The sequence below is a fragment of the Delphinus delphis genome, chromosome 16 (assembly GCF_949987515.2).
Source record: "Delphinus delphis chromosome 16, mDelDel1.2, whole genome shotgun sequence".
NCBI lineage: Eukaryota > Metazoa > Chordata > Mammalia > Artiodactyla > Delphinidae > Delphinus > Delphinus delphis.
The window spans coordinates 44119337-44191425 of record NC_082698.1 but is presented as its reverse complement, the minus strand read 5'-3'; the positions used below and the strand labels follow the sequence as shown (position 1 = coordinate 44191425).

The 72089-nt window shown below is 39.9% G+C and overlaps 3 protein-coding genes across 3 annotated transcripts; 1 reads left to right on the top strand and 2 right to left on the bottom strand.

The window, feature by feature from the left end:
* Window positions 1-18360: 18360 nt before the first annotated feature.
* ZNF485 (zinc finger protein 485) lies at window positions 18361-38455 on the bottom strand. The gene is given in 12 exon segments (XM_069541485.1): window positions 18361-20509; window positions 20512-20658; window positions 20661-20742; window positions 20744-20997; window positions 21000-21081; window positions 21083-21277; window positions 21279-21415; window positions 26223-26272; window positions 26274-26313; window positions 26791-26917; window positions 29117-29203; window positions 38429-38455. Coding segments are annotated over 12 exon segments (1491 nt in total). The 3' UTR covers window positions 18361-20246.
* A 4715-nt stretch (window positions 38456-43170) lies between these two features.
* On the top strand, window positions 43171-59787 carry ZNF239 (zinc finger protein 239). Its single transcript, XM_069541534.1, is given in 6 exon segments — window positions 43171-43210; window positions 44101-44141; window positions 49811-49936; window positions 56866-56899; window positions 56901-56998; window positions 57001-59787. Coding segments are annotated over 4 exon segments (1632 nt in total). The 5' UTR covers window positions 43171-43210; window positions 44101-44141; window positions 49811-49902; the 3' UTR covers window positions 58467-59787.
* Window positions 59788-66028: 6241 nt separating this feature from the next.
* Window positions 66029-68063, bottom strand: LOC132439852 (zinc finger protein 300-like). The gene is given in 2 exon segments (XM_069541535.1): window positions 66029-66600; window positions 66602-68063. Coding segments are annotated over 2 exon segments (1014 nt in total). The 5' UTR covers window positions 67219-68063; the 3' UTR covers window positions 66029-66203.
* Window positions 68064-72089: the final 4026 nt, after the last annotated feature.

The following is a 72089-nucleotide window of genomic DNA, read 5'->3' as shown; positions in this document are numbered from 1 at the left end:
CTTGGTACATACAAAGGAACTCCCATAATACTATGAGCAGATTTTTCAGCAGAGACTTTGAAGGCAGAAGGGAATGGCATAATATATTTAAAGTCTGGAAAAGAAATTGCCAACTAAGGATACCCTAATTTGCAATGTTGTCTTTCAGAATTGAGGAGAGATAGAGTTTTCCAGACAAGCAAAAGCTAAAGGAGTGCATAACCACTAAACTGGCCTTACAAGAAATGTTAAAGGGACTTCTTTAAGCTAAAAAGAAAGGGTGCTAAATTAGTACAGGAAAACATATGAAAGTATAAATCTCAATGATAAAGGTAAATATATAGTAAAATGTAGAATAATCAAATGCTGTCCATTAATCACTTAGAAAGCTAGTATAAAGGTTAAAAGACAAAAGTAGCAAAAATAACTATAACTACAATTAGTTAAGAAATATACAAGATTTAAAAATTTAAATATGATATCAAAAACAAAATGGGACTGGGGAGAGTAAAAATGCAGAGCTTTAGAATGCATTCAAATACAAATTGTTATCAACTTAGAATAGACTGTTATAAATAAAAGTTGTTATATATAAGCCTCATGGTAACCACAAAACAAAAACGTATAGTAGTACACAAAAGATAAATGAAAGGAATCTAAACATACCACTAAAGAAAATAATCAAATCACAAAGGAAGAGAGCAAGAGAAGAAGAAAAAAAAATTACAAAACAGCCGGAAAATAATTAACAAAATGGCAGTAAGTACATACTTATCATTAATTACTTTAAACGTAAATGGACTAAATTTGCCAATGAAAAGACATAGAGTGACTCAATGGATATTTTTTAAAAAAGACCTATGATATACTGCCAACAAGAAACTCACATCACACTGAAGATCAAAGGATAGAAAAAGATATTCCATGCAAATAGAAACCAAAAGAAAGCCGAGGTAGCTATATTATATAACACAAAACAGACTTGACTGTAATAAGAGACAAAGAAGGGCATTACATAGTGGTAAAGGGATCAATTCAGAAGACAATATAACATCTGTAAATATTTATGTACCCAACATAGGAGCACCTAAAATATGTAGCAAATATTAACTGATCTAAAAGGAGAAAGAAACAGCAGTACAATAAAAGTAGGAGGTTTTAATATCCCACCATCATCAATGGATAGGTCATCCAGACAGAAAATCAATAAGGAAGCATCAGCCTTTAATGACACATTAGACCAAATGAACTTAACAGACATATATAGAACATGCCATCCAACAGCAGCGAAATACACATTCTTCTCAAACGCACATGAAACACTCTCCAGGACAGATCACATGTTAGACCACAGAACAAGTCCTAATAAATTGTAAAAGAAATGTCAAGCATCTTTTCCAATCACAATGGTATGAAACAAAAACAAACAAAAAAATTAGTTACAAAAATAAAACTGGAAAATTCACAAATATGTCTTGATTAAACAACATCTACCGAGTGAAATGAACATCATTAATCATATGACAAATAAAACATAAAAATTATAGGATCATCTCAATAGATGCAGAAAAAGCATTTGACAAAATTCAACATCCTTTTATGATAAAAACTCTACGAAGTGGGTATAGAGGGAACAGAGTTCAGCATAATAAAGACCATATATGAACGTCCACAGTTAACATCATACTCAATGGTGAAGAACTGAAAGCTTTTCCTCTAAAATCAAGAACAAGACAAGGGTGCTCACTCTCACCACCTTTATTTAACATCTTGGAAGTCCTAGCCAGAGAAATTAGGCAAGAAAAATAAATAATAGGCATCTAAATGTGAAAGGAAGGAAGAAAACTGTAACTACTTACAGATGACATAATATTATATGTAGAAAACCCTAAATACTCCACCAAAAAACACGTTAGAATTACTTTAAAAATTCAGTAAAGTTGCAAGATACAAAATCAATATACAAAAACTCTGTTGCACTTCTGTACACTAATAATAAACTATCAGAAAAATTAAGAAAATACCCATTTACAATTGCATAAAACAAAATACCCAGGAATAAATTTAACCAAGGAGGTGAAAAAACTATACCATGAAAACTATAACACTTTGATGAATGAAACTGAAGACAACACAAATAAATAAAAAAATACATCATGCTCATAGATTGGAAGAATTAATATTGTTAAAAGAGCCATGTTACCCCAAGCAATGTACAGATTCAATGCAATCCCTATCAAAATTCCAATGGCATTTTTCACAAAAATAGTACAAACAATCCTAAAATCTATATTGAACCACAAAAGACCCCAATTGGCCAAAGCAATCTTGAGAAGAACACCAAAGCTAGAGGCACCACATTCTCTGATTTCAAACTATATTTTAAAGCTATAGTAATCAATGATATAGATAAAAAATACTATACAATAAAAACAGACACATCAATCAATGGAACAGAATAGAGAATCCAGAAATAAATCCACACATGTGGTCAACTAATTTATGACAAAGGAGCCAGGAATAACATACAATGGGGATAAGAAAGTCTATTCAATAAATGCTGCTGGCAAACTGGACAACCACATGCAAAACAATAAAACTGGACCACTAGATTATACCACTCACAAAAATTTAATTCAAAATAGATGAAAGAATTGAACTTAAGACCTGAAATTATAAAATTCCTAGAAGAAAACATAGGTGGTAAGCTCCTGACATTGGTCCTGGGGATGATTTTTTTGGATCTGACACCAAAAACAAAGGCAACGAAAGCAAAAATAAACAAGTGGGACTACATCAAAATAAAAAGTTTCTGCAGAGCAAAGGAAACCATCAACAAAGTGAAAAGTCAACCTACTGAACAGGAAAAAATATTTTCAAACTATTTATCTGATAAGGGGTTAACATCCAAAATATATAAAGAACTCTTAAAAATAAATAAATAAATAAAAGAACTCTTACAACTCAACAGCAAAAAAAAAAAAAATCCAACTTAAAAATGGGCAAAGGGGGCTTCCCTGGTGGCACAGTGGTTAAGAGTTCCCCTGCCGATGCAGGGGACGCGGGTTCATGACCCAGTCTGGGAAGATCCCACATGCCGCGGAGCAGCTAGGCCTGTGAGCCATGGCCGCTGAGCCTGCACGTCCGGAGCCTGTGCTCTGCAACAGGAGAGGCCACAACAGTGAGAGGCCCGTGCACCGCAAAAAAAACAAAAAAAAAAACAAAAAAAAAACAATAAAAATGGGCAAAGGATCTGAATAGACATTTTTCCAGAAGACATAAAGATGGCCAGCTGGAACATGAAAAGGTGTTCAACATCACTAATCATCAGGGAAATGCAAATCAAAACCACAATGAGATATCACTTCATGCCTCTTAGAATGGCTATTATCAAAAAGGCAGGAAATAACAAGTGTTGGCAAGCATGTGGAGAAAAGGGAACCCTCATACATTGTTTGGTGGGAATGTAAATTGGTGCAACCACTATGGAAAACAGTATGGAGATTCCTCAAAAAAATAAGAATGGAACTACCATATGATCCAGCTATTCCACATTTGTTTATTCATCCAAAGAATATGAAAACACTAATTCAAAAAGATATATGCACCCCTATGTTCATCACAGCATTATATTACAATAGCCAAGATATGGTAAAAACCTAAGTTCCATCAACAGATGAATGGATGAAGATGTGGTATATATAAACAATGGAATACTATTCAGTCATTTAAAAAAAGATGAAATCTTGCGATTTGCAACATGGATGGACCTTGAGAGTATTATGCTAGGTGAAATAAGCCAGATGGAGTAAGACAAACACTGTATAATTTCACTCATAGTATGGAATGTAGAAAATGAACAAACAAACAAAACGAACAAACCAAACCAAACAAAAACAAACATATAGATGCCAAGAACAAAGTAGTGGTTATCAGAGGGGAAGGAATGGGAGGAGAGGGCTAAATGGGTAAGGGAGGGGCAACTTGATGATGACAGATGGAAACTAAATTTTTGGTGGTGAGCATGCTGCAATGTATACAGGTGTGGAAATGTAATGTTGTATACATGAAACATACAGTGTTATAAACAAATATTACCTAAAAGAAATATATTTTTTCTCGAGAAAATCAGGTAAATATGAGTAAGAACTGGGTACTAAAAGATGCCAAAGTGTGAAGAAAATATAAATAGAATTACCGTACAACCAGGTAACTCCACTTCTGGATATTTAACCAAGAAAAACAAAAACACTTACTTGAAAAGATATATGCATTCCTATGTTCATTGCAGCAGTATTTAAAATAGCCAAAATATGGAAACAACTTAAGTGTCCATTAATAGATGGATGGATAAAGTGGATGGATAAAGAAGATGTGATACACACACACATATACACAATGGAATATTATTCAGCCATAGAAAAGAAACACAACTTGACATTTGTGACAACATGGATGAACCTAAAGAGTATTATGCTAAATAAAACAAGTCAGATAGAAAAAAAAATTACCAAATGATTTCACGTATATATGGCATCTAAAACACAAAATAAATGAACAAACAAAACAAAACAGAAACAAACAAAAAAAAAAACTTGTGGTTGCCAGAGGGGAGGAAATTGGGGAGTGAGCAAAATAGATGAAGGGGATTGAGGGGTACAAACTTCCAGTTATAAAATAAATAAGCCATGGGAATGTAATGTACAGCACAGGGAATATAGTCAATAATATTGTATAAACTTGTATACCTACAGATGATAATTAAACTTATCGTAATGATCAATCAAAATGTTTCTACACAACTAGGGCACCTACCAGGCGCTGGTGGGGGCCCTTAGACACATAAAGGGACAGGAGGAACCCCCAAGTGATCAACTAGGACGTGGGGGGAGGAAGGGGGAAGAGGAAATGGAGGCCAGACAGGATGGGTGCCCTTGAGGGGCGGCTGGGGGAGAGGAGGCATTCCCACGCTAGGGAGGGGCCCACCCATGGTGAAAAGATCAGCGGGAATGAAGAGAGACCCTTGGGGGATAGGAGGATCTGGAACGGGCCAGCATTTCCCAGCACCTTCTGGCAGCACCAAGCCTAGGCCCTACCCACCCTGCCTAAGCTCCGCCCCCCACAGCCAAGGCCTCTTCTGCCTTTCATTTTTTTTTGCTGTTGTGGTTCAGTTTTACCTTGTTATTTCATTTATATTTTTACTTTTTCTCATAAATATTTTGTATTTCTAACTTTACTTTTTATTCTTTGTTATTATTCTGCTCCTTTTTGTTTGTTCCCTCCCTTTTTTTTCCACACCATGTGGCTTGCAGGATCTTGGCTCCCAGGCCAGGGGTCAAGTCTGAGCTCCTGTGGTGGAAGTGTTGCGTCCAAACCGCTGGGCTAACAGAGAATCTCAGACCCCAGGGAATATTAATCGGAGTGAGGTCTCCCAGGGGTCCTCATCTCAGCACCAAGACCCAGGTTTACCTAACTGCCTGCAAACTCCAGTGCTGGATGCCTCAGGCCAAACAACCTCTAAGACAGGAACACAGACCCATCCATTACAAAAAAAAAACTAAGATGACAAAAAAATGTTACAGATGAAGGCACAAGGTAAAAACCTAAAAGGCCAAAGAAATGAAGAAGAAATAGGCAACCTACCTGAAAACGAATTCAGAGTAATGATAGTAAAGATGATCCAAAATCTCAGAAATAAAATGGAGGCACGGAGGGAGAAAATACAAGAAATGTTTGAGAAAGACCTAGAAGAACTAAAGAACAAACACTAATGAACAACACAAAAACTGAATGAAAAATACTCTAGAAGTAATCAATACCAGACTAACTGAGGCAGAAGAACGAATAAGTGAGCTGGAAGACAGAATGGTGGAAATAACTGCCGAGGAGCAGAATTAAGAAAAAAGAATGAAAAGAATTGAGGACAGTCCCAGAGACCTCTGGGACAACACTAAACTTACAAACGTTCAAATTATAGGGGTCACAAAAGAAAAGAAAGAGAAAGGACCTGAAAAAATATTTGAAGAGATTATAGTCAAAAACTTCCCTATCATGGGAAAGGAAACAGCCACCCAAGTCCAGGAATCGCGGAGTCCCATACAGGATAAACCCTAGGAGAAACACACCAAGACACATATTAATCAAACTAACAAATTTAAATTCAAAGGAAAAATATTAAAAGCAGCAAGGAAAAAGTGACAAATAAGATACAAGGGAATCCCCATAAGTTTAACAGCTGATCTTTAAGCAGAAACTCTGCAGGACAGAAGGGAGTGCAGGATATATTTAAAGTGATGAAAGGGAAAAACCTACAACCAAGATTACTCTATCCAGTAAGGATCTCATTCAGACTTGACGAAGAAATACAGACAAGCAAAAGCTAAGAGAATTCAGCACCACCAACTCAGCCTTACAACAAATGCTAAAGGAACTTCTCTAGGCAGGAAACACAAGAGAAGAAAAAGACCCAAAAAAACAAACCTAAAACAATTATGAAAATGGTAACAGGAACATACATATCGATAATCTCCTTGAACATAAATAGATTAAATGCTCCAGGCAAAAGACACAGACTGGCTGAATGGATACAAAAACAAGACCCATATATATGCTGTCTACAAGAGACCCACTTCAGACTTAGGGACACATACAGACTGAAAGTGAGGAGATGGAAAAAGATATTCCATACAAATGGAAATCAAAAGAAAGCTGGAGTAGCAATACTCATATCAGATAAAATAGACTTTAAAATAAAGAATGTTACAGGAGACAAGGACACTACATAATGATCAAGGGATCAATCCAAAAAAGAAGATATAACTATTATAAATACTCAGGCACCCAACATAGGAGTACCTCAATATATAAGGCAAACGCTAGCAGGCATAAAAGGGGAAATCAACAGTAACACAATAATAGTGGGGGAGGGATTAACACCCCACTTACACCAATGGACAGATCATCAAGACAGAAAATAAATAAGGAAATACAAGCTTTAAATGAGACAATAGGCCACATAGACTTAATTGATATTAATAGGACATTCCACCTGAAAGTGGCAGAATACACTTTCTTCTCAAGTGCACACAGAACTATCTCCAAGATAGATCACATTTTGGGTCACAAATCAAGCACTGGAAAATTTAAGAAAAGTGAAATCATATCAACCATCTTTTCCGACCACAATGCTTTGAGATTTGAAATCAATTACAGGAAAAAAAAAACCTGTAAAAACACAAACACATGGAGGCTAAACAGTGCTGTGCTAAATAACCAAGAGATCACTGAAGAAATCAGAGGAAATAAAAAATACGTAGAAACAAATGACAATGAAAACACGATGACCCAAAACCTATGGGACACAGCAAAAGCAGTTCTAAGAGGGAAGTTTAGGGCAATTCAATCTCACCTCAAGAAACAAAAAAAATCTCAAATAAAAAATCTAACCTTACACCTAAAGCAACTAGAGAAAGAACAAAGAAACCCCAAAGTTAGTAGAAGGAAAGAAATCATAAAGATCAGAGCAGAAATAAATGAACTACAAACGAAGAAAACAACAGCAAAGATCAATAAAACTAAAAGTTGGTTCTTTGAGAAGATAAACAAAATTGATAAACCTTTAGCCAGACTCATCAAGAAAAAAAAGGGAGAGGACTGAAATCGGTAAAATTAGAAATGAAAAAGGAGAAATTACAACTGACACCACAGAAATACAAAGCATCATAAGAGGCTACTACAAGCAACTATATGCCAATAAAATGCACAACGTGGAAGAAATGGACAAATTCTTGCAAAGGTACAACCGTCCAAGACTGAACCAGGAAGAAATAGAAAATATAAGCAGTCCACTCACAAGTAATGAAATTGAAACTGAAATTAAAATTCTTCCAACAAACAAAAGTCCAGGACCAGATGGCTTCAGAGGTGAATTCTTTTTTTTAAAATTTATTTTATTCATTCATTTTTTGGGGCTGCATTGAGTCTTCGTTGCTGTGTGCAGGCTTTCTCTAGTTGAGGCAAGCAGGGGCTACTCTTCATTGCGGCGTGCGGGCTTCTCACTGTGGTGGCTTCTCTTGTTACGGAGCACAGGCTCTAGGCACGCGGGCTTCAGTAGTTGTGGCACACGGGATCAGTAGTTGTAGCTCACAGGCTCTAGAGCACAGGGTTAGTAGTTGTGGCGCATGGGCTTAGCTGATCCGCGGAATGTGAGATCTTCCCAGACCAGGGCTCGAACCCATTTTCCCTGCATTGGCAGGCAGACTCTTAACCATTGCACCACCAGGGAAGCCCCAGAGGCAAATTCTATCAAACATCTAGAGAAGAGCTAACACCCATCCTTCTCAAACGCTTCCAAAAAATTTCAGATGGTGGAACACTCCCAAACTCGTTCTATGAGGCCACCATCACCCTGATACCAAAACCAGACAAAGATATCACCAAAAAAAGAAAATTTCTGACCATTATCACTGATGAACATAGACTCAAAAATCCTCAACAAAATACTAGCAAACAGAATCCAACACACGGATCATACACCATGATCATGTGGGATTGATCCCAGGGATACAAGGATTCTTCAATATACGCTAATCAATCAATGTGATATACCATATTAACAAATTAAAAACTAAAAATCGGGACTTCCCTGGTGGTCCAGTGGTTAAGACTCCACACTCCCAATGCAGGGGGCCCAGGTTTGATCCCTGGTCAGGGAACTAAATCCCATATGCCCCAACTAAAACCCCAAGCAGCCAAATAAAAAATAAAATATTAAAAAAAATAAATATAAAAAATAAAAACCATATGATCATCTCAATAGATGCAGAAAAAGCTTTTGACAAACTTCAACACCCATTTATGATAAAAACTCTCCAGAAAGGGGGCATAAAGGGAACCTACCTCAACATAATAAAGGCCATATATGACAACCCCACAGCAAACATCATTCTCAATTCTCAGTGAAAAAGTTAAAGCATTTCCACTAAGATCAGGAACAAGACAAGGATGTCCACTCTTGCCACTATTATTCAACGTAGTTTTGGAAGTCCTAGCCATGGCAATCAGAGAAGAAAAAGAAATAAAAAGAATACAAATTGGAAAAGAAGTAAAACTGTCACTGTTTGCAGATGACGTGACACTATACATAGAAAATACTAAAGATGACACCAAAAAACTACTAGAGCTAATCAATGAATTTGGTAAAGTTGCAGGGTACAAAATTAATACCCAGAAATCTCTTGCACTGGGACCTCCCTGGGGAGTCCAGCGGTTAAGAATCCACCATCCAATGCAGGGGACATGGGTTCAATCCCTGGTTGGGGAACTAAGATCCCACATGCCACAGGGCACCTAAGCCTGCACGCTGCAACTACTGAGCCAGAGTGCCTCAATTAGAGAGCCCGTGTGCTGTAAATTACTGAACCCATGTGCTCTGGAGCCTGTGCACCACAAGAAAGAAGCCTGCACACTGCAACAAAGAGCCCGTGTGCCACAATAAAGAGCCTGCACACTGCAACTAAGACCCGACACAGCCAAAAATAAATAAATAAATATTAAAGAAAAGAAATCTCTTCCGTTCCTACACACTAACAACAATAGATCAGAAACAGAAATTAAGGAAACAGTCCCATTATCCATTGCAACAAAAAGAATAAAATACCTATGAATAAATCTGCCTAAGGAGGCAAAAGACCTGTACACAGAAAACTATACAACACTGATGAAAGAAATCAAAGATGACACAAACAGATTTAGAGATATACCATGTTCTTGGAATGGAATAGTCAATACTGTGAAAATGACTATACTACCCAAAGCAATCTACAGATTCAATGCAGTCCCTATCAAATTACCAATGGCATTTTTCACAAAATTAGAACAAAAAATTTTACAATTTGTATGGAAACACAAAAGACCCCGAATAGCCAAAGCAATCTTGAGAAAGAAAAATGGAGCTGGAGGAACCAGCCTCCCCAACTTCAGACTATACCACAAAGCTACAGCAATCAAGACAGTATGGTACTGATACAAAAAAAGAAATATAGATCAATGGTACAGGATAGAAAGCCCAGAGATAAGCCCACGCACCTATGATCAATGGAGAAAAGGCAGTCTCTTCAATAAGTGGTGCTGGGAAAATTGGACAACTACATGTAAAAGAATGAAATTAGAACACTCCCTAACACCATACACAAAAATGAACTCAAAATGAATTAAAGACGTAAATGTAAGACCAGATACTATAAAACTCTTAGAGGAAAACATAGAAAGAAAGCTCTTTGACAGAAATCACGGCAACATCTTTTTTGACCCACCTCCTAGGGTAATGGAAATAAAAATAAATGGGACCTAATGAAACTTAAAAGCTTTTGCACAGCAAAGGAAACCATAAACAAGACAAAAAAACAACCGTCAGAATGGGAGAAAATATTTGCAAACAAAGCAATGCACACAGGATTAATCTCCAAAATATACAAGCAGCTCATGCAGCTCAATATCAAAAAAAACAAACAACACAATCAAAAAATGGGTGGAAGACTTAAATAGACATTTCTCCAAAGAAGACACACAGATGGCCAACAAACACATGAAAAGATGCTCAACATCACTAATTATTAGAGAAATGCAAGTCAAAACTACAATGAGGTATCACCTCACACCAGTTAGAATGGGCTTCATCAGAAACTCTACAAACAAATGTTGGAGAGGGTGTGGAGAAAAGTGAACCCTCTTGCACTGTTGGTGGGAATGTAAACTGATACAGCCACTATGGAGAACAGTATGGAGGTTCCTTAAAAAACTAAAAATAGAATTACCATATGATCCAGCAATCCCATTACTGGGCATATACCCAGAGAAAACTACAATTCAAAAAGACACATGTACCCCAATGTTCACTGCAGCACTATTTACAGTAGCCAGGTCATGGAAGCAACCTAAATGCCTGTCGACAGACAGACGAATGGATAAAGAAGATGTGGTACATATATACAATGGAATATTACTCAGCTATAAAAAGGAACAAAATTGGGTCATTTGTTGAGACGTGGATGAATCTAGAGACTGTCATAGAGAGTGAAGTAAGTCAGAAAGAGAAAAACAAATATCGTATATTAACGCATATATGTGGAACCTAGAAAAATGGTACAGATGAACCAGTCTGCAGGGCAGAAATTGAGACCCAGATGTAGAGAACAAATGTATGGACACCAAGGGGGGAAAGCCGCGGGGGTGTGTGGGTGGTGGTGTGATGAATTGGACGATTGGGATTGACATGTATACACTGATGTGGATAAAATTGATGACTAATAAGAACCTGCTGTATAAAAAAATATAGAAAAACCTTATTTATTAGAAAAAAAGAATTGTAATTCAGGATCTGCAACCATGGCAAGCCATGTGCAAAAAAAAATACATACATATATATATATATATATATATATATATATATATATATATATATATATATATATATATATATATATCTCAACTCTATAATGAGGTATCTCAAGATTATATTTCTAATCAGGACATTTCCACTGAACTCCCATGACAGTCACCTTATCTCTCCACCAATAATCCCTAGAAACTGCTGATCTGTTCTTCATTCCTATAGTTTGCTTTTTTGAGAATGTCATATAAATGGAATCATGCAGTATATAACCTTTCCACAGTGTCTTCTTTCATCCAATATAATGCCTTCGAGATTCTCCCAAGCTGCTGTGTGGATCAACAGTTCCTTCCTTTTTATTTATTTTCTAATATTTATTTGGTTGTGCCAGGTATTAGTTGTGGCATGCAAACTCTTAGTTGCAGCATGCATGTGGGATCTAGTTCCCTGACCAGGGATCAAACCCAGGCCCCCTGCATTGGGAGTGGGGAGTCTCAAGCACCACACCAGCAGGGAAGTCCCCTAGTTTCTTCCTTTTTAATGTACTTTCATATTGCATGGATTTACCAGTTTATAATTCACCTGTTGAAGGACATCTGGATTGTTTCCAGTTTTTTTACTACTATAAGTAAAGCTGCTAATACTGTTGCACAGGTTTTTATGTAAGTATAAATTTCTTTTTTCTAAGGCAGATACATAGGACTGGGGTTGCCATGCTTAACTTTATAAGAAAAATTTTTATATGTTACATTTTTATTGGAGTATAGTTTCCTTACAATATTGTGTTAGTTTATACTGTACAGCAATCAGCTATACGTATACATACATGCCCTCTTTTTTGGACTTCCTTCTCATTTAGGTCACCACAGAGCACTGACTAGAGTTCCCTATGCTATACAGTAGGTTCTCATTAGTTATCTATTTTATACATAGTATCAATAGTGTATATATGTCAATCCCAATCTCCCCATTCATTCCACCCCCTTTTATCCCCCTTGGTATCCATACCTACGTTCTCTACGTCTGTGTCTCTATTTCTGCTTTGTAAATAAGATTGTCTATACCAAATTTTTCAGATTCCACATATATGTGTTAATATACAATATCTGTTTTTCTCTTTCTGACTAATTGACAAATCATTTTCCAGAGTGACCATATCATCCTGCATTCCTATCAGCACCATAAGAGAGTTGCGGTTTCTCTGTATTCTCATCAGCACCTGGTATCATTAGCATATTTTTTATTTTGGTTGTTCTACTAATTGTGTAGCGCTTTCGTTATTTTAATTTCTATTTCCCTAATGGCTAATAACATTGAACAACTTTTCATGTACATGCTTACTATCTTTATATTCTCTTTGGTAAAAGCTCCTCTGTATGAACATCTTTTACCCATTTTTAAATTGGGTTGCTTGGGTTTCATTTTGTTTTGTTCAGTTTGGGGTTTTTTGTTTGTTTGGGGGGGTTTCTGTTTTGGTTTTGGTTTGGGTTTTTTTTTTTTTTTTTTTTTTTGGCCATGCCACGCAGCTTGCAGGATCTTAAGGTTCCTCGACCAGGAATTGAACCTGTGCTGTTTGGCAGTGAAAGCACAGGGTCCTAACCACTGGACCCCCAGGGAATTACTTTGTTTTCTTCAGCTTTAAAATTCATTTTATATTCTGCATATAAGACCTTTAGCAGATATGTGATCTTCTCCCATCTGTAGGTTGTCTTTTCATTTTTCTTGTCTAGAGCAAAAGTTGTTAACTTGGATGAAGTGCAATTTATAAAATTTTTTCTTGCATGGATTGTGCTTTTGGTGTCATGTCTAAGAAGTCTTTACCTAACCCAAAATCATGAAGATTTTCTCCTATACTTCCAGAAGTTTTATAGTTTTGTGCTTTACATTCAGATCCATAATCCTTTCTAATTTATGTTTAAGATGTGAGGTTTAGGTCAAGGATTTTTTTTTTAATGAAATGTCCAACGGCTCCAATATCTATTATTGAAAGGGCTATGCTTTCTGTAATGAATTGCTTTCGCACCTTTGTAAAAAAGAAATTAATCGGGGCTTCCCTGGTGGCACAGTGGTTGAGAGTTCGCCTGCCGATGCAGGGGACACGGGTTCGTGCTCCGGTTCGGGAAGATCCCACATGCCACGGAGCGGCTGGGCCCGTGAGCCATGGCTGCTGAGCCTGCGCGTCCGGAGCCTGTGCTCCGCAACGGGAGAGGCCACAACAGTGAGAGGCCCGTGTACCGCAAAAAAAAAAAAGAAAAAGAAAGAAAGAAATCGGCTGTATTTGTGTGGATCTATTTCTAGGTTCTCTGTTCCACTGATCTCTGTTTCTGTGTCTTCACCACACAGTCTTAATTACTGCATCTTTAGAGTAACTCTTAAGTTGTATAATGTAAGTACTCCAAGTTTCTTCTTCTTGTTCTTTTTTTTTTGAAAACTGTTTTAACTATTCTTAGTTACTTTGCCCTTTCATGTAAATTTTAGGATCAACTTATCTACATCTACAAAACAAGCCTGCTAGAACTTTTTTTTTTTTTGTATTTTGTTAAACCTATAGATCAGTTTCTGAAGACATCTTGACAGTTTGAAGACAGTTTCTGAAGACTGACATCTTGATTACGTTGACTGTTCCCATCCACGACCATTTATTTAGGTCTTCTTTCATTTCTTTCATCAGCATTTTGTAGTTCTCAGTGTACAGACCCTGTACATCTTTTTTAGATTTATACTTAAGAATTTTTTATTAATTTTTATTGGAGTATGGTTGCTTTACAATGTCGGGTTAGCCTGAACTACACAACAAAATGAATCAGCCATACATGTACAGATATCCCCTCCCTATACTTAAGAATTTTTTAAAGCTGTTGTATATTGTATTTTAAGTTCAGCTTTCAACTACATATTGCTAGTATACAGAAACTGAGATGATCTTTGTGTGTTGACTTTGTATCCTATAACCTTGTTAAACTCACTTATTAATTTCTAGCAATTATTTTGGTTTTTTCTTTTGTTTTTGTAGATTCCTTAGGATTTTCTACATATTCAATCATATCACCTGCAAATAGGGACAGTTACATTCCTTCCTTTCCAATTTCCTTTTCTTGCTTTGTTGGACTGGTTAAAACTGCCAGTACTATGTTGATTACCTGTGGTGAGAGCAGACATCCTTACCTTGTTTCAATCTTAGAAGGAAAGAATTAATTCTTTCACCATTAAGTATGATGCCAACTCTAGGGAGTTTGTAGTTGCCCTTTATTACCTTGAGACAGTTCCCTTCTCTTCCGAGTTTTCTGAAAACTTTTGTTATGACTGGATGTTATATTGTCAAGTGCTTTTTCTGCATCAATTGGTGTGATCACGTGTTTCTTCTTCTTCAACCTTTAATCTTCTTTAATGTAGATTACATTGTCTGATTTTCAAATCTGGAACCAGCCTTAAATTCTTCAGATAAACCCCACTTGGTCACAGTGTATTGTTCTTTCTATATTCCTCTGGATTTGATTTGCTAATATTTGAGAATAGTTTGCTTCTATGCTCATGAGAAATATTGGTCAGTTTTATTTTATTGTCCTGTCTTGTCTTAATTTGGATAAATGCCACACTTTTAAAATAGAAAAACCTTTGAAAAATCCAGATTTTAAAAATCCAATAATTACTATTACCATTTTGTAAGATTTTATTATTTTTCATATGCTAAATTAGGTTACCTCAAGAAGACAAGCCAGTACCCAGGCTATGTTCATGGTGCTTGACCACTTGCTTCCACTGAACTGTGTACATGATGTAGGTAATGGTAGAGCATGCTCTTCTGAAACTTTTAACCAACTCAGTCAGATACATTTTACATATTCATATGCACACACGTTATACATACATATATGTATGTGTGAATATATGTATGTATATTTATATTTATATAAATATATATATACACACACACACACCCCAAAAAAACAAAAAAAGACAATAATTATCCCTAACATGGTACCAGCTAACATTTACCTTAGGCTTACTATGAACCTGGCATTCAGTTAAGCATTTTAAAAGTTTCTCCTTTAAGCTAAGCCAAGAAAGGTGTTTTGTTTTCTTTTGTTTTACCTACACAAGGTAGATACTTTGATAGGCTACATAACTTGAAATGGTCTTACAAAGTAAACAGAAGTGAGCTACATTTTGCACCCTGACTTCAAAGCTTATGTTCCTAATTGCTGTCACACAGCTTTTAGATACTATTCTGTAATCTACTTTTTTTCACTCAACATATCTACTCCATCTTTTTTACTGGCTGTATCATATTCCAGTGGTTAACTGTATTTTCCAATATGGGCACAATGTCTCTCTTCTAACGTGCTCTTCTTGCAATGTGATTCTAACACTCCTCCCATGACGAAGTGTGGTTTGTGTTCCCTCCCCCTTTGAATTTGGGTCAGTTTGACTACAGAGGAAGTAACAGTTATTTCAAGGTTAGTTCACAACAGATAATATTGGTTCTCTGCCTGATTCCCTTGGAATACTCTCTTGGAATCTTGGCCACCATGCCGTGAGGAAGCTCAAGCAGCCACATGAAAAGACCATGTGTAGGCATTCCTGCAAACAGCCTTAGCTGAGATCCCAGCCAATAGCATCTACCACCAAATTTGTGAAAACGTCTTGATATCACTATCAACCAATTAAAAATATTATGTGAACCCCAAATGGGTCACAGGTGTAACTTTAAATTTTCTAGCAGCCACATTAAAATCAATTTAAGTAATGTAAATATATTTAACCCAACATATCCAAAATATATATAAATATATATATTTATATGAATAAATTTGACATGTAATCAATCATTTAAAAATTGAGATATTAGTTTCTCTTTGTCATACTAAGTCTTTGAAATCTGATATATGTTTTACAGTTACAGCACTTCTCAATTCAGACTAGCCTCTTTTCAGCTGCTCAATAGCCACTTCAGGCTACTGTGCTGTGGCTGCTTCAGATTATTCCACCAACTGTCAATTCCCAGCAGAGACACAATCATAGAGTTATAAAGTTGTTCCTGCTATACTCTTTCTGAATTCTTTCCCCTGCACACATACACACACACACCATGCAGAATGTGGGATCTTAATTCCCCAACCAGGGATAAAATCGTACATTGGAAGGCAGAGTCTTAATCACTGGACCGCTGGGAAACGACCTTTCTGAGTTCTTGATCCACAAAATCTATGGGCCTAACAAAATGATAACTAAGTTTGGGGTTATTATGCATCAATAGTAACTAGGATACCAGGCTATGAAAATCCTATAAACATTTCCCTACTTGGCTGTTTTTTCCATCTCTTTCCAGGATTTTATTACAAACAATGCTATGATGAGCAATACAATCTCTTTAAGTTAATCTAATTATTTCCTTAAATAGTTTGAGAGTGGTTTTTCTGGGTCAATGAGAATATATATTTAGTAGACTTTCATTCATATTGTGAAACTGGTATCCAAAGATTAACCAGTTTTCACACTAACAATAATGCACATATGCCCAACTGTGCTTCTTCTGATTTATTTTGGCCCTTTTCTAGGTTCTTGAGTTGAATGTTTAGTTCCGTTCTTTTCTATTCCTCTATAATATTGCTTTATTTTATATTTTAAACTACCAGTGATATATTTTTATTGTAAAAGATCCAAGTAATGTGTAAACAATATAAAAGGGGTACCATTATTGAACGATTTGGCTTTCTTTCCCCCACTTAATGTCTTAAACGTCTTTTCCTGTCGGTTCATAAAGTTTAACTCATTAAATGTTAATTGATTAATTAAATGACTGCATGACAGCCCAAAGAATGTATAGGCTGTATTTCAAACATTGCCCTGGTGATAAGACACTTCAGTGACTTCAACTTTTCATTACTATAATTATCTAAAGACCATTTTACTATTTATACAATTTTAGAAATAGAAATGTTAGGTCAAAGAGTAAAAGCTTTTTAAAACTTGGTGGATATAGTAAAATTTATGCTTCTCACCATCACACTGTTAATTCAGAATTCTTTCAACATGTTAAGTGTGCCTATTTTCTTGCACCTTCAAAAGCACCAAAGGGACTTCCCTGGTGGAGAATCTGCCTTCCAATGAGGGTTCAATGCCTGGCTGGGAAACTAAGTCCACATGCCATGGGGTTACTGAGGCCATGCCTCTAGAGAGCCCATGTGATGCAAATTATAGAGCCCATGCACTCTGGAGCCCGTGGACCACAACTAGAGAGAGAAAACCTGCACTCCACAACTAGAGAGACACCCACACGCCACAATGAAAGATCCCACATGCTACAACAAAGACCCAACACAGCCAAAAAAAAATTTTTTTAAAGAAGCACCAAATATCTTATTAATTTTTGCCCAATAGGCAAAAAAAAAATGTGATCATTTTAATTCACATCTCTCTAAAGCCAGTCATCTCTTTTTAAATTTGACCATTTGGGGGTTGTTTTTGACAACTGTACAATCATACTCCACACAACTTCTCCCCTGAGGTTTTTATATTTTTCTTATGGATTTTTAAGAACTCTTTAGATATTCTAAGTATTATTTGTTACATACAATGGTGATAATATTGTCTCCAAGTCTGGTTCTTTGTATTTTAACACTGTGAAGCCACTGGTCATACAAATTTTTTTAATACTTATGTGTTTTTTATGGATTCTGAAGTTTCTGATTTAGAAAGACAACTATGTTAAATGATAGAAGATACATGAATGTATGCTTGATTAAATATTTCAAAAAACACAGCCAAAGTCAAAATTTCACTTTATCAAATCAATATCACAGTCTTCTCAAAGATAACAACTGTTTTGGCCTTTATTTTTCCCGATCTCTTTCTATATATATATATATGTGTGTGTGTGTGTGTGTGAGCGCGTGAGCGCACGCATGTGCACACATGTATATATTAACAAAAAATAGCTTCATTTTTTAAAATATAAATAAGACCATAATATATAAAAGCAACTTGCTTTTTTTAAAGTTTATTTACAACATTGTTAGTTTCAGGTGTACAACAATGTGATTCAGTCATCATATAAATACATATTCTTCTTCAGATTCTTTTCCATTATAAGTTATTACAAGATATTGAATACAGTTCACTGTGCTGTACAGTAGATCCTTGTTGTTTTATCTATTTTATATATAGTAGTGTGTACCTGCTAATCCCAAATTCCCAATTTATTTCCCCCCCATCCCCACCTCAGCTATCCCCTTTGGTAACCATAGGTTTGTTTCCTATGCCTGTAAGTCTGTTTCTGCTTTGTAAATAAGTTCATTTGTATCATTCTTTTAGATTCCACAAATAAGTGATATCATATATTTGTCTTTCTCTTACTTCACTAAATATGATAATCTCTAGGTCCATCCATGTTGCTGTAAATGGCATTATTTCATTCTTTTTTATGGCTGGGTAATATTCCATCATATATATGTGTATCTATATACCACCTCTTCTTTATCCATTCATCTGTCAGTGGACACAAGTGGCTTCCATGTCTTGGCTATTGTAAATAATGCTGCAATGAACATTAGGGTGCATGTATCTTTTTAAATTAGGGACTGCTGGATCATATGGTATCTGTTTTTAGTTTTTAAGGAGCCTCCATACTGCTCTCCATAGTGACTGTATCAATTTACCTTCCCACCAACAGTGTAGGAGGGTTCCCTTTTCTCCACACCCTCTCTAGCATTTATTGTAGACTTCTTGATCATGGCCACTCTGACCGGTGTGAGGAGATACCTCATTGCAGTTTTGATTTGCATTTCTCTAATAATTAGCAATCCTGAGCATCTTTTCATGTGCCTATTGGCCATCTGAACATCTTCTCTGGAGAAATGTCTATTTAGGTTTTCTGCCCATTTTTTGATTGGGATTTCATTTTTATTCTTTTTAATTGAGCTGTATGAGCCATTTGTATATTATGGAAATTAAGCCCTTCTCAGTCACATTGTTTGCAAATATTTTCTCCTGGTCCACAGGTTGTCTTTTTGTTTCGTTTATGGTTTCCTTTGCTATGCAAAGTTTGATTAGGTCCCATTTGTTTGTTTTTGCTTTTATTTCTTTTTCCTCGGGAGACTGACCTAAGAAAACACTGCTATGACTTTATGTCAGAGAATGTTTTGCCTATGGTCTCTTCTAGGAGTTATATGGTGTCTTACATTTAAGTCTTTAAGCCATTTTGAATTTATTTTTGTGTACGGTGTGAGGGCATGTTCTAACTTCATTGATTTATTACATGCAGCTGTCCAGCTTTCCCAACACCACTTGCTGAAGAGACTATCTTTTCTCCATTGTATATTCTCACCTCCTTTGTCGAAGATTAATTGCCCATAGGTGTTTGGGTTTATTTCTGGGCTCTCTATTCTGTTCCATTGAGCTACGTGTCTGTTTTTGTGCCAATACAATGCTGTTTTGATTACTGTAGCTTTGTAGTAATGTCTGAAGTCTGGGAGAGTTAGGCCTCTAGCTTTGTTCTTTTTTCTCAGGATTGCTTTCACAATTCTGGGTCTTTTGTGGTTCCCTGTAAATTTTAGGATTATCTGTTCTAGCTCTGTGAAAAATGTCATGGGTAATCTGATAGAGATCACATTAAATCTGTAGATTGCTTTGGGTAGTATGGCCATTTTTACAATATTAATTCTTTGCAATTTGCTTTTTTACCTTATCAAGGTATCATGGAGATATATCTATGGTTGTATATAGAGCTCTACCTCATTCTTTTCACTTGCTACATAGTAGCATTTAGGTTCTTGCTGCATTTAAGTTCTTCAAATATTTCGCTAGTACAAACCATACTACAATGAACATCCTCACAAGTGAGAAGTTTTCCAGGATAGAGGGTCACAGAATATATTCATTAAGTGTATAATTTATTGAATGTCTCCTCCTTGATGGTCAAAAAGGAATAAACTATCTCTGCATGATTTACCAAACTAACTACATTTGATGGCTCTTTGTTATGAATTTTCTTATGTTGTTTGAGGCTTGAATTCTAAGGAAAAGCCTTCCCACATTCATTACATTCATAAGGTTTTTCTCCTGTATGGATTTTCTGATGTTCAGCAAGGCCAGAGCTATGCCTGAAGGATTTCCCACATTTCTTACAGCAATAGGGCTTTCTCCAGTAAGAATTCTCTGATGTTCAGTAAGGGCTGAGCTCTTGCTAAAGGCTTTCCCATGGTCATTACATTGATGTAATGGGGTTTATTGATGGGGTTTATTTCCACTATGAGTTTTCTGATGTCCAGCAAAGGATGAGCTATACCTGATTTTCCACATTTACTACAGAGATAAGGTTTCTCTCCTGTATGCATTCTTTGATGACTAACATGACTTGAGCTTTTCCTAAATAAAGCATTTTCCACATTCATTACACTGATACTGTTTCTCACCAGTATGTATTCTCTGATGTTACAAGACAGCTGAGTTATCCCTGAAAGTTTTCCCACATTCATTACATTTAAATGGCTTCTCTCCACTATGTATTTTCACATAATGAGCAAGGCCTGAATTCTGAGCAAAGGCTTTCCCACAGTCATTACATTTGTAGGGTTTCTAACCAGTATGAAGTCTCTGGTGACTTAAAAGAACAGAATTATTTCTGAAAATTTTCCACATTCATTGCATTTATGGAGTTTCTCTCTAGAATGAATTTTCTGACGATTAACAAATGTTGACTGCTTCTTGAGAAAATTTTCCACATTTAACACATCTGAAACATTTCTTGCCTATGTAAATTTTATGATGATTTAAAAGGGATGAGCTGCTCATAAAGGCTATCCCACATTCTTTACATTTATGGGGTTTCTCAGCAGTACGATTTCTCTGGTGGCTAATAAAGGAGGAATTATATTTGAAGACTTTCCCACATTCCTTGCATTTATAGTGTCTTCTCTATGCAACTTCTGCCTTCCCAATCCAGGCCTCTTTCCATCATGACACTTTTTGTTTGTTCTCCCAAATCAGATCTCTCAGAAGTATTTTGCTGCAGGGCTGACATCTTTGTTTCAGATATGTACTCCTGAACTGAAAAAAATTTTTTTAATTCAAATGTTCTCTATGTTGAAATACTGAAAATGAGAGCTGCACATGAATAAGAATAACATTCTATTCTATACAACTAAAGGTTATGTAAAATTAATTCATCCCACTTGTGATTCTTGCTAAGAAAAGATGGCAAGACTAAAGATGGGAGAAGTAAATAGGATCTAAGGAAACAGAAGTTATAAATATTGTGTTTAAAGAATGCAAGGAGCATCTAATAAGTTGGTAAGTTAGGAAGGTAACACAGGCAACACCAGAAAAGAAAAAAAGATAAAAATTTGAGGATAAACACAACTTTGGGGAGAAAACCAAGTATCACAAAGCAAGCCAGGATTACTAGGACAGACTCCTATAGGGAGGTACATTTGAGAACATTGTAATATAACACTGTACATCTCCAAGAATTTGAGAATAACATTCCTCTGTGAGAATTTAGCAGAGAACCAACATTTAATGGCTCAGAGATAAAGATATACACACACACACATACACATATATTTTTATTTTTATATACATTTATATTTATTAGCCTGAAGAGAAATTCCATTCATCAGATACTAGAGCTAAGACTTATTTTTTAAATGCAAAATTGGAGGTGAAGTCTGGTAATAAACAGCCCAGATCCTTCAAATGGCCTTTGATGGGATATGTATTTAATGTGTAATGATTAAGCTAGAGAAAATTTCAAGATTCTGATTGTAAAGGTAAGTGGAAGCAAATCAGTCATATGAAGAGAAAGGCACTCTTATGGATTCATGTTCTGTGACAAAGGTAACTTTGCAGAGCAGCAGTGAAAAGGAGACTACACTGGCATATTGGGGGGAGGGAGGAGTAAACATGAACCCTATCTCATACCATGCACAAAAATCAATTCTAACAGGATGGCAAATCTAAATGTAAAAGACAATCAATAAAGCTTCTAAAAGTTAACACAGAAGAGTATCTTTATAAACTTGAGGAAAGGAAAGATTTATTAAACAGCACACAAGACACAATGACAAGAAAGGAAAAGATTAATAAAATAGAGCTCATTAAAATTAAAACCCCTATTCATCAAAAGGCCACTGTTAGTGAAAAGCATATATATAACATATACAACATATACATATATACAACATATACAACATATATACAACATATACAACATATATAATCAACAAAGAGGTTTTTTTTAATAGACACTCCATAAAAGATGACATATAATGGCCAATAAACATTTGAAATGTCCTCCACCTCATTAGATATCAGGGATATGGATATTAAGACAAAATGAGGGACTTCCCTGGTAGCACATTGGTTAAGAATCTGCCTGTCAATGCAGGGGACACAAGTTCAAGCCCGGGTCTGGGAAGATCCCACATGCTGTGAAGCAACTAAGCCCGTGCACCACAACTACTAAGCCTGCGCTCTAGAGCCTGCGAGCCACAACTACTAAAGCCTGCGCGCCTAGAGCCCATGCTCTGCAACAAGAGAAGCCACCACAATGAGAAGCCCACGCACCGCAACAAAGAGTAGCCCCCACTCTCCACAACTAGAGAAAGCCCGTGTGCAGCAACAAAGACCCAACACAGCCATAAATAAATAAATAAATAAATAAATAAAAGTAAAATAAAATTCTAAAAAAAAAGAAAGACACTATGAGATACACGATACACCCAAAGAACAATTAACTTCAAAGGACTGACAATATTAAGTGTTGACAAGGATATGGAACAGTGAGTACTCTCACACACTGATGATGGAAATATAAATAGGTACAAAACTTTGAAAAACTATTTGGCATTACGTACTAAAGTTGAATATATGCATATGCTATAAACTAGAAATCCCACCCCAAAAGAAATGTATCCACATATGAACCAAGCAATAACATATATGAAACGTTCATACCATTTGTAATTCTCAAAAGCTAGAAACATCCCAAATATCCATCCAAAATATGAGATAATGAAATACTCTATTGCAGTAGTTTTAAAAGCCTGGTCTCCAGATCAGTAACAACAGCATCAGCATCACCTAAGAACTTGTAGAGATTTTCAGTCCACATTTCAGACCTAATGAATAAAACGTGCTGAGGGTGGGGCCTAGCAATTATGTTTAAACATGCATTCTAATGATCCACAGGAAGGACAATGCATGAAAATTAATGAATCTCACAAAATGTTATGCATAAAAAGCCACATCAAAAAAATATACAGTTCCATTCATATAAAGTTAAAAAAACAGGCCAAAATAAATAGTGTTAGTTCAGGGGGAGGAGGAGAGTGTGGCTAATGATTGGAAGGGATCAGGTATGATTTAGTAGAGTACTGCCAGTGTTCTCTTTCTTGAGCTGAGTGCAGGTTACATGAATATTCATTTCAAAAATACCAATTTAGACCATATATACATATAAAATCTACTCTTCTATATATGTGTTAAATTTTAAAAAGGTTTCAAGAAAGAAAAAGGAAGGTTAGCTTATGACTCTCTTAATATTTTGATCAGAGAAATCAAAATGCAAATTGCAAAATATCTAAAAAATTATGACAATAAAAACTACAATACAACCAAAACACTGAACAAACAGAAGTTTACAGCTTTAAATATTACATAAATAAGAAGAAAATTCAATGAATTAATTAATTAATCAACTATAAAAGGTTAGAAAAAGTAAATAAACCTAAGGGAAAAAAAAGAAAAAGGAGTTAAAGATTAAAAAACAGAAAACAGTAACACTAGTAAATACATCTAAGAGTCTATAAAAAGTAAAACAAGCTAATGAAGGGGGGGAAATGGAAAAAAAAACAAATAAATAATGTAAATCATAAGAAAGTAACCATGAATATATAGGATAAAAATAACCATAAATGTAAAGGATATATGTAGAATCATAAAAGTCTACTTTGTTCAATACTATGCAGATAAATTTGAGAACTTTAATTACTGGATATTTTTTAGGAAAATGTAAATTACCAAAACTGTTTCAAGAGACAGCAAAAATCTAGTTGGCCAAGTTACTATATAAGAGAGAATACTGCTAAAGAATTACCCCCCAACTCCTCTCCCCTGCTCCCTACCACAAAAAACAAGTTTAAAAAAAAACAAGAAAAACAAAACAAAACAAAAATAAACACCCAAACCTTCAGGGAACCAGTTATCATGTGAATTAAATTATAACAAAGAATGAAAATAGGAAGGATCAAAAATTTTCACAAAAATTATTACAAAATTTAAATCAAAACTCAATGAAAATGGCCCAATGAAAAAGAAAAATATAAACAAATTTCTTGTAAGTATCAATGCAAAAACTTAAATAAAACATTAGCAAAGAGTATCATCTACTGACATGTTAAAAGAATAATGTAATATGCCATGACCAAGTGGGGTTCTACTAAGAATGCCAAGTCATTAAGATAATTAAGAATAAAATGTACCATATTAACAACCAAAAGGGAAAAGACAGATGTCATCTCCATATATGTTGAAAAGGCATTTGATAAAATTCAATATCTATGCTGAATTTAAAAGAATATTTCTTAATAAAAGACGTGGATTAAATACTTCCTTGTATAATAACATATATCTATCCCAACCCAATACCAAAATTTAAACAGAAAGATTAAAGAATAAGGAAGACTGAGTTACTCTATAAAGAATCTACACAAGCATTTAGGGGGGAAATGTTCAACATAGTAAAAACAAATGGAATTACTGAAAAGCATTAAAACACACACACACACACACACTTGTGTGCCATGACACACAAGTCATGGCAATGTAATGTACAGCATGGCAACTCTAGTTAATAACACTGTAGTGCATATCTGTAAGTTGCTAAGACAGTAAACCTTACAACTTCTCATCACAAGAAAAATAATTTTTGTAACTATGTATGGTGACAGATGTTAACTAGACATATTATAGTGATCATTTCCCAATATATACAAATATTAAATCATTACATTGTACAACTGAAACTAATATAATGTTATATGTCTATTATATTTCAATTTTAAAAAAGAATAGTTTAGAGGTCTAAAGGGAAAAAAAACAGTTTAAGCAAGATTATGCATCACTGTTATTTTCCATGAAACACAATTATAAAAGTTTCCCTGAAGATGATACAGGAAAAATGACAATTCACGTTTTAAAAGAAGGATACACATTTTAGGTGACAGAAATATCAATGTTTAAAGATTCAGAACTGAACGATGACATGGAGAAAGTGACATACATAAATTTATGCAAAGTATACACAGAAAAAAATGAGAACCAAGAGCAAATGATAACAGAGAAAAGAAATAAAAGAAGACCAGAGGGAAAGGGAAGAAAGTGCTTCCCTATCAGTTTCTTTGCCAAAAATAGTAATCACCTGATAGGAAAACATGCTTATAACTGGAATCTGCCACTGCCCCACTGTATGATCAGGGATATGGATATTAAAACTAGAAAGGGTTAAATAGCCATTCGTCTAGCTAACCATAGGAAAATTTGGAAGACACTGAGAATGGACAGAAGGTAGAAACAAAGTGTAGCCTGACAAGTGCCTGAAAATGGGGAGGGAAACAACACATAAAGAGACTGATTTCAGGGTGTGAAGTCAGAGGCCGGAGGCCCTTGTGAAAGGAGCAGGAGTAGAAAGAATGAGAAAAATGGCAAGTCATTTGACAAGAGGATGACGTTAAAAAGAGGCAACTAGTGTCAACTGCCACAGCCCTTCTGCATGGATGTGGACTCTCTAAGATGAGCCTTCTGACCAAGAACTCCCTCCTCACTGTTCTGTGTGCTGAGCTCCGGACTCACTCACCTGTATAAGTACCTGATGGAACCCCTTATACTTCCATCCATGGCTCTTCCATCCAACTGGGTTATTAGCTTGGGTTTGGAAGAGAGAAGCCCTGTTCACAGAGAAAGAAAAGGAACATGACTGTGGTTATGAGCACAAGGAGTTATCCCAAATCTCAGTCTCAACTTGGGGGTCTACACAGAGCATGGATATGTCAGGAAGGCCTAGAGGGTGGTATCAAGGACATCCAAATCACAGTCATAGAAATGAAGGAGTGGAAGTCAGTTAGAAAACCAGGCCTCTTTGAGGACAGGAAACTCCTATTGTTGGTGGCAGATGAATGGTGACATGCAAAATTTAGAGAACTGGGCTAGACTGCACACAAAGCTGCCCATCTTAAACTCTGTACGGCTCTGACCTTTCTGAGTGAAAGGAGCATGAACTCCAGCCTCTAAGCCCACGGTAAAAACAAACAAACAAACAAAAACCTCCTGTTTTAAGAGTTTAAATACCCCCAAATCATTAACCCTGTGAAAATGCACAGTTGCCCAGCAGACCAATTTTGAGTTAAAGAGAAAAAAATCCTTACCCACAAACACCAGATTCCCATAGTTCTCCAGTATCACATCCCTGTACAGGGCCCGCTGAGCAGCATCCGGGTGTCTCCCTTCAATCTGGGTAAAGGCCACAGCCACATCCCCAAATGTCAGTGATCCCTGCAAAATCAAACCCAATTCCGTTCACCCAGGAACCGTTGACTCCCCTGCCCCTGAGGTAGGGAGCCAGGAAGGCCTCACTGGAGAAGGAAGGCAAGACATTCAAAGTCAGCTTCTGATAGTTCAGATTGTTTATGAGGAGAAAAGTGGGACATAGTTAACGAAAGGACCAGCGAGGAACGTATATGACATCCTCGGAAAGCAGACTTGCTTCAGAGGAACGAAATATTAAAAGATAAGAGCTGCAAAGTGAAGTGCTTCGTGACCCCTCATACTTCAATCACACTGCCCTCCTCATGTTCTTCCAATACGCCTATCATGGTCGTTCCACCAGGCCTGGTATTTGCTCATCCCTCACTTAGTAGGGATGAAGTGAAATTGCTTAAATGTCACTTCGTCAGAAAGTTCTTCTTTAATCTTCTCCCATCTTCTACTACTTGCTATCCCATGACCCACTTTATTTTTTTTTTTTCACAGGGTTTCTCACTGCCAGGCAGGAGAGGTTTAGATTTATGGTCAGTACACTCTATAATGAGAGCTCCAGGAGGGCAGGGACCACTTGGGTCACTGCTGTCTCCCCAGCCTAAAACACTGCCTGACACATGGGCATGTTCAAGGATGTGTCATTCAACAAATGAATAGAAACACTGAAAGACATGCAAAATGATACCGGCTTTATCCTAGAATTTACAGCGATAAATATGTATTTGTTAATTGCCATTCATAGCAATAACAACCTAATATGTACCAGGCACAGTGCTGAGCCCTAAGACATACAACATCTCTCTGTATTTCCACCAGAAATGTACAAAGTGTAAGGAACGGCACCAAGAAACGGAGGAGAGCTTAAGCAAGCTTTATTTGGGAACGCTCCCGGGTGAGGTTCACTGGTCCGAGAGAAAGGGGCCAGAGAAGTCGCGCCTGGGAGAGGGTTTGGGCAGAATTTATAGGGGAGGAAGGGAAAGGGGTGTTGTGAATCTGGGAGGGCGCAGGTTATTCCTTATTTGGTGGTCTCTTCCGGCATCGTGCACCGTTAGTCCCGCCCCTCGAAAGGGGGGAAGGCTGGGCCGGGTGGAAAGTTCCCAGGTCAGTTCCTGGAACTGGGTGGTCCGGAAAGTTTCAGTCTGATGCAACCTGTGAGTCTGATTTCGTTCCCCTGCCTCGGGCCAGTTGGCCTTACATAAAGTATATCTATTTTACAGCTAAGAATACTAAGGCTCAGAGAGTTGAAAAAACTTGCTCAAGGTCACAGGCTGGTTGAGTACACAATATTAAAAAGGAGCTATAAAAAGTGGTAATGAAACTATGGAGCAAACTAGAAGAAATAGCTATGGCATATTAAAAGGAAAAAATGGGTAAGTCTAAAAAATACACATGCAAAGGTGTTTCAAATGAAATAATTTGATTCGCTAGGGTGATAGGAAGATGCGTAATCCTTAATTTTTAAAAATTTTTGTTACTCTTAGTTTGCATAATAAATACTCAACTATTTACTACTTCCTTCAAAATGTTCATTACCTCCTGTCAACTTCTCAAAGTCCTTCAAAACCCAGTTTTCTCCAGGATTAAGGCAAATTCCAACCTGGCATTCTAGACACTGAACGTTTCCAACTTTCTCTGGGGCTAGCTCATTCACGGTTCAGATGTAACGGCTTCACTCATGTTGCGGCGCCTTCCCCTAGTCACCCCAAACTCTCCAAATATGCAAATTTCATTTATTCTTCAGTAAGAACCATAAAGATCACCACCACTACCACCACCCCACCCTAAAGACTCCTCTGACCCCTGAAGGTCAAGAGAGCACTACCATGGCTGTGTCATGTGTATCATTCATGATTAACGTAAAGCCTGTTACGTCTTTTTATGCTACGTGTCTGTTTATCCATTATCTCTGAGTTAGCAATGTCTTTGAGGTAACAGCTGTACCTTATTACAAAGTATGTTTCACTTTCTAGCACTCTAGAAAGCATGGGTACCAACAATCTACTTGGTGAATGACTCTGTAATGGGTACAGAGAAGGACATGAAGGGATGACAGTGGGGAGAGGGGTCCCGTCTCTGTAGAGCTACACCACTCCAGGATTGGCTCAGGCAGCTTGGTCCATACACTGGTCAGAGCATTTTCCAAGCAAGAGGCATAAACCCAACTTCATTTTGAAACAACAGAGATTTCTCAGGAAAAGGAAAAATCAAACTTACCTGGATCTGGGTTCTTGGTAGTCTTGGGGCCGTCTGTCCCCTGAACTGTTCTCCCAGGCAAGGACAAAGAATCTTGACTACGCCAACCTGGGAAGAAGAAAGGAAATATGAGGAAGTCCCTCCATGTTCGGTACTAGCTAGAACTCGCTCTCTGCACACTGAACGAGAACAGTCCGCCACCCTCCCTACTCCCCACAAAGGTCGAGAGGTGAAGGTGGCTAAGCGCAGGAAGAAAGGGCACGGAACGCCTGCCTGGAGTCCGGCCTTGCAGCAAGCTCCAGGCCAAGCTCTGACTGTGAGTCTGTCAGGCACCTTCGCCAACACATGTGGAAAGTCTCGTCGGAGACTCAATCCCTGGGTCTCAGCGCAAGCCTTTAAACCTTCTGGGACAGCACGGCTCCTGGGGTTGGGGCCCCGCTCACATCTGCCCGCCCCTCCTAGCCCGCTCTTTCCTCAACTTGCCCCTCGGGGAAAGGAGGAGCTCACCAGGTCTTTGTGCCCCAGTCCGGCGGCAGCCGTTTACGACCTAGCTGGGAGGGTTGGGCCAGAAAGCTGCGCACGCTGAGGAGCCGTGACCACCCTCACTGTTCTCCTCACAGAAGAGACACAGGTGCAAACCGAGCACGCCGGTGCCGCGCTCTACTCAAACGGAGGCGGGCAGGGCCGGAAACGGAAGTGGCCGCGGAGGCCTCTGGGAAATGTAGTCTTGGTTACAGTCCGGCGTCTTAGGTTCTTCATCCTATTTGCGCACGTTGGCATCACCTGGAGAGACTGAAAAATTAATTGCGCCTTGGTCCCAACTCCACAGATTCTGCGTTAATGCTCTGGGTGTGGTCCTGGCATCGGACCACACCCAGAGCTCCCAAACGATTTTAATATTCAGCCAAGATTGGCACCCACTGCTAGAAACTGGTTTGGATCTGAAAAACATGTTTTAGGTTACTTTGGAGGAGCTATTTATGGTTTGTTCATTTATTTGTTTCCAAGTAATCCAGTTTTAATTTCAAACAAAGAAAAAGCATGTTAGAAAAGTATAGCACCCAGAACATTAAAAATTAGTTTCTCACCATTAACTGACACAGAAGATGGAACAAGATTGAATCAGTTTTAACAAATGTATTATTAAAAAATTCTACTTATGGGCTTCCCTGGTGGCGCAGTGGTTGAGCGTCCACCTGCCGATGCAGCGAACACGGGTTCGTGCCCCGGTCCGGGAATATCCCATATGCCGCAGAGCGGCTGGGCCCGTGAGCCATGGCCGCTGAGCCTGTGCATCCGGAGCCTGTGCTCCGCATCGGGAGAGGCCACAACAGTGAGAGGCCCAAGTACCACAAAAAAAAATTGTACTTATAAAATCCAGCAGTTTGACAGCTTAGGAAGGAAAAATATATCTTTCATTCAATTAGGACTTTTCATTTAAAAGAAAATTCCTCTGAATGGAGCATTTATTCACCAACCTAACAATGATTAACCAATGCCCCAGTATGTGCCACTCACTTTTCTAGATGCTAAGGATAAAGCAGTTGTCAAGGACTCCCTCCTTCACCAAACTTTAGTCAGGATCCTGTGAATCCTCTTCTCCTCTAGACCTTGTCTTTGGCCTGCTGAATCCAATTTTAGTAAAGAATCCTGCGAAGCCAGTTCATCAAGAATTCTCCCACCCTTGGTATCTAATCAAGTTCCTTTCTACCTCCCCTTGATACCTAACCAATTTCTTAGTAATTTTCCACTTACTCCCTCACCCTGCCAGTTGGCTATAAATCCCCACTTGTCCCTGTTGTACTGGGGGTAAGTTCAAGCTCTCTCCCTACTGCAGTAGGCTTGAATAAAGCCCTCTTTGCAGGTTTCAACAAGTGTCAGAATAATTTCTCTTTAACACAGTGAAAAAATAATGTTCCTCCCCTCAAAGACCTTACATTCAAATAGGGGGCAGGAAGAGAGAGATTAAACAAAAGCAAGGTAAGGAGATGGGAGGAGGATTCTTATTCAATACAGAGCTGTATGAACTGCCCTCTTTGATAAGAGATCATACAAGCAGAGTCCGAAGGAAGTAAGGTAACAAGAAGGAGTGTATCTGTGGGAAGTCTGGTCCAGGCAGAGGAAACAGTAGATGCAAAGCCACTACAGAGAGCATGCTTAGTTTATTTGAGGAACAGAAACAGGTCAATGAGGTTGGAATACTAAAGACATAAGAAAAAACCAGATCATGTTTGTGATGACTGATTTCATGTGTCACCTTGACTGAGCTAAGGGATGCCCAGATAGCTTATAAAATATTATTTCTGGACCCACCTGTGAGGGTGTTTCCAGAAGAGATTAATATATGAATGGTGAACTGAGTAAAGCAGACTGCTCTCCTCAATGTGGGTGGGCAACATCCAATCTACTGAGAGTCTGAATAGAATTTGAAAAGCAGAGGAAGGGAGATTGGTCTCCCCACTTGAGCTAAGACATCTATCTTCTCCTGCCCTCAGACCTTCAAATTTGGTCTCTCCACCTGAGCTAAGACATCCATCTTCTCCTGCCCTCAGACCTTCAGATGCTGGGACTTACATCAGCATATCATTCCTCCCTTCTCAGGCCTTCGACCTCCAACTGGGAGTTATGCCATTGGCTCCCCTAATTCTCAGGCCATCAGATACAGACTGAACTACACCACTGGCTTTCCTAGTTCTCCAGCTTGCAGACATCAGATCATTGGACTTCTAAGTCTCCATAACCACAGGAGCCAATTAATTAATTAAATACACACACTACTGGTTCTGTTTCTCTAGAGAACTCTGCTTAATACAAGGTTGGTCCTTTCAGTCCACTATAAAGACACTGGCTCTTATTTCAACTGAAATAAGAAGCCATCAGAATGTGGAGAATTCAGAATCCTCATTGGTTGTTAGTAGGATCATAAAATAGTGCAGTCACTTTGGAAAATGCCTGGCAGTTCCTCAAAATGATAAATATGGAGTTACCATATCACTCCGTGATTCCATTCCTAGATACCTAACAAAGAACAATGAAAATATACATCCACACAAAAATTTGTATATAAGTGTACACAGCAGTGTTATTCATTAGAGCTAAAACTGGAAATAACACAAATGTACAACAACCGGTGAATGGATAAACAAAATATGGTATATCCAAACAATGGAATAATATTTGGCAATAAAGTTAATGAAGTACCGATACATGCTACATAATCAATGAACTTTGAAAATATAATCCTAAGTGAAAGAAGACAGTCACAAAATATAACATACTGTATGATTCGACTTATCTGAAATGTCCAAAATGTCAAATTCCATAGAGACAAAAATAGATAAATGGTTGCTAGCAGATGGAGGAAAGGAGGAATGGAGAGATACTATTGCTGGGTATGGAGCTTCTTTTGGGAGTAATGAAATGTTGTAAAATTAGATAGTAATTATATTAGTTTCCTAGGGCTGCTGTAACAAAGTGCCACAAACTTAAACAATAGAAATTAATTTTGTCACACTTTTGGAGGCCAGAAGTACAAAACCAACGTGTCAGCAGGGTTGGTTCCTCCTCAGACTTTGGGTAGAATCCTTCCTTGACTCTTCCTAGGTTCTGGTGGTTGCCATCAATCCTTGGCTTACATTCTCCCTGTGTGTCTCTGTCTTTATGTGGTACTTCCTCTTATAAGGACAGCTAGTTATATTGGATTAGAGCCCAACCTAACAACCTCATCTTAACTTGATTACATCTGCAACAATCCGATTTCAAATAAGGTCACATTTTGGAGTACTGGGGGTTAGAACGTCAACGTATGAAGGCGGGTGGGAACACAATTCAACTCATAAAATTTAGTTTTGTGTTTTGTTCCTTAATGTTTTGCCTTTAATACTGTGTAATGTATTCTTTACAGTTCACATCTTATGAGATAGTATCTAAGTTTGTCTCAAATGGATAGATAACTTTTCAGCACCATTCATTGAAAAGTCTTTTTGTTCCTCCACTAAATTGAAATGCCATCATTATCTTATGTCACACTATACAGTCTCCTAAACAAAAGTTGTGGGGATTTCTTAACCTGTGCTGTTTTCTAGAAGCAAAGGGCTCAGATAAAGTTCAACACTCTTACTATTAATAAGGAGTGGTTAAATATATTATAGTAAATCCATATGACAAAATACTAGGCAACCATTAAAAATATCAACATAGGGCTTCCCTGGTGGCGCAGTGGTTGAGAGTCCGCCTGCCGATGCACGGGACGTGGGTTCGTGCCCCGGTCCGGGAGGATCCCACGTGCCACGGAGCGGCTGGGCCCGTGAGCCATGGCCGCTGGGCCTGCGCGTCTGTAGCCTGTGCTCCGCAGTGGGAGAGGCCACAACAGTGAGAGGCCTGCGTACCGCAAAAAAAAAAAAACTCTAAAAAAAATATCAACATACATATAGACATATGTTACATAAATGTGCTGACAAAATATTGTTGAGTGAAAAAATCAGTTTCCAAGACAGCCTGTATACTCTAATCCCACATACTACCTCACATAGTAATGAGAAATGCCAGAAAAGTACTCAGCAAAGATCTCCTGCAAGATATGACTCAACCTATGCAAAGTCCTGTGATAAACCTTCTATTTGAATTATCTCTTTTAATCCTCAAAGCAACCCTATGAGGTAGGTACTATTACTATCCTCAATAGCAAAAACTTTTTGTTAGAGAAATTTCAAATTATACACAACATAGAATAATACGAGCCACTATGTATCCATAACCTAGATTCAATAAATATCAAGATCCTGCCCATTTTCTTTTATCTATCAATCTCCCCTCCCTTTTGGTATTCTGGGAAAACTGGACAGCTACATGTAAAAGGACAAAATTAGAACACTCCCTAACACCTTACGCAAAAATAAACTCAAAATGGATTAAAGACCTAAATGTAAGGCCAGACACTATAAAACTCTTAGAGGAAACCATAGGCAGAACACTCTTTGACATAAATCACAGCAACATCTTTTTGACCCACCTCTTAGAGTAATGAAAATAAAAACAGAAATAAACAAATGGGACCTAATGAAACTTAAAAGCTTTTGCACAGCAAAGGAAACCATAAACAAGACAAAAAGACACCCCTCAGAATGGGAGAGAATATTTGCAAGCGAAACAACTGACAAAGGATCAATCTCCAAAATATACAAGCAGCTCATGCAGCTCAATATCAAAAAAACAAACAACCCAATCAAAAACTGGGCAGAAGACCTAAACAGACATTTCTCCAAAGAAGACATACAGATGGCCAACAAACACATGAAAAGATGTTCAACATCACTAATACTTAGAGAAATGCAAATCAAAACTATAATGAGGTATCACCTCACACCGGTCAGAATGGCTGGCCATCATCAAAAAATGTACAAACAGGGGCTTCCCTGATGGCGCAGTGGTTAAGAATCCGCCTGCCAATGCACGAGACCCGGGTTCGAGCCCTGGTCCGGTAAGATCCCACATGCCACGGAGCAACTAAGCCCATGTGCCACAACTACTGAGCCTGTGCTCTAGAGCCTTTGAGCCACAGCTACTGAAGCCCATGCGGCTAGAGCCTGTGCTCTGCAACAACAGAAGCCGCCGCAATGAGAAGCCCACACACCGCAATGAAGCGTAGCCCCTGCTCGCCACAACTAGAGAAAGCCTGCGCACAGCAACAAAGACCCAATGCAGCCAAAAATAAATAAATATATATTTTTAAAAAAAATCTACAAACAATAAATGCTGGAGAGGGTGCAGAGAAAAGGGAACCCTCCTGCACTGTTGGTGAGAATGTAAATTGATACAGCCACTATGGGAAACAGTATGGATGTTCCTTAAAAAACTAAAAATACAACTACCATATAACCCAACAATCCCACTACTGGGCATATACCCAGAGAAAACCATAATTCAAAAAACCACATGCCCCCCAATATGCATAGCAATACTATTTATAATAGCCAGGACATGTAAGCAACCTAAATGTCCGTCAACAGAGGAATGGATAAAGATGTGGTACATATATACAATGGAGTATTACTCAGCCATAAAAAGGAATGAAATTGGGTCATTTGTAAAGACATGGATGGACCTAGAGAGTATCATACAGAGTGAAGTCAGAAAGAGAAAAGCAAATATCGTATAATAACGCATATACTGGACTCTAGAAAAATGGTATAGATGATCTTATCTGCAAAGCAGAAATAGAGACACAGACATAGAGAACAAATGTATGGATACCAAGGGGAAAGGGGTGGGGCAGGAGGAATTGGGAGACTGGGATTGACACATATACATTATTGATAGTATGTATAAAATAGACAACTGATGGGAACATACTATATAGCACAGGGAACTCTACCTAATGCACTGTGGTGACCTAAATGGGAGGCAAGTCCAAAAGGGAGGGGATTTCTGTATGTGTATGGCTGATTCATTTCGTTGTGCAGTGGAGGCTAACACAACATTGTAAAGCAACCATACTCCAATAGAAATTAATTTTAAAAAGTTTAAAATCTTTTTTTAATTTAAAAATTAAATAAAATTAAATAAATTTCAAAATATACACAACATAGAATAATACAACAAGCTTCTAGGTATCCATAACCCAGATTCAACAAATATCAAGACTATGCCCATTTTCTTTTTTTTTTTCTTTTTTTAAAATTTTATTTATTTTATTTTTGGCTGCTTTGGGTCTTTGTTGCTGCACACGGGCTTTCTCTAGTTGCAGCTAGTGGGGGCTACTCTTTGTTGTGGTGTGCGGGCTTCTCACTGCGGTGGCTTCTCTTGTTGCAGGACACGGCTCTAGGCGCATGGGCTTCAGTAGTTGTGGCATGCGGGCTCAGTAGTTGTGGCTCACAGGCTCTAGAGTGCAGGCTCAGTAGTTGTGGCACACGGGCTTAGCTGCTCCGCAGCATATGGGATCTTCCCAGACCAGGGATCGAACCCGTTCCCCTGCATTGGCAGGCGGATTCTTAACCACTGAGCCACCAGGGAAGTCCCGTGCCCATTTTCTTTTATCTATCAACCTCCCCTCCCTTTTGGTATTCTGGATTTTTTTTTTTTTTTTGGACATGCCACGCAGCACATGGGATCTTAGTTCCCCAACTAGGGATCGAAGCCGCACCCCCTGCAGTGGAAGTGCAGAGTCTTAACCACTGGACCACTGGTGAAGTCCTGGTTTTCTGGCTTATTTAATAATGAGGTATATACCTGACTCAGGGCATTTTCTTTTATTTTTTACATTGTACCATTGTCACACTGTAAAACAATAAATACTTTGAGAGACTGAATATGCAAATGGACAACAGCAAGACCACATAAAAAACAATCTGCAGGGCTTCCCTGGTGGCGCAGTGGTTGAGAGTCCGCCTGCCGATGCAGGGGACAGGGGTTCGTGCCCCGGTCCGGGAGGATCCCACATGCCGCGGAGCGGCTGGGCCTGTGAGCCATGGCCGCTGAGCCTGTGCATCCGGAGCCTGTGCTCCGCAACGGGAGAGGCCACAACAGTGAGAGGCCCACGTACCAGAAGAAAAAAAAAAAAAAAAAAACAATCTGCAGCAACCAGCCCAGAAAACCAACCCATTACCTACAGTAACTAGCCCACGAAATCAGCCTGCTGTAAGTCAGACTTGTAAGAAGTCAGGTCACCATCTCTAGCACAATCAGTCCAGGAAGCCAAACTATCAATCACCCCCCAAAATGTCTGGTCTTGATTAATAACTGTGAGTATCCCTAATTTTTGTGCCCACTTCCAACTTAGGACCAACCAGAGAAAACCAAATATACTCCCCAACCAATCACATAAGATGCCCTCTTGAAGTCAGCCCCCTCTAGTTTCCTTTCGCCAACAACCTGCGAACAGGGTGTACCTGAAGCCATTTCCCTCTTTTCCACTCTAAAGCCTTCCGACTCAGCTGCCTGCCTTTGAGTCTCTGCCAAAATGCAAATCATGGTGGCTGACTCCCTTGCCATTAGCTCCCTTGCCATTAGCAAGCTCTGAATAAACAGCCTTTGTTTATTCTCATTTGGTTGGTCATTTTCCCCACAAATTCTTTAATATCTAATATCCAGCCCATATTCAAATCTCCCTAAGTGCCTGACACATTTTTCTACCTGGTCTGTTTGAATCAGATAGGGGAGCACTTCAGGTTGGCCCTGGGTCCTTATGACATGATAGTAGTCATCTTTCACACTTCCCCACTCTCTGGAAGACAAGTTGTCTCAGGATAAAGCTATGCTTTGCCATGAAACAGCCATTTCTCCAGAGAGTCCTGGTTTCTTCAGTTTCCTGCAGTTTTGTGGATTCGTCCACAAACCGGAGCTTGTGGAGGAGCTTGTGGAACCTTAGCCATGTTTCAACAGTGTTCTCAGCTTCTTGCTGATGATTCCACTCAGAATGGGAAGCTAGGCTATTTGTTGGCAGTTTTGAGGTTCTGGGTTCCACGACCCTCACTATCTCAGGACAGCTGCTGAAACCTAGCGGTGGTTTGACCTGACCCATTCTGGAATTTGAGGGGAGACCCTGACTCTGGTTTTGTTAAAGATATTGTCCAGTGGGATGTTCCTCTGCTATACTGGTGACTCAGCCCATTTTTATGAGTGACTTGACGAGATTCAAAAACTCTGCTGCCAGCAACATGGATGAACCCAGAGATTATCATACTAGGTGAAGTAAGTCAGAAAGACAAATACCATATGGTATCACTTACATGTGGAATCTAAAATATAACACATATGAACATATCTACAAAGCAAAAACAGACTCACAGACATAGAGAACAGATTCGTGTTTGCCAAGGGGGATGCAGGGTGGGGGAGGGATGGATTGGGAGTTTGGGATTAGCAGATGCAAACTATTATATATAGAATGGAAAAACAACAAGGTCCTACTGTATAGCACAGGGAACTATATTCAGTATCCTGTGATAAACCATAATAGAAAAGAATATGAAAAAGAATGTATATATATATTTTTACATATGTATAACTGAATCACTTTGCTGTACAGCAGAAATTAACAAAACTTTGTAAATTAACTATACTTCAATAAAATAAGATTTTAAAAAACTCTGCTGCCATAAGGATCTTTCCCTACTCCCCATTTTTTGTTGTTGTTGTTTTTGTTTGTTTGTTTTAGCGGATGAGGAAGGTTTAGAGAGGCTAAAAAATGTAGTCTCAGTTTGCTCACATGCAAAACAGTTAATAACCTCTGCTTGCTTACTTCCCAGGGCTGTTGTGAGAATTAACCGGGATAACGGAAATGAAAAGTCAGAGATTCAAGGAGAGGGACGCCGCAGACAGCAAGGGCAGACACACCTGGAGCAGGTGCAAAACATCCTCCATGGTGCCTCGGTCTCCAAGGGCATGCCCCTAATGACCGCTGCCACCCGAACGTCAATAATGAGAATGGTACGGCTAACTTATACTGCCCAGCACGGTGATAAGCACCATTCACACATTGTTTTATGCAGTCCTCACCACAGCCTGAAAGGGGAGAGTATCGTAAGCCTCAAAGGGGAAAGTATCGTAAGCCTCATTTTATGGAGGAGGAATTCAAGGCTTAGTGACTGATACATTTGTTCACAAGGGTGCAGTTTTCTGTTGGCAGAACCTGTATTTAAACCCAGACTGTCTCATCCACAGCCCCTGCCTTTAGCTGCTCTGCTTTGGCTTCTGAAATGGAGAAGGTGGAAGTTTTCACTGAAGATGATGGAAAGACAGAGGACAGAGGACAGGATGAGCCAGAAGGGGCTGGTTAGGACTCTCCCTGTTGAAAGGTTTTGGGCAGCTAGCTGCAGAGCCTCTTTCTCTGAGGCAGGTGACTGAGTTGAAGGCAGGGCTTAGCACATCTTTTGGGTTAGCCTACAAGAGATCAATTACCCACTTAGAGTCTTTCAAGGAGTTCTTGGAAGCATACCCCTCCTCTAGGGTTGCCAGATAAAATGTAGCATGCCCAGTAACATCTGAATTTCAGAAAAACATTGCAGGGGACACATATTTTCTTAAAAACTATTCATTGTTTATCTGAAATTCAAATTTAGCTGGGCATACTGTATTTTCATTTGCTCAATCTGGCAACCCAACCCTCTTCACTCCATACAGATCTTTGTTTTAAAACATCTCTATTATCCTAATACAACATCTAAAAAGCCACAGTTTTTTGGTTTAAAGATTTCTAGATCTTTAGGGATATCCTACGATACATTTAACCTTGGATTGAGGGGACAACCTTTAAGTTGTTATCTACTCATTAGAGTCCTTAGTTGGCTATACCCAACATCTTTCAGAAAGTCAACATGTGGAGTGTAAATAAAGGTGAGAAGCGCAGCAACAGCACACAATAAGGGAGAAAGAGGATGGGGGAGAAGAGAGGATTCATAACACTGAAAACCACTGAAACCCTCCTCATCCCCAGTGCTAGTGGAGCCCTGCAGAGAAACATCATTTCATGTGACAAGGTAGAAAGAATATACTCACTGAGTGGTTTTGAATGAGTAAGTGCAGGAATGATGCTGAGTTGCTCCTAGCAGCATGTGAACTATAATGATGAGTTTCTACAGCCCTGAGGCCATCTTTCCTGAACCCCTAGCAGGGTAGCACCAAGAGCCCTTCATTACTGGGCAAGATTAACTTCCCTCCTCCCTCCCCTCCTGCTTGCCTGGGTGCACCTGAACAATTCTCTTCTTTTCTCTGGGCCTCAATCCTCAGTCTGAAAAGTGAAGACAGCTGGATGAGACCCTGCTTATCACCCTCTCCATTTCCATGGCTTTTGAGGACATTTTGGCAACAGTATGTGTAATAGAGCTGGAGACATTCTTAGAACTCACAGAGATCTGGAAGGAGGGAGCTGTGTGCCCCTGCTCCAGTCAGAAGCCAGCCTGGTTGCAGAAAGGGCTCAAATCTACATAGGAGCCCTGGACTCCTTTTTCCAGTTCCAACTATGGTTTCTCCAGCTTTCCTAGAAGTCCACTATGGCCAGAATTGAATCTGCCACCAACCAGCTTGGTCAGGTACATTTCTGTGTCAGAGTGATCCCTAGTAGGCTGGACTGGGAGGCAGGGCCCAAGGGGGCCAACAGAAACTCCTTTCCTCATCTCTAACCTGACCTGTTCCAATTGTGATTACCTTGAAAAGATGAAGAGACAGATGTGCTATAGTGAAAGTGACCCCAGTTCAATACCCAAGGTGCTGAGTTTGGATCCTGGCTCTGCCATTTACCAGAAGCAGGATCTCAGGCAAGTCACTGCCTCTCTCTCTCATCCTCTGTGACTTCATTTTAAGAATAGTGAGGAAGAACCCTACTCCACAGTACTGTTCATAGGCAAGGATGAACTTTGGGCCATGAGCCCAGAGCAGGTCATCCAGGAGGAAATGGAAGTGCCTCCACCTTTCTTTCTGTGTGTCTCCCAAGGGCTCCCCAGATAAGACCTAAAGACTCAGGTGCTCCCTGACTAGTGTGCCACCAGATCCCAAGACCTTAACATGTAGAAGATGTAGGCCCCAAACGAAGACCTCCCAGGTTTTTATAGAATGAAAATTGATAATAGAGAAGAGAGATAGGAATGCCCTGATGTGTGAGAAAGGGGATAAGATTCAGGGCACAGATGGAGAGTTTTCTTAAATAGAAACTGGGGCTGTTCATTCAGAATAGAAAGTAGAGCATACAGACTCCAATGCAGAGAGGTGGGCAGATGCGCTTATGTAAAGGTATGAAAGCTCTCTTTTCTCATAGAAAGCAAAAGTCATCAGCTATGAGCAAGATGGAAGGAGTTGCTGGAGGCTTGAAGAAACAGGAGAAACTGTGAGATAGTCATTTAGAAGAATGGATGGACTAAGAAAATGTAATAGGATAGTTGGGCAGCATTAAGGGCCCACTTGACCTTAGCAGTCATAAATTGAAAGTGAGACCAATCATCAGAGCCGTGTGTTTTTCTCAGGCCACACCTGCTACACAGGTACAGGTGTGGAACAGGCAGGGAGTTGGATTCAACTAGATTTGGTGTGTGATCAGGAGAATAAAACCAAGTAAGTTAGGGTCAAGAGACTGATCATAACGATAGGCCACTACCTCTAAACTGGGTGAGGTGGGAAGCGAGAACATGAAGGGGTGAGAGTCAGAGCAAGAGTGATAGAATCAATGGATAGAGAAGCAGTAGGTCCTGGCGAGACAGTCTGCGTTCCCCAGACAAAAGGCAGAGGAGCCTCAGAGATATGTCTTAGGCCCCCCAAAAATGTTCATGTCCCAATCCCCAGAAACTGTGAATATTACCTTATAGGGCAAAAGGAACTTTGCAAATGTGATTAAAATAAAGGTCATGATGTTGAGAGATTATCTTGGATTAACCAGGTGGGCCTGATGTAATTGCATTAGTCCTTAATAGAGGGACACAGGAAAAGTCAGTGCCAGAAAAGGTAATGTGATGAGGGAAGCAGAGATTGGAGTCATGGGCTTTGAAGATGGAGGAAGAGGCCACAAGCCAAGGAATACAGGTTGTGAACGTACCTTGGAAAAGGCAAGGAAACAGATCCTCCTCTAGAGCCTCAAAAAGGAACCAGCGGTGCCCACATCTTGACTTTAGCCCAATGAAACTGATTTCAGACTTCTGATCTCCAGAACTGTAAGGGAATAAATTTGTGTTTGTTGTATGTCACTAAGTTTGTGGTAATTTATTACAGTAGCAGTTGGAAACTAATACACCAAGAAGGGGAAAGATACAGAGGAGAGGTCTAGGTAACAGCTCTTTCACCCCCAGGATAAATCTGCAGGGAAAGTATTCTGGAAAGACCTAGTGGCCCTGTGTTACTCAGTGAAGGGTGAATGGAAAAGCCACTGGGGAGAATTTTGGTGCCACTCCCTTAAAGGCATTAGCAACTAAAAGGGTCTCGGTGAGCAAGGTTTCTATGTAAATCAGTGATACACAGTACTATCAAAATTTAAAAAGCAAACTGCAGGCCTGTATATACACAGCATGACCCCGTTTTTGTTTAAAAAGTGTATCTGTTTGTATAAACAGTTATGTCTGTGTATGTTTAAGAAACAATTCTGACTGCTGAGTGTCACAGGACTGATTCCCTCATCTCCTCAGTCTTTGTTTCAATATCCCCTGTTTAAAACTGCAAGGCAACGACTTCCCTCGTGGCGCAATGGTTAAGAATACACCTGCCAATGCAGGGAACACGGGTTCGAGCCCTGGTCCAGGAAGATCCCACATGCTGTGGAGCAACTAGCCCATGTGCCACAACTGCTGAGCCCGCGCTCTAGAGCCAGCGAGCCACAACTACTGAGCCTGCGTGCCACAACTACTGAAGCTCGCGTGCCTAGAGCCCATGTTCTGCAACAAGAGAAGCCACCACAATGAGAAGCGCACGCACCACAATAAAGAGTAGCCCCTGCTCACTGCAACTACAGAAAGCCCGCCGTCAGCAACGAAGACCCAACACAGCCAAAAAGAAATAAAAATAAAATTGCAAAGCATATCCCAACCTACACACCCCAGCACCATCACCCTCAATGCCCTGACCCAACTCCACTTTTTCCATAACACATAACCTTATAACACACTATACCTTTTATCATAATTACGTATTGCTCTAGTGGGAAATGCCACTAGAATTTAACATCCACAGTGATTTTTTTTTTTTGTTTAAGTGTCTTGAACAGTTCTTGGAACATAGCAGGACCTCAAATAATGTTTGCCAAATGAACTTCAGAGGTGAGAAGGGGACACTCACTCCAAAATATTTTTTAAGGTAATGCGAAATTACGCGTGATATTTACGTTCTTTTCCCCCAGGAGCACTTTACCAAAACGAAAAACATTTTAATGGGCATTTCTAATATAATTCTTACGCGTTTGCAATAAAAACCAGGAGAACAACCTGAAGGACCTAGTCGCAGGCCTCACAAACTGAGAAAAGCACTCGGCGTTGGACGGAACCCTACCCTTGGGCTCAGCGCCTCGCGAAGCCTCAGGGTCAACGCCGGAAGTGGGCGCGGCCCACCCGCTGCTTTCTGGGACTTGTAGTTCGGGGCTGTAGGCGACGGAGCGGGGCCGTATAGCGAATCCTGTGCTTCCAGGTGTCGGATTCCACGTGGGAGGTGAGGGCGGTATGGCCGCTCGCGCAATCCGCGCGGCCTGCAGAGAAGCGTCTGGCTGTCGAGTTGTGGGAGTGCCGCGGGGGAGGCGCTGGGCCAAAGGGGCCCGGAAGCCTGGCGGGCGGCCGGGGGAGGGCGCGCATCTTGGCGGAGGTGCGAGCACGGGCCGCACGTGTGTCCGCTCGCCGCGGCAGCCGCTGCGTTCGCCGGTTCTGGCCGCGGTCACCTGAGACCAGGCGGACCCTAGCGCTAAGCCGGCCGCGGCTCCGAGAGGCCCTCCTCTCGCCTGCCTGAGCTCCGGCCTAGGCCGGCCTGGGAGCCTCGCAGTTGGCCGCACCGGCCTTTTCCGCGCCGGTGACTGGCCTTATTCGAAGGAGGATTTCGGTGGACGTTAGGGGACCGAGAGGGGCTCCTGTGAGAGACCGAAGTTTCCGTCCCCACAGGCCTGTCCTCGCTGAAAAGAGATTGCGTCAGAGCCCCCGCACCCCAGAAACGAGTCAGGCCTTCAGGCGTCTCGGGCAGCCGAAATCTCTGCCGAGAGGCGACACACACATCCTACCGGAGAGCTCCTACTGCTCTAACTAGAGCGTTAGGGCAAAAATCGCAAAGCCTGGGGAAACGGGCACATCTTAGAGCTGCTGGGGCCAGTGGGAGTTTCTTACCCTCATGGGTTTGCGGGGGAGGCTTGGCCTGTTTGGTCCCAAGCCTAGTGGAGAGATGCGAGGGAGGTGCAGCTTGGAAAGACAGGAAAGGCACCCCAGGAGAGGGTGTGTGAAGGTAGCAGGAGCTGATTAACTTTTTTCCTACAGTCTTGCTGGACTGCTTAGTCTATGTCCTGCAAGGTGGACTTGATTTTCATGGTTTTTTCGCTTTCTCTAACTCTACTTTTCCAGGAATCTATCCTTCTTGAGAGGAGGAAATGACCAAGTTCCAGGTGAGTTGGGGTTTCTCTTTTCTGAGAATGTAAATAACCTTTCTTTCTTGGGAAGGACATCAGCATTAATTGAGTGCGTATCTGGTGTCAGGTCCTGTCTTGGTTGTGTGGTTTTTTTATTTATTGTCCGACTTCAGCGTGAGACATACATTATTTTATAAATATGGGTGTAGGAACATTAAGATACTAAGAGCATATATCTATCAAATGATGTCACTAGAGTCTGCACAGATAATCTGCTGACTTTAAATTCCACCTCAGTTTTCAGTGTACCACTCTGCTTCCATGAATTTGGCCCACTCCCCAGAGCACTGGGCTATGCTCTTTTATTGAAAGACTCCACACAGCATCTTTGTCTGGTCCTGTCTCTCAAAGCATGTCTTTTCCTGCCAGGCATTTCACGCACATTGAAAGTCATTCAAAGCTGTTACATGCTCAGTCCAGTGCCAAGTGGTCTCAGGAAAACAAATAGAATTATAAACTACAGTGCTGGGCTTCCCTGGTGGCGCAGTGGTTGAGAGTCCGCCTGCCAATGCAGGGGACATGGGTTCGTGCCCCGGTCCAGGAAGATCCCACATGCCGCGGATCCTGTGCGTCCGGAGCCTGTGCTCCGCAACGGGAGAGGCCACAACAGTGAGAGGCTCGTGTACCGATAAAAAAAAAAAAAAAAACTACGGTGCTTTTCTTCATGAGCAGGTGATGTATATGAAAAAAGGTATGCACATTACCAATAATCATTTATTAAACCTGAATGAGTTACAGACATGAGAAAATTTGTTACATAACAACACCGTAATTACCATATCACTCCCAGAAATGCTCCTCAACCAGGCTGTGCATCAGAATTATCTGTGGTGTTCTTTTAAGAATTAAAGGTTCCTAGGCACCATTCCCCTAGACATACTAAAAGGAGAATTTCACTTTTTTATCCCTTTGACCTTTTGTACATCCAAAGATTTATTGCATTTATTGTGAAATACTTCTCTACAGGCTTGGCAAAAACAATCCTCACATCCATAGGAAAACAGCATGAGCTCTTATAAAAATTGGTTTGTTTAGAGGACAGTAAGCTGCTTCAAGGTACTGAAAGCATGACATCTCTGTGCCTTGAAAATAATTGAGAACGTCAGCAAAGATTGACATAAGTAAAACCCTGTGCTCTTTTTATTTTCCTTCTCTTCTTTCTCTTCCCTAATGAAGATTATTCACGGTGATGAAGTTGGGGATTGCTAGTATAGTGAAATTTTGAGATTCTGGCATATGTTAATAATTTTTTGAATTTAAAGAAAGGACTTCATTTCCACCAGTACTTACTGTTTTCTGTGTACCAGGAGTTGTCTTTGAGTCTGCTGAAAGGCAGGACTCCCATTTAACCCCCCTCTCCCTCTGTGACCTTGGATAAGTCACTTTACAGTTATGAACCTTAGTTTTCTCATCTTTAAAATGAGAGTGCTGAGTTTGATGATCTCAAGTTTTATTTCATTATTTAAATTGAATGTGAATTTATAAATATTTACCATTTAGATTTTGAGTCAGTTGTGCTAGTTGCTGAGGATTTAAAGATTAGTTGAGTGTTGCCTCTATCCCTGAGAATCTTATAGCCAATTTGGGAGACAAATTTAATAGCTATAGTAGAGGTATATGCAAGATACTGTGAGATCTTTGAGAAGGAGAAATTTAACATATCCTTATGCTTCAGAACGGAGGTTGTTGATTGTCCTGAAACTGAAATGGATGGGACGATGGGAGAAATATAAGTCAGGGCAGGAGCAACATGTAAAGGGCTCTTCTAGACTAGAGCATGACATTCAGATGACTACAGGTAATCCAGGGTGATGACAGCTCCTGCCCATCACTGCCTTCTGGATCACTGTTTCCTGCCCCTAAGTAAATTGTTGGATCTAGCAGGGGTGGGCTCTGGAAAGGAAGTGCTAAGCTATGTGATACATGTAGTTTCGAGGAGTTTGACATTTACATTAGTACAGAAACTACTATCCTGTAGCCTTATACTTTGGTTGGCCCTCAGGATACTGAGTCCATTCTCCCACAGGAAGCACAAGTTCCACCTTGGGGTGACTGAATAGCTCCACTGGTACCTGGGGAGATTATTCATTATTCAGATTCTTTCATTTCCAACTTTGTCTTGCTTTAGCGAGACCACTGTTTCCTCTTTTTCCTTTCCCCTGACACACTGAGTCCTCTAATTTGGTCCACTGTCATACCATTTCTCATCTTGGAATTTTCAGCCTACTACAAAGTTGGTAGTCCATCAACATATCCTTTCTGTTTTCAACATGGAATTCTCCCTACCACTTTATCTGTGGGATCTTAAAAAATTAATAACTCTTGACTGTCCGATCCTTGGATTGAAACATGACAAAACTTGTATTTTGAAGATTTGGTAGTTATTGTGGCCTAGCTAAGAAATGAGGGCCTTTCCTAGAATAGTAGGAGCAGAGATAAGAAGAAGTAACATGCTGGAGGGAGATTTAGGAGATAGAATTGACAAGAAGTGGTTTGATTATGGTCAAGGTAGGAAAGGAGTCTTAGACATCTCAGATGACAAGGTGGAAGATGGATTAAAATATAGGAGGAAGATCATTGATGGACTTGAATCTCAGAAGGGAAGGAAGGATTCCATCTAGAATGTGCAAGGAGAGGTTAGCCATGGACAGAAAGAAACCTGTTGTCTCTGAAAAGAAAAAGTCCAAAAGAGGAGTAGCTAATCTACTGATACTCCCCAGCCGTGTTTTCCTAACAGGTGTGTTTACGCCTCTAAGGCCACAGTCTCTGCTTCTGCTGCTTCTTTGTCCCACCTTTGCACAGGGCCTTGCAGCCTTCTCTAGTCCAACCTCATCCCTCTTCCTCAGACACAGTGGAGACTGTGACCTTTAGAGGAGAGCCTGGGAGGAAACAGCTGCTTCTCCTTTGTTGACTAGTGGGGTAGAGTCGCTCCTGCCAGGGGACCTGGTTGTCCTCAGTTTCCTGAGGGTGTGGGTGGTGCCCCTTCAGGCTGAGGCTTATGGTGTCAGCACTTCTGAAGGTTACTGGGTACTCCCCTGGCCCCAAGTTGAACCGCTGCTTTCGGCTTCACTGGCTCTCAGTTGTTTTGTGTATATTCCATCCTCTGCTTTTCAGTGTGTGGCCTGCAGACTGGTGCCAGCCAACAAACTGCTTGTTACCAGTCTATAAATATACAAGGACAGGGCTTCCCTGGTGGCACAGTGGTTGAGAGTCCGCCTGCCAATGCAGGGGACATGGGTTCGTGCCCCAGTCCGGGAAGATCCCACATGCCACAGAGCGGCTGGGCCCGTGAGCCATGGCCGCTGAGCTTGCGCGTCCGGAGCCTGTGCTCCGCAACGGGAGAGGCCACAACAGTGAGAGGCCCACATACCGCAAAAAAAAAAAAAAAAGATATAAGGACAGAAATTGAGAGTTTTTTTAAATTTTATATCTGTTGAATCTTATTTTAAAAATTGGCATTGGTATTTTATATGTCTGCATTCTTATTTTCTAGTAACTTTTTAGAAAATGTATTTTAAAAAATATGTCTGTGACATGTTAGAAAAATCTTAAAAGAAACTGGTCCTTCACCAGAGGTAGTTCAAGAAGTGGTGCTCCATCAATAGAACCTTGGAGGGAACCAGACTCACTGTGAGGTTAACTAAATAAGTACTTGGACTCTTTTTACATGCCAGGCCCTGCTTGAGGGCTTGGGGATGCAGCCATGAACAAATCAGGCAGCCTCTGTTCTTGGGGAACTTAGTAGGGAGAGACAGACTGTAAACAAGAAAGAAAATGTATAGATTAGAAAATGAGATAAGGCATAAGTACAAAGATAATAAAACAGGGAGAAGTGATGGTTACTGGATGCTCCCATGGATTAGTCAGTCAAGGAAATGCTTCTCTGAGGTGGCAGCAGTTCGACTGAGATCTGAATGATGTAGAGAAAGAACATTCTGGGCAGAGGGGATAGCCAGTGCAAAGGCCATAAGTGGGATGAGTTTGATGTGGTCACAGGGGCCAGGTGACTTGTGAGGGAGGAGGGACTCAGGCTGAGATTGGAGAATTGACAGGACCCCAGTCTGCAAGGCCTTGCAGGCCAAGATGAAGAGCCTGGATTTTACTCGGTGTCCATGGAAACGCCTTTGGGGAGTTTCATGCCTTGAGTGGTATGTGTTTTGAAAGATCACCCAGGCTGCTGTGTGGAAAATCCGTCACGTGGGGGAGCAAGAGATACAAATTTAGGAGGTTAGTGCAGGTGGAGAGTTAATGAAGGCTGAGACTTATAATGATAACAGTGCAAGGTGAAAAGAAATGGGTAGCTTCAGATATGTTCAGAGGCAGAGTTGAGAGGACTTGGTGATGGATAAAATATGAGGAGTGAGAAGAGAATCAAAATGACTTCCAGGATTTTGGCTTGAGCAGTTGGGTGCGTCGTGTGGCTCTTTACTAAAATGGGGACAACAAGGGAAGACCAGATACTGATGGAGATTGTTGGGAGCAAGAATTCTGTTTGGGGCTTGGTGAGTCTTAAGTGTCTTTTAGCCATCCAAGTGTAGATGTAGGTGGGAAATTGGAGCCTGGAGTTGAGGAGAAAGGTTAGGGCTAGAGGTATATGGGAATACCTAAGGAGAATATTTTTTGGTTGTGTGTAAATGTGCTATTTTTATTTCTTCCAGGAATGGTCAACTACTTAGTTTAGAAGAAGAAAGGACATATGATTTATATGACTAGTGAAAAAATTGAGATCAGAAGTGTACTTTGGCTGAGAGGAAAAAAGAGGAAGGATCAAAGGATGGTGATCTTGATAAAGCAGATGTCATGGAGGAGGAAGAGGAGAAAAAATAGGAAGATGTTTTTAAGGTGTGAATTTTGAGATATTAATATTTCAAAAGAACAGTGGTCCAAATAGTGAAATGGCCCTAATTATGGTTGTTGAGGCAGAGATCATTGGCATTAAAGAGATTAAGAGGGACTTCCCTGGTGGTGCCGTGGTTAAGAATCCGCCTGGCGATGCAGGGCACATGAGTTCGAGCCCTGGTCCGGGAAGATCCCACATGCCACGGAGCAGCTGGGCCCGTGAGCCATGGCCACTGAGCCTGCGCTCTAGAGCCTGTGAGCCACAACTATTGAAGCCTGCGTGCCTAGAGCCCATGCTCTGCAACAAGAGAAGCCACCACAATGAGAAGCCCGCACACTGCAATGAAGAGAAGTCCCAGCTCATTGCAACTAGAGAAAGCCTGCCTGCAGCAACGAAGACCCAACGCAGCCAAAAAAAAAGAGAGAGAGAGAGATTAAGAAATGTGAGGTTAGCGTGTTGGGTAATTTGTTCTCATGAGTGTTGAGGTTGTCAGGATAACAGTAGGAATGGGGCGGAAAGGACAACTCAGCAGTGACCATGATATGACACTAATAAGGAGAGATTCAGTAGTTGGATAGCTTGAGCTTGGGTGAGTTGTGGGCAGGAGGGGAAGTATTGGGAAGGAAGTAGCAAAGGAGATGAGAAAGGAAAGGTTTTCCATCCAAACTTGGATCACCCCGATCCTTGAACTGCACACTTCCTCTGTACCCTTCTCCCCTCTTCCAGTGCTCCCAACCTCACCTTCCTTCTGGGGCATTTGTGCAGATGGTTGTCAGTTGAGGAAAGAATGTGCTTAATCTTTTAGGAACCAGTAACCTTCAAGGATGTCTCTGTGGATTTCACCGAGGAGGAGTAGGGTTGCTGGACCCTGCTCAGAGGAAGCTGCACACAGCTGTGATGCTGGAAAACTACAGTCACTTGGTCTCAGTGGGTAAGAACATGAACCTGGACACCAGTGCACTGCAGTCTCTGTTTCTTCAATTTTAAATATCATTTGGGCTTGGGCCCCAGGAGCTGTAATGCAGGAATCAGTTTCCTAATTTCTTTTTGGCAGAAAAGGATGTTTCTGATTATTCTAAGCAGCTAAAGAACTTTACTTGGTAAGAATTGGAGAATGGTAACCTTACTGAGTTGTCCAAGAAACCACACCTGGTCCATCACTTATAAGCCAGAGTTTGGGACTGAATTTTTTTTTTTTTTTCCCCACACAGTCACCCAATCCCTGTGTGTTTCTCAGATGTGCTCTCTCTGTTGGAGCAAGTTGAAGATCATTATATAATGGAGAATTCTCCATGCCCATTACCTTTAGTTCCTGGTGTAAAGCCTCTAAACTCCCCACCTGGCTTTCAAAGCCCTTCATGCCCTACTTTTACCTATAGAGCATTATTCTCTGCTGCCCCAGTGTCACCCTCCTTTCCAGCTAAGCCTGTTTCCCTGAGGTCCTCTATGCTTCCTTGTTCTGGGACCTTTGATTACCGTGCTCTGGTTTCTGGTTACTTTTGTCTGTTAAGATTTTATTTGAACTCCATTACCTGTGTGAAATCTTTGACTACCCCTCCCTTTCGACCTCCTTCTTTTCTCAGAACTTTCAATTTATATCTCACACAGGCTCAGACCTGATTACATATTATTTTATATGCTTTTATTTTAACCATTGGATCTGCAAGTCTGATTTATTTTCTTGTTTCCAGCCAGGTTTCTGGAGGGAAAGCAACGTATCTAATACTTACGCTGCTATATGTACATAGTCAAGATTTAAAAATTGACTGCTGTAGAGTTTAGCAGCAAAGAAATATGTCTTACAGTCTTGTAAAAGAGACATTATGGTAAACACAGTATGTTACTATAAATAAATTCAGTAAGTCCTATGAAGCACAGAGAATTATGCTCTGAGAGAATGAAGGCATGGGATGGGACAAGGGTGAAGTATGTATTGTTGAGAGTTTCAAGGAAAGCTTCTGAAGTGACACTTAAACTGAGTTCCAAAGGATTAATGGGCATTAAACAGGTGACTGGGTAGGGGAAGAATATTCCAGGCAAGGGAATAGTGTGAGGGAAGACCCGAAGACCTAAAAGAAGGAGTGTGGCTAGAATACAGGGAGCATCTGGGAAGAATAGAGTGTGGCCTGGCTCATTCATGGCATTAAAGGCATGGGTAAAAAATGTGAATTTGTGTTGAGTTCAGTGAGAAGCCATTAGAACAATGAAATGGTATGAACTGATTTACCCAGGATCACTGGGACTGCTTTATAGACTGGTTTGCAGAGAGGCAAAAGTGAAGTAGGATCTATGCTTACAGTTTCAAGCTCTGCTTTAGGTTTTCCTTTTTCTTTGATATAAAATTGAACATAGTTTTCCAACATTTTTTTATGTAAGTAAGATATAAAAATCACAAAATTCAAAGAACACAGATGAAGATTATGAAGTAAAGTCACTAATAATAGCTTGTGTATCCACTTTTTCTGTGTTCTCCATGTATGCATTTTACAAATACGTGTTAAAATTTTATGAGGTTATACTGTATGTATTTTTCAACTGGGTGTTTTACATCATGTCTTAGAGATCTTTGTTACATCATATTAACTCCCTGTAAAAGGACCCCTTTTCTCATTACATCAGCATTGTCTTCTACTATTACATACTCATTCTTGATAATATTTAAATATTTTAAAAAACAGTTATCACAAGATTTCACTACTGCTTATAAAACCTACCATTAATACAGTTCCTCCTCCACTGATTTTCATAGACCTGTCATTTCTGCAGCCGTTCCCAAGTATTGTACAGCAGGGATATTGAAGCAGTGTCCTTTGGCCTTTAATAACTTCAGCCCACTCCCTGATTTAACTACTCCAAACTGCACAGCTTTTCTCAGTGTTATTTTTTTCCTTTTTCTTTTTGCCACTACTTTTAAACTTTGCAAACTGTGCACAAAAAGTAATACATTCACCTAGGTAAAACAACTCCTATTGAAAGGCTTATAATACAAACCAGTCTCCCTGCTCTGCTGCTCTTCATGCCACAGAGTGGCTTCTCAAAGCACTCAGTTTGAATCCTTTCACTTGTTCTTTATGGTGTTTGCCTTCATATTTACAAATATGCTCATGCAGCTACTTATTTTCCTTTTTTTAAAGAATAAATGCACTCACATGGTTAAGAAAAGAAGCATTAAAATATGCACAATGTTACTTGCAGTTATGCCTAAAAAAGCCGGGAAAAAATGTACACTGAGGATTTTGGACAAGCTGGAAAAGGGCAGAAAACAAATTATACATGAGTAGCAAAGAAAAGATTTGCAAATGTACTAAATGTTTTTAAATGATTAAAGTTACACTATAAAAATAAAAACAAATTAAAAGGTGCACAGTGAAAACTTTCTTTCATGTCCCTGACTCCACTCTACCCAGGTTCTGGTCATTTGCTGTCACAAACTGTCTGCAGTGACTAAATCTTGAGCAAGTATCACTTCACAGCTGTGCCAGGAAATCTGAAGAATAAAACCCCCAAGCTGGACTGCTGAGTGCATGCATTTGTGACTTTGATACATAATTGTTAAAATGTCCTTCTGGGGGGGAGGGTGACACCAATTTACACTTACAAGCTGTGTCACCATGCTTTGGGTTTTTTCCAGTGTTAACGGGTAGAAAATGGCACCTCATTATAGTTTTAATTTGAATTTATTATATTATGGTATACTGCAATTTTTTTCAGTTTATCAATATTTGATATTTTGTATTGACTTCTTTATGTCATAGATGAAGATTTAGCTCTTTTACATTATTTCTCCCAACATGCCCATCTTTCCAACAATTTGTCAGTCGCATCAGTGATCAATGCTTAGTTGCTTTGACTTCATAATTCTTGTTCCTGCAGAGTCAAATAGTATAATATGATTACAGTTCCTTTTTTTGTTTTTTCCCTTTCCTAAAACTAATACTTGCTTTTTAAAATATATTTTATTTGGGTTTTTTTCCTTTCCATTCTGTTTTACAGAGTTTTGGTTGATTTGGTTAAGTATTGTTTTCTTTTATATATCAATGATTGATTCAGCTTGTCTGTTTTCTTGACTTCTTTGCTCACTGCTATTTATTGTATATCATCTTATTCTTAAAGTAATTTAAAAATTTTTTGCTACAGTACATTGCTGAATAATTGTTTCAGTAATTGTTTAAATCCTTTCTTATCTGACAAAGTGTCTGTTCCTCCCACTGAAATGTTTGATTGTCTGGGTATAGAATGGAATGCTAATTTCACAATCACTTTACCTCCAAAATTAGAAGATATTGCTCAGTTGACTTGAGGTATACAGTATTGCTGTTTAGTAGTTCATTGTCAATATAATTCTCATTTATATTTGCACATAACCTGGCTTTTCTGTCTGGATGCTTTTAGCATTTTCTCGGTTTGTTTGGGGTTTTTTTTTTTAAATATTTATTTATTTATTTTGCTGTGTCAGGCCTTAGTGGCCGCATGCAGGATCTTCATTGCGTCATGTGGGCTCTTCAGCTGCGGCATGTGGGATCTAGGTCCCTGACCAGGGATCGAACCTGGGTCCCCTGCATTGGGAGCTCAGAGTCTTAACCACTGGACGACCAGGGAAGTCCCTGTTTGGGGTTTTTTTCCTTGACGTCCTGAGGTTTCACATTTAGTGACCTCTGAAGCTTGAATTCTAGAAAACATTTTTTTCCTGTTAGTTCTTTGATCATTTCTTTCCCTTCATTCTACCTCCACTATATTCATCGAACTCCTACAAGATGGGTTTTAACTTTTATCTTTGCATCTGTCTACCCTTCACTCTTCATTCCGGGAGTACCCCTCAATCTTCCACCTTAGCCAGATGTTTGTTTTGCTCTTCAGCCCATCTAGATTGCAGGCCTTAGAATCAGACTGCCTGACACCTGGTAGCTATGACACAAGTTACTTGATCATTTCAACCTTGGTTTCTTCTGGTGTAGAATGGGTGTCCTAATAGTTCCTCTCACATAAGATCATGCGACCAGTATCTGAGTGCTTCAAATGAGCATAGTAGATCTTAAATATTATGATTATCATCTTTTTCAATCCTTTCATTAATTTAGAAGAATTCTGATTATTCTTCATAGCAATGTGTTTATATTTTATTATTAGATTGTCCCTTTTTTGTTTGTTTTTTTGCGGTATGCGGGCCTCTCACTGTTGTGGCCTCTCCCGTTGTGGAGCACAAGCTCCAGACACGCAGGCTCAGCGGCCGTGGCCCACGGGCCCAGCAGCTCTGCAGCATTCCCAGACCGGGGCACGAACCCGTGTCCCCTGCATTGGCAGGCGGACTCTCAACCACTGCGCCACCAGGGGAGCCCGATTGTCCCATTTTTTTTTTAGATGTGATATCCCCTCAGATTTCTCTGGGATTTTAATTATGAACCTTTTAAATTCTATTTCCTCTGTTGAGTTTGTGTCTCTATTGATGTTGGTTTTCTACATTTTTTTTTTGTCTCCTTATGTTTTCTCAATTGTCTTCCCCCCCCACCAAAAAGTCTTATGTTCGCAGTATGATACTGGAGTGTACATCCTCAGCTGATGCTCAACCCTTTTTGGTGCATGCGTGTTCTACTTACAGGGGACACCTCTGCTGACTGGGCTTGGGATGGATCTAATAAGAATCCAGATGGTGAGTGATGTAGACCCTTTTTTTTTGAGGTTACCTGTTCAGGCCAGTAAGTTATCTGGGACATGCCCTGCTTCAGTCTCCAGCTCTGGGGTGTCCTCCTTGTTGAAAATTCCACTTCACAGCTTTTCTTGAGGCTTTATCCTGGGTACATGTGGAGTCAGTTGTTTCTTTTTGTACCTCAATCCTGTCATTTTACAGGTTTGGCATTACCTCAGCTTCTGCTTCCCTCTTCAGCCCAAATAATACTATTAGGAGTCCTTGTTTGGCGGACAATTTATTTTGTTTTTGAAGCTTTATATGAGGCCGCTACCTTTAGCCTCCCAGTATTTCATTTTTTGTGGGGAAGAGGGTCATTGGGAGAGTGGTGCTGCAGCAACTAGTTGAGCCATTAGAAATGCTTAACATGATTTGATAAACCTCTTTCCAGAATAAACCTCTCTTACTTCATAATTGTTGATTCTGAGCTTGGAATTTCTAGGACTTCTTGAGAATTTCTCCTACTTCTTTAGGAGGCTTTTTCTGTACATAATTTGAGCTGTGCATTTGTTTTTTTCCTACTTTCTCCATTAGACCTCATCCATCTGCTCTTTATCACTAGGAGTTCCCCAGCATTCTAGTGATAACAACCTTTCTTTTTTTTCCAAGACTACTGTGGTTTTGGTTTTGTTTTTTTGTCATTTCAGTGTAATATGAGGATCTTCACGCTAATTGTTTTGACTAACATACATACCACAGATCTTCCTTGACTTACAATGGGGTTACATTCCCATAATCCCATTGTAAATTGCAAATAGTGTTAAGTCAAAAATGCATTTAATACACCTAATCTACCAAACACCATAGCTTAGCGTAACCTACCTTAATCATGCTCAGAACACTTAAATTAGCCTACAGTTGGGCAGGATCATCTAACACAAAGCCTATTTTATAATAGTGTTGAATATCTCCTGAAGTTTATTGCATACTATACTGAAAATGAAAAACAGAATGGTTATAGGCATATTGCTTGGAGCTGTGGCTGCTGCCATTGCCCAGCATCATGAGAGAGTATTGTCCAGCATATTGCTAGCCCAGGAAAAGATCAAAATTCAAAGTACTGTTTCTACTAAATGCACATCGCTTTCACACCACCATAAAGTCGAAAAATCGTAAGTCAAGCCATCGTAAGTCAAGGACCATCTACAGTAAGTCTAAAATCTGTATTCCTAGCACAGTTCTCTCCCAGGAGTTCCAGACCCATGTATCTCACTGCTTACTGAACAGTGCAAGAATGTTCCACCAACACCACAAATTAAACAAGTCGGATTCTGAGTTTGTTATCTGTCACCCTTCCCCACTCCAGCCTTGGAGATTGATTCCCTATGTTATGGTATAGTACCCCCATACCTAAGTCACTCAAGGAACTTGAGGATCATGCTTGGTGCCTCCTTTCCCTTTTGAGTTTAATCAGTCATCATGTGATTTAGAATGAATCTCTCCCTTTCTCTCTGTAACTATCCTCCTTACCACTTTTCTTCTGATTCACTACAGCAGCGCTCTCTCTCTCTGCCTTAAAGTCTTGCTCATTTTTGATGGTGTTTATAATCAAAGTCAGTTTCATTCCCAGTTGTAATCCTTTAATAGCTTTACATCTCGGAGGAGTCTCTGAGTACACACCAAGCCCTCTGAACATGTCATATTTTCTCTCCACATTTCACTTTATTTTTTTCCTTACATTTGCTCCCAGAAATCTTCCCCAAGGTTTGAGCTGAATGCCCCTACTCTGTGCTCCCGTGACTGGCTGCACACGCATCTATGGTAGCACTTACATGGTATTATTGTTGACCTATTTGTCCTTCTTCCCAGTAGACTCTAGTGTGTCAAGCAAAAGGATTTCTATTTTCTTCTTTGTATCCCCAGCACCTATTAGATTACCAATTAAATGCAAATTTAATTAAAATAAAATGAAGTAAAGTGAAATGAAATGTGGCAAGGATGTGGGATCCATAGCCATCTGCAGGGCTGGGATATGAATACTTTTATTGGCTTTACTTAAAAGCAGAGACAAGATTTCTGTCTTGTGTACCCATGCCCTCTCCCATCCTGACATTAACCCAAAGGACATGACTATACGGACAAGACTGAACTTTTTGCTAGCTACCTTAGGCACTGCAGTTCTGAAATCTTGAAATCTACCCTTTGTCTGTTATCATTGAATTCTCTTTGTTCCCTAGGAGACTTGAATGAAAATTCTGTGGAGAATCAACAGAAAGGACTTAGGTTATCTCTTACCTGAATAGCTTTCCTCCTGGCAAATATTGGAAGAGATGTCCAGTACAATAACTGGGAGTCAGGATTAAATTGTGAATCTTCAGTGTACAGGAACCCTGAACTAGATGTTCCCCCTTGTCAAAAGTGGGGAGAAGCATCTTCTCATATTTCCAAAAACAAAAGCAGTTTGGTGACTCTTCAGAGTGATGATTTAAAAAACATGGAAAGTGAAGAATATTTGTTTTTGAAAGTCCCAAGCCAAATGGCCACACAGGACTCAGTGACGTTCTGTAAGAATGAGCCCCAAGATCCTCAGGAAAGCAAAATTCTGTTTGTAACTGAAGAAAGCACTGAGAGGAAAATCTCAGAGAGCAAAAGTCCTCCCATCGACCATTGTTCAGAGAACCTTCAAAATAAACTTGCGTCTGATGTAAAAGAAGTGGTCTCGCCCTCATTCAGAGGTGAGACAATATGCCAGATTGGCCAGTCGAAAGAATCCTTGGATCCCTTTGACTGTAAACACAAGGACATTTGTGGTTGGAAGTCATGGGTGATCAGTTGTAGTCATCAGAGAGCTCATGCAGAGGAGAAGCCCTGCACCCATTATGACTGTGGGAAAATACGTACCACCAGCCCAGGTGGTCACCCAGGTGAGAAAATCCACACTGCTGAGAAACTATACAGATGTAGTCAGTGTGGTAGGGACTTCAGTGAGCGCTCAGAGCTAGTCCTTCATCAGAGGGACCACACAGAAGAAAAGCCCTACAGATGTGATCAGTGCGGGAAGGGCTTCACGAGAAGCTCAAGTCTCCTTATCCACCGCGAAGTCCATGCAGATGAGAAGCCTTATAAGTGCGACAAGTGTGGGAAGGGCTTCACGAGGAGTTCAAGTCTGCTCATTCATCACTCAGTCCACACAGGCGAGAAGCCTTACAAATGTGACAAGTGCGGGAAGGGCTTTACTCAGAGCTCCAAACTGCACATCCACCAGCGAGTGCACACTGGAGAGAAGCCCTATGAGTGCGGGGAGTGTGGTATGAGCTTCAGTCAGCGCTCCAACCTGCACATCCACCAGCGCATCCATACGGGGGAGAGGCCCTACAAGTGTGGAGAGTGTGGGAAGGGCTTCAGTCAGAGTTCAAACCTTCACATCCACCGATGCTCACACACGGGGGAGAAGCCTTACCAGTGCTATGAGTGTGGGAAGGGCTTCAGCCAGAGCTCAGACCTCCGCATCCACCTCAGAGTCCACACTGGGGAGAAGCCCTATCACTGCGGCAAGTGCGGGAAGGGATTCAGCCAGAGCTCCAAACTCCTCATCCACCAGAGAGTCCACACTGGAGAGAAGCCCTACGAGTGCAGCAAGTGTGGGAAGGGCTTCAGCCAGAGCTCCAACCTCCACATCCACCAGCGGGTCCACAGGAAAGAACCCCATTAAGTGAGGTCTTCAATCGCATGCTTGTACTCTGAAGACTTAAATATTTTTAACATCACTCTTAGTTTTATATTCTCAGGATATAGTAAGAGTTATTCAGATAACTTCCCTCACTGGAAAATCATTTAAAGTATTTAACTACCAAGCACTTTGTTATGCTACACAGTGAATTGATTGCCCTTGTTCCTCAGATGGGTAGAGTGAAAATGTCTATACTGTGCTGTTCAGTCAGTGTTACTAGAACTACATACCCTACCTAGCATTTTTAAGTGCAAGAACCTTATATTTCTCCAAGCAGAACATGTTTCCTTTGTTCACATTCTCTGAGAAATTGGAACTTTGGCTTCTCTTCAAATCACGTGCCTTGTGTTTTCCTATTTCCTTCCGGCCCTGAGTAGCCCTCTCTAAATTCTGGTTATACAATATGTTAGTTTTAGGTTGAGGGGGTGGTTGGAGGTATAATGGGCATGGAAATCTGTTATTGCACACACGTACTACAGCCTGTGGCCTCACAAGAACGTGGAGAAGAGCTACTCGTGCAGTACACCCCACACACTACAGGATGTGGGACCCCTCCCTCTCCTCCCCACAAGGCAACTGCTCAAGAACATAAGTAGTTCTTTTTCCTGGGTGCAGCTAGTCTGTTGGGGTGCTTCCAGGTCTTGCCATCTCAGATGACACCCCCACCAAATTAAAGCCAAGTAGGGTACCTACACCATGTTGAAACATGTTAAATGAAGTTGAAATATATTTAAATGTATTTAATTTGTCTCTCAACACTGAACCTCTCTTATTTCCTTAAATTTCTTCACCATCCATGTTCTGAACCAAACAAAGGAGTCAGGAGAGGGAGTTCTGATATTTTTCTCTTCAGACTCAACTTGTTTTAATATTTCATATACCCCCAAAAAGTCATTTGTATTTGCAGCATCGTTATTGAACCAGACTTGGGTCTGCTTGCCCATGCACAATAAAGCCAATCTACTTACACTGGGTTGTGAAGGAAGTGCACCATTTATTGCAGGGCACCAAACAAGGGGTCCAAGCAGCTAGTGTTCAAAAGGCCTAAACTCCCTGATGGCTTTCAGGGAAAGAGTTTAAAAGGGTGAGGAAGGGGGGACTGGGGTGCATGATCAGCTCGTGGACATTCTTCTGATTGGTTGGTGGTGAGTTAATCGAGAGTCAACATTGTCAACCTTCTGTTTCCATCCTTTCTGGGGTCTAATTGCTTGTGGGCAGCATACAGTTAACTTCTTCCACCTGGTGGCAGATTCAGTATCTGCAAAACAGCTCAAAGGACATTGCTCAGAATATTATCTATAGCCCTTCAGGAGGAACTATAGGTCCTTGACTTTATTTAATGGCTAAACTATTGTTATTTTGTCTTGCTTGACTGTTTTCCTTTCTTTCTGCATTTTCTCACTTCTCTGATTAAATTTACTCTTTGGAACTCTGAGAAGGCTTGGAGAGTATGTTTGGGATGACCAGGCTTAAAATATGCAGAAATAATTCATTTGGGGTGTGGAGCTAGGACACCGCAAAGGGTTAAGCTAAAACAAGAAGCTTGTGCAACAGTTGAGAGAAACGTGATTGGAAATACATAACTAGAGTGGAAGTTACTATACAATGAACTCCTAATTGCAGCCCTGATTTTCTAAACAATGACTGATGATTCCCCAAGCAGTGCTCAGGAGGCTGCCCAGTCACCTATATTTCAGTTATCCACCAATGACTAATATCCATACATGAAAAATGGTGGGGGGGATATGGATGCAATATTTATTACCTTGAGAAGGTGGGGTTGTAACTGGTTTACCCTGATCAAAGGTAACCTGAAGCAGTTAACTGGACATAGATAACAGGGAAGTGACATGTTAACTTAGGGGAAATGTAGTTAATCTCAAAGAAGGAATGGAGGAGGGCCACAGATTGAGACTTGCCTTCCTTCAAGAGGTAGTCCCAGAATATTTGACTCCAACTCAGAGCAGCCCACATGGAATGGTTAGGGTGGTGACCCAGCATATGCCCTTCGGCATTCCGTAATACACTCACTTGTTTGGATACCGTAAGATGGCATCACAAGTGATGTGATTCTGCTTCAGTGACCTCTAGAATGATGAATGCCTCCCAGTTTCTCCTGCCCTCATAAGATTATATCTGAGCATCTGTTCTGGATTTGACTCGTTTATCATATATGTCTTCTAATTGGCTGATGTATATAATCTATCTGGGACTTGGAGTCAAATAAGATCACAAGAATCCATGTGCACTGAGACCAGAGGGTAGATTTGAAGTCCAAGTTTCAAACGCGTATAAATTAGCCTGTTTTTCCAAGTCTCCTTTTATACGTACCTTAAGTTATCAATGTTTTTAATTATGGTTAGCTTTTACTGTTCTCTTTTAAGCATTACCTTCCTTAATACAACTGAAGTGTGATCAGAGTCCTTGGGAAGCATTTCACTGATTGTGGTAAGGCAGTTTGGGGGAAAAAATTAGTTAGAAAAAGAGACTTTTGCATGAAAATGCAGGAAGAACAACAGGGGATGTGTCACATTTCATCAGATCTTAAAGATGCCAATGGATTGACAAGAGAAAACACTTTGTTAATTTTTAAGACACACACCCCCCAGTTTCAGAGATGTGAACATGAAAAAAAAAAGGATATGTTGCAAAATGGTTCCTTTTCAGAATTCAAGGGTTGCCCTAGGATTGATCCTTTACCAGTACTTGACTTGAACAAAGAGCTTTGGAAATTCAATAATTGTATTCAATTGATAATTCTAACACTAACTCAGCAAAGAATCTAGGTTACAGATTACTTGTTGAGTACTTGAGACAAGATTTTACAATTCTTAAAATTCTTACCGGGCTGGTGGCGCAGTGGTTGAGAGTCCGCCTGCCAATGCAGGGGACATGGGTTCGTGCCCCAGTCCGGGGGGATCCCACATGCCGCGGAGCGGCTGGGCCCGTGAGCCATGGCCGCTGAGCCTGCGCGTCCGGAGCCTGTGCTTCGCAACGGGAGAGGCCACAACAGTGAGAGGCCCGCGTACCGCAAAAAAACATGAAAAAAAACAATTCTTACCTATTCGGTAGGTGCTCTTTACTTTCTGTGTGGATCATTTAAGATCTTAAGGTCAAAATACTGGTGAATATGTGATCACTCCTTGTAGTCACACTCCTAAATTATAACCTTTTAAATTCTTCCTGTCTCATCCCCCACCCTGATAGCCAGTTAGGGCATAAAATATGGACGTTCACTTTTGCAGCTCCATGACCTTTCTCACTGTACTTTCATTGAAAAGAAAGGCACATAACAGCATGGAGGGCAAGGCTGAACCGTAGGTAATGAGGACCAGGAAAAGTCCAAAGCAACATGCCCGAAGTAGTTGCAAGAGTAAAACTGACATTGAGTTGGTACCTGAGAGCAAGTGATACCAACAAGTAGGTTCAAGAGGTAGAGCTGGGAAAAGCTAAGACATAGGGAGTGTGTGGCAACTGATCGGCAGGGGCTACGAAAATCATTCAGGGTTTAGTCAGCTAAGCAAAATGCTTAAGGGAAAAGGACTAGAAAGTGTGCTTTTGTTAAACATCTCTCTGGACAGCATTAAAATCCTAGAAAGTTTTTACATTTATAATACCACAGCAATGAAGAGAACAAATGAAAAACCACCAGTAAATAGGAGGTCTCAATAAAAATTTAAAATATGGAAGGAGGACAGCTACTGTATCAGAGCAGAAGCAGAGACCATTTATACTACTTGCATTAAGGACAAGAAGGAACCAGCTTGGCTCCAGACTCAGAAATGCTTAATACTGTGGAGGACAGAAGTGAGACATGAAAGGAAAGCAGTGAAATTAGTGGCCAGTCGTATACGGGACATTCCCCTCATTCCATACACACTTGCCCTCCTCCGCAACCCCTGTGCATTGTCAACCAGGGACTTACCCTCCAGCAAGAGACGGGAAATTTCTTCTCTGTAGAAATGGCCCTGTTGAATGGCCCCTAGAGACCATCCAACAGCAAAGCAGTTATCTTCTAGCTCCAATACATTTATAACAGGGCTTCAAAATTCATGAAATAAAAACATGAAATAGCTGTAGGCAGTTTATCAATTATAGTTAGATATTTCAACACTCTCAGGTAATTGATAGCACAAATGGACAGAAAATGACTATCAACTAACTCAACATTTATAGAATACTCCAACAACAGCATAATACACATTCTTTTCAAGTGCACATAATACGGGCTATAATACAAGTTTCAAACGATTTAAAAGAATGGAAATCATACAAGGTATATTCTAGCACCAGAATAGAATTAAATTAGAAATTGCTAACAGAAAGATACCTGAAGAGTTGAAACAGAAAAAGTCCTTGAAAGGTACAACTACCCAAGTTCACTCAAGAAGAAAGAGAAAACCTGAATAGCCCTATTTAAACGATTTGTAGCTGACAACTTTCCCACAAAAACAAGTACAGGCCAGATGGCACAAGTGAATTCTACCAAACATTTACGGAAGACCTAGTAACAACTGTACACCAACTCTTCTAGGAATAAACATTTTCCAACTTATTTTACGAGTCAACATTACCCACATACCAAAGCCAGACAAAGACATCACAAGAAAAGAAAATCATAGATCAATAACTCTCATGAACATAGATGCAAAAATTCTCTTAAAAAATAGCAAATTGAAACTTCTAATCTATAAAAGATGGTAATGCATCGTGCCCAAATAGGATTTATCCTAGAAATGCAAGGTTGCCTTAGCATTCAAAATCAATGTATTTCATTATATTAACATACTAAAAAAGAAAAACCATATCTTTATAATGTAGAAAAAGCATTTGAAAAAATTCAACACATTCATGATTTAAAACTGTCAATTAATTAGAAATTAAAGGAATCATCCTCAATCTAATAAAGGGCATTTATGGAATAACATATATCTGACATCATATTTTATGGTGAAATAAAGAGCGGTTTCCTCCTAAGACTGGGAACAAGGCAAAGATGTCTACTCACCACTTGTAGTCAACGTTGTCCCAGATGTTTAGCCTGTGCAACAAGGCAATAAAAAGAAAAGACCCCCACCCTCCGCACACCTTGTGCTGCCATCCCAGTGTTACCAAATCAGGTCTGGATGCTTGCTGCTCAGAAATCAATACTCAAGAGAGACAAATGTTGGTAGAAAGGAAAGTTGCTTTTAATCAGAATGCTGGGGAGATGGTGGACTCCCCAAAAACCACCTCCCAAGATTCTGCTCAGCCATGAGAAGTTCTTAAAGGGAAAAGGTAAGTAATCTCAGTTAATCCTTGAGACAGGAGGTCAGAGGCATCGCCATCCCCCACTGAATGCAGGCTTATCATGCAGGCTTGTTGACTTCTTATGATCTTTCTTTCAATACTGTCTTGTTCACACAGTTCGTTCTCGCAAGATTACTGAAGGGGAAGCTAGGGAAGAGATCGGGTCATGTGTTAATTACTTATTCATTTCTACTTCTTTGATCTATGGAAAGAACCAACAGATTAGGCAAGGTATTATGTGATCAATAGGGCCAGAGATAAGTAGAGCATGGGGGCACCTGGTTTAAGGTTAGTGACAAGACAAAAGCGGCCTCTGGCAGAGAGCTCTTTCCGGCAAAGAGCTTTTTCCTGCCAAAAGCTGCTTACAAATCCCCACTTGTCAGAACATCATTCCATTTTTATTGGATTATGGTCGAAGGTCTGTCTTCTGTAACTTCATGCTGACATAGGGCACCATATACTTAGAGTGGAAGATGTCGACACGGGTCTGTAGTATGTCTTTACTGACAATTGTAGTTGACCATTTACATATACGGGCAGAACAAGTTACGATTATTTTGATGCCCACAAAGATACAGATTATTATGAGCAACACTGTTAATCCCGTTCTCTTAAGGCCAAGTTCTTGAAATTGTGCTAGCCATAGATCTAGTACTTTTTTGTAAATAAGAGGCAGGGGATATGGAGGGGCCTTTGTCCTTGGCAGGGGGATAGGGGTGGGTGCAGGGTTCTGCTCAGTTCCACCAGTGTGTGCTGTGCACCGGCAGGAGCTAGGTTTGAGGCAACTAGGCTGCGCCTGAGGTTCTGGGCAAGCAGACAGGGCCATGGCCTTGCTGGCTCCAAAAGGGGCACAGAGACCTAGACACAGGAAGGGAGAATGCATGAGGCAGTGGAGACAGAGATTGGAGTTATGCAGCTGTAAGCCAAGGAACACCAAGGATGGAGAGCCACCACCAGAAGCTGAGAGAAAGGCATGGAAGAGATTCTCCCCGTGAGCCTTCAGAGACTGCATGGCCCTGCTGACATCTTGATTTCAGACTTCTAATCACCAGAACTGGAAGAATAATTCCTATTATTTTAACCCACCCAGTTCGTGGTACTTTGTTACTGCAGCCCTGGAAAACGAATATACAGACCTTCAAAAGTGGCCCTGAGACAACTGACTTTTCCATTTGCAAAAAAAAAGAAAGTAGATCACTAATTTATACCATTAAAAAAAAAATTCCAGGGTTTCCCTGGTGACGCAATGGTTGAGAGTCCACCTGCCGATGCAGGGGACATGGGTTCGTGCCCCGATTCGGGAAGATCCCACATGCCGCGGAGCGGCTGGGCCCGTAAGCCATGGCCGATGAGCCTGCGTGTCCGGAGCCTGTGCTCTGCAACGGGAGAGGTCACAACAGTGAGAGGCCCGCATACCGCCAAAAAAAAAAAAAAATCCAGACAGATTTAAAAATATAAACATGAAAAGCAAAACTTCAGTCTTTTGGAAGAATATCTTTGCAACCTCAGTCTAGAAAAGAATTTCTAGACCTAAGAAAGATTGTTATATTTGCATCAAAACTTAAAACTTCTATACAGTATAATATAGCATAAATAAAATTAAAAGATAAGCCACAGTCTAGGAGAAAGTATTTGTAACTTAATGTAGTCAACAAATAAATATACAAGTTATAAAAACAAATCCTGGAAATGAAAGAACAGATGATCCAATTAAATACATATATCTCTCCAAGCTCATGGTATTGTTGCCTGTATTTCAATTATCTGAATGCTGCAGCATATGTTATTTTTCTATCTCTAAAATATAGAGACTCTTTTGAAAAACATAATTATAATACCGGAGAAACTAATAACCCCTGAATATCATGAAATATCTGTGGTCATAGATAACACAGTCAACAGATGCCAGAGCCAATGGTGGATACATAAACCTACACATGTGATAAAATTGCACAGAACTAAATATACCTACACATAAATGAGTACAAATAAAATTGAGAAATTCTGAACTAATTGGTGGATTATATCAATAATGTCATTATCCTGGCTGATATTTGTACTGTATTTTTACAAGATGTTACCATTGGGGGAAACAGGGTACAGGGTACATGAGGTCTCTCTGTATTACTTCTTACCACTGCATCTTACAATTTACAATTATCTCAATAAAAATTTCAATTAAAACAAAAAATTACATAGGTATTAAGTATGGGACAACTTATACACTTCATATTCATATTAAAATTATGAAATAAAAACTTTATGAGTTATTAAGCAAATATACATATACTTCCTACAATGCTGCATTCCAATAAGCAAACCTATCATGAAAAGTTTCTCTACATAGCATACTTATACATATTCTGCAAAAGGCCTCCTTTTTAAACTTTTTTTGACACTGTAACATCTTCAAAATATTAATAAAGTTATCAAATATTATTTGTTACTCAATGAAATGTCACTTCTAGGCAAAAGGTTTCTCATATATACTGGGTCCCCCACCTCAGTCCCAGGTTGTTTCTGCTATGCAATGAGTCCAACAAGAGGGTGAAGGTTTCAGGATGTTGACAGGGGTTTCTTCTTAGTGCTGTTTCTCTGCTGTTTACTGAAATCGAGATGCTGGTGAAAGGTTCCATTACACCTGTACTGTTTCTCCCTAGTGTGTTCTCTGATGTGTTGTGAGGAATGACTCTGGTAGAAGGTTTTCCCACATTGGTTACATTCATAGGGTTTCTCCCCTGTGTGGGTTCTCTGATGTACTGTGAGGGATGATTTATGGTAGAAAGTTTTCCCACACTCATTACATTTATAAGGCTTCTCTCCTGTGTGTGTTCTCTGATGTTCCCTCAGTTTCAACTTCACAGAGAAGGATTTTCCACATTTGTGACATCCATAGGGTTTCTCTCCTGTGTGAGTCCTCTGATGATTAATGAAGTTTGACTTCTGGGAGAAATTCCTTACATTCATAGGGTTTCTCCCCGGTATGTATTCCCTTAGGTACTGTGAGAGCTGACCTATCACTGAAGGCTTTCTGACATTCATTACACTCATAGGGTTTCTCCCCTCTGTGTGTTCGCTGATGTACATGGAGATTTGACTTCTCACAGAAATTTTTTCCACATTCATTACATTCACAGGGTTTCTCCCCTGTGTGTGTTCTCTGATGTACTGCGAGGCCTGACCTATACCCAAAGGTTTTCCCACATTTGGTGCATTCATAGCATTTCTCCCCTCTGTGTACCCTCTGATGTAGGATGAGAGATGACTTATGGCTGAAGGTTTTGCCACATTCACTACATTCATAGAGTTTTTCTCTTACATCTGTTTTCTGATATGTAGGAAGCTTTGGCTTCTTGTAAAATGCAGTAGCACACTGATTAATTTTATAGACTTCTTTCCCTATATGTGTTTCTTGATGCTGCAAGAAATTTGGGTTCTTGCAGAATACTTCCCAATCTTCATAACAGTTAAAGGTTTTCTCTCCTTTATAAATTCGCTGAAGGAGTGACTTCTTTCTGAAACTATTCACTTTCAATACACTCACAGTATCTCTTCCCCATGATAACTCCATAGTGCTTATTTAAAGTTGACTTCTCACCAACAGACCACCTCCCACAATCATTCAATTCATAGTGATTCTCCCTTGTATGAGTTCCCTGATGAATGTTGGTCTATCAGAAAAGGCTTTGACATGTTCATTACCTCCATAGGGCTTCTCCCATAAGCTTGCTCTCTTATGGGTAATGAAAGTTGCCCCCTCATTGAAGGCTTTCCCACATTCACTATATTCAGAAGAAAGCTTCAGAGTTTGAGTATCTTGATGCTGAAATATGTCCTTATTTTGACTAATGGCTTTTCCAGTTCTATCATATTCTAAAGATTTCTCTCTAGAATGACCTGTGCTTTGTACAGAGGAGTAATTTCCCATGTGTATTAAACTCATAAGGCTGCCTTACAAAGGAGTGTCTATTACTAATGATTAGTTCTGAAAGAGAATCCAAATTCATTCCATATGAGTCATATTTACCAGGTATTTTTCTTGATAAAATAGAGTTTGTACCCAGAGAAAATGCTTTTCCTAATACACTATTTCTCTCTTTAGTCAGTGTTTTGTTGTTGACAAAATCAACTTTCCACCAATGCTGGTCTTCCTTTTCCTGGTTCTTCTCCATCAGGTCAACTATGCAGAAGTATAGAAATGAAAATAATTTGCCATAGTTTATACATGTTAATATATTTCTTATGAAGAGAAGACATATTCATATGTCTTATTCTAGCCCAGTCATTTGCTATGAAAGTAATCTCAAGGGCATACTGCCTTGCTCCTCTAGGTTTGAAAAATAAATAAATAACTTGCAGTAGTGAAAAATGGGGAATCTGGCGACAAAATGCAATAATTTGACACTTCAAAAAGGTTTAGTGTGGTGATCATTTTGCAATATATACAAATATCAAATCATTACATTGTACACCTGACACTAAAATGTTGTATGCCAATTATACCTGAATTTAACTGTGACATTCAAAAATAGAGAATTCGAAATAAACACAAACAATAAATTTAAAATGTTTGAATGACTGCTTAATCTTGGGGTGGGGAACTTACAGGTAATAGAATCAGCCTAACAACTCAACAAATATTAAGTAGAATCACAAGGAAAATTAATAGACAATGATGGTAAGGGGAGATATCAAGGAACAATTAGACTCGGAACAATTAAATCAGGGCCTAGTCGTTATCAAAGCAAGAGCCTCACTAATGTACATGCTTACAACCTCATCCTCCTCTTTTCTATTCCACATAACACCACCAAATTAAATTTCAGAAAGTACTCATTTTCATTAAGGAAAACTATTGCCTAGGCTATATTTGCATTCTCATGGGGATTCACAATGAATAGTAGTGCCTAAATGAAGTATACATTCAGGCTATTCTTACAACAGGATCAGAGGCACATCTTTATTCATCTAGCATATCATCTAAAACTTACAGTCTGGGGACTTCCCTGGTGGTGCAGTGGCTAAGAATCTGCCTGCCAATGCAGGGGACACAGGTTTGAGCCCTGGTCCAGGAAGATCCCACATGCTGCGGAGCAACTAAGCCTGTGCGCCACAACTACTGAGCCTACGCTCTAGAGCCTGCAAGCCACAACTACTGAAGCCCACGTGCCTAGAGCCTGTGCTCCGCAACAAGAGAAGCCACCGCAATGAGAAGGCCGTGTGCCACAACCAAGAGTAACCCCCACTCGCCACATCTAGAGAAAGCCTGTGTGCAGCAACAAAGACCCAATGCAGCCAAAAATAAATTAAATAAATAAATAAAATTTATTAAAAAAAAACTTACAGTCTGAATTTCACTTATACAATCAATTATCCACCGTTATTAGGGTCTAGAGTACTTTTCCCTATCTCTTTACACTCATCTTCTGATTTGTCTAATAATTGTGGAAAGTATCCTTATGTCAATTTTCTGCCCTTTGCAATTAAAGGCAGAAAATAAAAATTCTAAATTCTCAACTATATTCAATGAAATCTAAAGAAAGAAAGAACAAATAAGGGGGACTTCCCTGGCAGTGCAGCGGTTAAGAATCCACCTGTCAATGCAGGGGACATGGGTTCAATCCCTGGTCCAGGAAGATTCCACGTGCCATGGAGCAACTAAGCCCATGCACCACAACTACTGAACCCACAAGCCACAACTACTGAAGGCTGCATGCCTAGAGCCCATGCTCTGCAACAAGAGAAGCCCGCGCAGCTGCTAGCTGCGACTAGAGAAAGCCCGCATGTAGCAACAAAGACCCAATGCAGCCAAAAAATAAATAAATAAAATTTTAAAAAGAAACAACAGGGGCTTCTCTGGTGGCACAGTGGTTGAGAATCTGCCTGCCGGTGCGGGGTACGCGGGTTCGAGCCCTGGTCCAGGAAGATCCCACATGCCGCGGGGCAGCTGGGCCCGTGCGCCACAACTGCTGAGCCTGAGCTCTAGAGCCCACGAGCCACAACTACTGAGTCCGCGTGCCGCAACTACTGAAGCCCCCACGCCTAGAGCCCAGGCTCTGCAACGAGAGGCCACCGCAATGAGAAACCTGTGCACCGTAACGAAGAGTAGCCCCCGCTCACCCCAACTAAAGAAAGCCCGCTTGCAACAGCGAAGACCCAAGGAGGCCAAAAATAAATAAACAAACAAACAAATAAATAAATTAAAAAAAAAAAAAGAAACAACAAATAAGGTCTCCAGATTTCTTTCATCCCTTCATTACAGCTGAAGCAATACTTCAGAGAACTGAATAAGAAAACTGAAGGATGATATAATGGTGAGGATTTACCTCACTATTGCATTATCCTTCCAAGAAATTCCATCATTCATTTTCTTATATTTTAGTGTATTTTAGCAGTATTGAACATAACTGATGAGTAATGTTGGAATAATTGCTAGGGGGATGAAGTAGCAAAACATTTCAAAATACTTTAAAATAAGATCACAACAATCCCATATTTCTTAGATTTATAAATGGGACCAAGTCACCCATGTGGAAATTGCAAGATAAACTGAGTTTTATTCCATTTAAAAATATAAGTAAATTTTCTCTTTGTTCATTCAAGTTAAAATTTTATTTTAATTTATAAGAAATTATGAAAGTCATAAAACAACAACCCTTGCAAATAATTAGAACTGTTTCAAAAAGAAATTCAAAAACAAAAATTGGGTACACTGGATCCCTGATGGTATACCAAGGGTTAATATTCTATTTTGTTTAATATTTGAAGTATATCACTATTCCTTTCTACATTCCAATAATGGAATACAGTCCATTATTTCTTTTTATATTACATATGTACTTTTCAAACACCATATACCTATATTTGTAAAAAATCCAAATTGACAATATCTGTCTTTTAACAAGAGGTTTTAGTCCTTTTGAATGTATTGTAATTACTAAAATATCTAGGTTGGTTTCCTTCATTTCACTTACAGTTTCCACTTATTCTAATTTTTACTGCTTTTCCCCTCTCTTTCATTGTTCTTTTTTGGTCTGATCTAATATATGTATATTTTTTCTTTTCTATTTTCTTACCTTCAAAAGTTTAGAAGTTATACATTACTTTCTGCTAGCATTTACTCATTAAATTTTACCATTCATATTTAACTCAACAACACTTCTAAAAAATAAAAGGATTTTAGAACACCAGTCTGGTCAACTGATAAATTATTTACATGCTATTGTTTTTCAATATTTTATTTTTGTTGTTTGTATACTCAACAGAACATTGCTACTACAGATCTTCCTTGCCTTACAATGAGGTTATGTCCCCATAAACCTATTGTAACTTGGCAATATCAAAAGTCAAAAATGCATATAATACCCCTAATCTACTGACCTCATAGCTTAGACTAGCCTACCTTAAACGTGCCCAGAACATTTACATCAGCCTAGAGTTGGGCAAAATCATCTAATGCAAAGCCTATTTTATAATAGCGTTGAATATCTCATGCAGTTCACTGAATACTGTACTAACAGTTGTATGGGTACAGGATGGTTGTAAGGTTGTTCACCCTCGTGGTCATGTGGCTGACTGGAAGCTATGGCTCACTGCTGCTACCCAGCATCACAAGAGAGTATCTTACCACCACATATCGCTGGCCCAGGGAAAAGATCAAACTTCAAAGTACAATTTCCAGTGAATGGGTATTGCTTTTGAACCCATGAAGTCAAAAAATCATGAGTTGAATCACTGTAATTTGGGGATCATCTGTAATTTATACAGATAATATTTGTATAAACGTACCCATATCTTTACTTGTTTCCTCCCAGAACTGCTTCTGTTCAAGTTCCCCTGTCTGAGTTAAAGGTACTACCAGACATCTAGTGCCTCAGGAAAAAAAACCTTTCAGTTTTTCTCTTGATTATTCTTTTTCTCATACCCATAATCCAATCTAACAACAAATCCTGTTTTGGCTACAACTTCAAAATACATCAAGAATCCAATCATGTCACTTTACTTTCTATTTCCAAGCCGGTATTAAGGCACCACAATCCCTCACATGGAGAACTGCTAACTGCTCTCCTTGACTTTACTCATCCCTCCTCCCCACCCCCTCTGTCAACATTTCCACTGTAGAGCAGCCAGGGGTATACATGAAGCAAATCAGAACATGTGCTCCTTTGCTCAAAACCTTCCAATGACTCCATCTCAATTAGAATTAAGGAGCTTTCAGGACTTCCCTGGTGGTCCAGTGGTAAAGAATCCACCTTCCAATGCAGGGGATGCGGGTTCAATCCCTGGTCAAGGAACTAAGATCCCACATGCTGTGGGGCAACATGCCACAATGTGCCCGCGTGCCACAACTACTGAGCTCACGCACCTCAACTAGAGCCTGCATGCTGCAAACTACAGAGCCCATGCACTCTGGAACCTGCGCGCCACAACTAGAGAGGCCAT